This window comes from Coturnix japonica, chromosome 2 (assembly GCF_001577835.2).
Source record: "Coturnix japonica isolate 7356 chromosome 2, Coturnix japonica 2.1, whole genome shotgun sequence".
Classification (NCBI taxonomy): domain Eukaryota; kingdom Metazoa; phylum Chordata; class Aves; order Galliformes; family Phasianidae; genus Coturnix; species Coturnix japonica.
In genome coordinates, this window is record NC_029517.1 from 27,575,868 (window position 1) to 27,644,065 (window position 68,198).

The 68,198-nt window shown below is 39.3% G+C and overlaps 1 protein-coding gene and 1 long non-coding RNA gene across 6 annotated transcripts; one reads left to right on the forward strand and one right to left on the reverse strand.

Annotated features, from left to right (window-relative positions):
- The first annotated feature begins 4,946 nt into the window (after positions 1–4,946).
- ITGB8 (integrin subunit beta 8) lies at positions 4,947–55,951 on the forward strand. 5 transcript variants are annotated; one of them, XM_015853799.2, is made up of 15 exons: positions 4,947–4,998; positions 19,425–19,510; positions 22,147–22,321; positions 24,359–24,605; positions 25,310–25,475; positions 28,428–28,586; positions 33,604–33,699; positions 33,792–33,881; positions 36,550–36,684; positions 39,528–39,933; positions 43,032–43,257; positions 44,617–44,720; positions 45,817–45,980; positions 52,296–52,421; positions 52,675–55,951. In XM_015853799.2, exons 1-15 carry the CDS (start codon positions 4,962–4,964, stop codon positions 52,726–52,728), a joined length of 2,271 nt encoding a protein of 756 aa, XP_015709285.1. In that variant the 5' UTR covers positions 4,947–4,961; the 3' UTR covers positions 52,729–55,951. The 5 variants fall into 5 exon arrangements, 4 of the variants coding, with proteins under 4 accessions (XP_015709285.1, XP_015709281.1, XP_015709283.1 ...); XM_015853795.2 differs by lacking the exon at positions 4,947–4,998 and adding an exon at positions 5,860–6,060; XR_001553113.2 differs by lacking the exons at positions 4,947–4,998; positions 52,675–55,951 and adding exons at positions 5,862–6,060; positions 46,074–46,319 and having other exon boundaries at positions 52,296–52,400.
- On the reverse strand, positions 46,378–60,690 carry LOC116653036. Its single transcript, XR_004306422.1, has 2 exons — positions 60,257–60,690; positions 46,378–53,618 (listed from the first exon to the last, which is right to left on the reverse strand). It is a non-coding gene; the product is annotated as an uncharacterized LOC116653036 (long non-coding RNA).
- Between the last annotated feature and the right edge of the window lie 7,508 nt (positions 60,691–68,198).

A 68,198-nucleotide genomic window follows, 5' to 3' on the forward strand; every position in this document is an offset into this window, starting at 1 on the left:
TAAATAAATATATAAAATAAATATATAAATAAATATATATATATATATATATATTGAGGAAAAAGAAAAATAATATATAAAAAAAAGCTGAGTTGTAACACAGTCACTTGACTGGCAGCTAAATAGTTGTCAGCAGCAACTGGAGATTGCACACCTCTTTCAAGTACCAGAGAGAAAGAGCACAAGGAAAAAGATGGAGGCATAAGAAAGAAAAATGTATGGAGTGTCAGAGTAATGTGGATAGTTTCAATGAGTAATATTTTTTAAAAATCTGGTTGCTGAAATTTACACTGTTGCATCCTTGTAGAAATGAAAATATTATTTACTTACACCACAAACTGGCCTTTGAAATGTGCAAGGGCTTCTCTGAAAGTAATGTCTCCTGTTCTATAATGTTGGGCCGTGACATTAGAGGCATCAAGCTGACACAGAGATTGAACCTTCCCACAAGTATTCCTCTATATGTTGTTGCTGTGTGACAGATGGCAGCAGAGGGGCAGTCCAATAAAATGGCATCTGACATGGAAGTGTGGATGAAACAAAGGTGGGTAACTGAATTCCTCCATGTGGAAAAAATGGCACCCACTGTCATTCATTGACTCTTGCAGAACATTTATGGAGACCAAACAGTGGATTTCAGAACAGTGAGGTGATGGGTGGTGCATTTCAGCAGAGGTGAAAGTGACGTGAAAGATAAGCCATGTTTCAGATGTCCATGAAGTTTTTACAAGTACAGCATTCAGGGTCCTGTTCATCACTAGCAAAAAATGCACAGCTAATGGTGGTCACTATGCTGAAAAATGGTGTTTTGTAGCTAAGAACTTGCCCTATCAAATAGTGCTATTGTGCTCTTTGTGTCTGTTGTAGTTACCATGGAAATAAATAGGAGGCATTACTTTCAGAGCAACCCATGTATACTTTCAGCGTTCAGCTGCCTTAGCACCAATGGATTTCACCTACACTGATCAAGAGGAAATCTGTCCCTCACCCATCCTCTGTAAAGCTGGAAAAACATATAGTTAAAATAATAATTCCATTGATTGTTTTGGGTTGGGTTACAGACCTCTGTGGATACAAAACTAAATAAAACTCTATGTTTTTAATTTTCTGTTAATCAGAGAAGGAAAACAGGAAAATGGCACAAAGATCAGTATCACAGGGGCTGGTCTTCTGTCCTTCAGGTAAAAGTCCAGTTGAAATGAAGTTAATGAAATAACTTACCGCCCTTACTGACCTTGTGTCCCGTTCCATCCAGAAATGAAGTTGCAATGCCTGTAAATCTACAATGTGGTATCAGGAAAATATTCATGACAGCATTTAGAAGAACCCCGGGTAAATTTTACACTTTGACAATAGGCCACAAGGGAGCTATTCCATCTGCAGTCAGAAGGCCCTCAAATCACACCACATGTATCCTTGTTAAAAGGAAGAAAATACTTCTATCTGAAAAACCAGTTCCGTCTCATAAAAAAGCAGAGTGGAAGTATTAAAACATCTTAGTGTGAGTGTTCTTTAAAATTCTGCATGTGACAACAATTAAAATGTTCTTGTTTCAGACTACAACTGTTCAACTGAATATACTGCCTTTCTTTCTTTCTTTTTACTTTTTTAATAAATATTTCCAGAAAGAGATTATTAAAGGATTTGAATAAAAAGTCCTAAGCTTTGAGCACTGACTACAGTGCTTTTATGCTTCTTTGTATCTTTGTTGCAATTATTTCTTCTCTTTGCTTGTATTTAGCAAAATCTGCCTACTCTTTCTTAGAGGACAAGGGCATCGTCACTGAGATCTCCTGAATTCTTATTTACAAATCAGCTCCCTGAACTGCAGATGTCCTAGAAAACAAGTATCTGTGTAGAGCTGAAAGTGCTGTTTTTGACCCAGCAAACCCTAAACAGACTGAGAGCTTCCCACCTGAGGTGGTGTTGTCTGTCTCACACAGTGTAAGGTGAGATCATAATTGCATGCTGACCACTTTGAATGAGAATCCATCTGTACAGCAATAATTTTTTTTCCCCGCAATGGTGTGAAGTAGCTTGGGTTTATTGTATTATTACACACACTTGCTTCAGTAGGCTTCTGGCAAGCACTGAAGCGCACAAGATCAGTATCTGGGATTTCTGAGGTATTACATAATGAATTTTTAACACGCAAATATTATTATTTTATTGGTCATGTAAGAAAGGAAGAGAAATGTAACTGTGGTTTTGCAAGTAATTGTGTATAGAAAAGCGGAAGGGAGGGAATATTTCTTGCACATACAGACCAGAAAAAATTTCTTCTTACCATTAAACCCAGCATGCAAACAGCGATTAAGAACAAAAGTTAGACATACTATACACAAATGAAATTAGTATATATGGAAAAACAAACGTGTTATCCCACCTCTCAGTATATAACGTTGCCCAAAGTGTCACTGTCAAGGAGGTCAGTTTAAAAAGGCAATGCTTTGAATGTTGCTAGATCGTCTTATGTAAGTTTACTGAAGTCACTGAAGATGCAAACCCAACCAAGATTTTAAGCCCACATGAACCATCCACGTGAAATCAATGGAAAGTTCAGGATGCACTATAAATATTAAAACACCAGTCTTTTAGACTACTGTTCTTTAAAACAAACCTTTTTTTTTTTATTTTGGCCTTGTAACACATGCATCAGGAAGTTCAGTAGTGTGGACAGGCAAATAAGGTAAATACTAACAAAAAGTAGACTGAAAAATACAGTACTGGGGGTTATTTTGAAAGATAACATTACCAGTTTTAACACAGAGAACTAAGTCTAGAAAAGAGAAAAATGTGCAGTTTTTTACTACTTAATAATATAATAAGATGTACATTCTCTTAAAAAATGGAATTTTGCATCGTACATATATGTTGATATTATAAGTTGTAAAACACCACTGCTCTTCCCTTTGCTGTCTCGGTTTGGATTCTCCCCCATGAAATGGCACGTCAAAGATGGTTGGAATTATTCAGCCAAAAAAGGAACATGGTTTTTGTGAGAAATGCTTTGGGTTTTCTGACCGGCAATAATGAATATTCATGGTAGATGAAACATTTCCAAAATCATTTCCTGAAAAGAGAGGCTATTGGCCAATGTTGTGATGGACTTTTATTTATTTATTTATTTATTTATTTATTTATGGAGCTGTTCAGCTGAATTTTAACTGTATCCAAGGGTGGAGGTTCTCCGACCTCAGTACTTCAAGCATTCATGGCCCTGTGGATAGCACAGCAGACTGACACCTGCACCCAGTTCCAGCATCCTTCATATGCTCCTTGTTCCAAGTCTCTCACATGACGCCATTTCCATGATTCCATTTCTCCATTTGTAAAACTTGAATTACTATCCAAATCCATTGCATAATGCACTCTGAGATGTAGCTTTTATTGTTGCATTAAAAACACTATTTGAACAGCAGTGTATTTAAAGACAACACTGTTCCACAATACACATTTTTTACGTCTCTGGCTTCCCCCATGGGAGGAATGAAGGCAAAGAGGAAAAGCTACATTTTACACAAACCTGTAGAATATTTAGAGCAGTTTCAGTGGCCTTTGCTAGTGTAGGCCTCAGCTACTGGCTCTTTCAATAGCTGGCTCCTTCTTCACAGCTAGTACTGCTGATTTACAGTATTCAGGCTGAATAGTTCTCACTTCATACCGACTTGCTCCTTTGGTTAAGTTCTTGGTGCTTCACTTGCAGTGTGTGTTAATTCTGGTCATATTATTCTCATATTTTATATTAAGATCATCCTTTGTTTGTTTATTTGCTTGCTTGCTTTTTGCCCCGTGATACACTGTAGGTATTGTCTGTCTGCCCAGAATGACAAAAGGATTATCTTCATGAGGAACAGTAAGGACTCAATCTCGTACCAGTTGAATGACTTACGCTTAGAAGTTCACAAGATGTTGATGATAGAGCCACTTGCTAGTAATTTTAATTCTAGTCTGACAAATATATACAGAATATAATGGAGTATTAGGTGTATTCTTCCTCCTAACAACACTATTTAGCCTCTGCAAGCAAAAATCCCTAAGTTTTCTTTCTGCAACTTTTGCTTCTGCTTGGATTTTTAAGACACTTCCTTGAATTTCTCTCTCGTCTTGGTTCCTTTCCAGATGCATTTGAATCAACATGAATTTTCAACATGATGAGATGGGATTTAGATAGCATAGCGCTGAACAGAAGTAAATTGAGTTTAGTTTGCCTGTCACAAATGTACCTCATTTCAAAGAACAGCATCTCGTGGGACAAGTTGCTCATCACCAAATAGTATCTAAAAATTGTAATCTGGGAAATCACGGAGCTTTTAGATCAGGATCACATTTGAAGTCGTGTGACCATCCCTGTGTGTGGTTTTTATTTTCTCAGAGATGATAACCCCAGTGGGGTCGGGCAACTTGAATTAATGACATTCCAAATTAATGTCTAAAATTAAGGATTTCTCCAAAACGAGGCAGAAGAATGAAACAGCATTCAAAAATGCCAGGAGTGGGACCACAGGAGTGCTCCGTTGTCATCTCTTCCACAGAGACCTTGAAGAAACCCAGTGCACCTTCACTTTCTGACCTTTGATGTGCCTGTGATAAACTGCCTTTATCTCAGTGCTGCGAGGCTTAGCACTGGGCCTCAAAACACTGTGATGGCCTTTTATTTGTAAGAACTGTGAGACTGCGTGGCTGCACGTGAATGATTTATTAACATTGTTATTACCCTGGATGCCTCCCCCGGATATTACTTAACATTGCGCACGCTCTGACATCTCTTCAGAAGCACCATAAATGAAGTGAGGCCACAGTGATAGCTATGGCTGGCTCTGCACTCGGGGCTTGTAAATCAGCCACAGCCCCAAAGGGTGACAGAGGAGGCACTGCCACCTGCCTGCACACCGCCCATAGCCCGGGCAGCAGAGCCCAGAGAAGAACGCGATGTCACTGCTGATGGGCCGCTCGCACCTATGCTCGGCGGGGCTTTCCTGACCCGCACACGGCGAGGTACTTTCCGTGCCTCTTAACCTTTGCGTTACTCCCACTTCGCCCCGTGGGGCGGAAACTCCGAACAGAAATCGGGGAGGACGAGATGAGCGACTAAGGGGAGGCCGAGGGGCCGTTCCCGAGCCGCGGGCTGAGGGCTCCCCGCCGGCAGGAGCGCAGCCCCCCGCTCCCGGCCTGCGCCCGCCTCCCCGCGGCGGCGGCTCGACTACGGCCGACGGAGCCGCGGCCGAACAAAGCGGCGCGGCCGCAGTGACTTCAGCGCCCCGCCTCCGCCCGCCCCCACTCCGAACCTGCCCCGCTGCCGTCTCCTAGCAACGAGGGGACCCGCGCTCCCGACGCGCACCGACGGCGCCCCGAGCTGCGGCAGGGCGGCACCGGCCACCGCCGCTCCCCCGCCCCGCGGCGGGTGCTGACGGCGGCTCCGGTCGGGGCTGGGGACGGCGGCGGGCGGCGGCCACCTGGAGGGGGGAGCGCAGCGGGGGCGGGCGGGGGGCGGGCGTTTCCTTGAGGGAGGTGCGGGGCGGGCGGCCGCGCTCCCGCCGCTCGGCCCCGCGCTGCGCCCGGTGCCTCCTCCCCGCGGCCGGACGGAGCGGGCGACCGGGAGCCTGTTGCGCGCCGGGCTGGAGGCAGATGGAGGCGGCCGCTCTCCGCGTACGCCCGAGGCCCTGCAGCCGCCGCTGCTGCTGGGAGGGAGCCGCCCTCGGCGGGGTGCGGGGGCGCGGCGGGCGCTGCCCCTGAGATGCTGCGCTCCGCGCCCGCCCCGCCGCCTCCCCGCGCCCTACCTGTGCCGGGCCCGCCGCCGCCGCCGCCCCTCCCCCGGCCCCGCCGCCGCCGCCGCCGCCGCCCCCGCGGGGGCCGGGACTGAGCGCGCCGCGCCGCCGAGCCGCGGCCCCGAGGAGAGGGCGAGGGAGCGGCAGCGGGATCGGCGCCGCATGATGTGGGTGCCGCTGCTGGCGTGCCTCACCGCGGGGATCGTCTCCGTGCCCAAGTGCCAGCGCGGCCCCGGGGCTCTCCTCGGGGCGGTCCGGCTGCTAGCGGCCGTGCCCGGACTCTGCCAGCGCCGTAAGTTGCCGAACTGTTCGCCGTGCCCTGCCCGAGCGGGACGGCCGCTGCGGGGCCGAGGGGATGGCCGGGCGGCTACGGGCAGGTGGGGCGGTGGGTACCTACGGAGGGGTATGGGAGGGCCGGATCGGAGCTCGCGTCCGGCTCTGCCGGAGCTACCGGCACGGCACGGCTGCGGGGAGCCGGGAGGTGGAGGGGCTGCGGCCCCGGGGCTGGTAGGTGATACGATAAGCGCTCGGTTTGACAGCGAGGACTAAACATAGGCATGAAGTTCAGGGATACTGTTTTCCTCTACCTGCTCCAATCGGGGCGCGCTGACAGCCCGCTGGCACCAGCGGTGCTGTTGGCTGTGGAGCTCAGGTAAGAGTGGGGGACGCTTCGAGTTGCGGGCGGGCTTCTCAAAGCTCTGCCGTCAGATTAGGCCGAGGATCCTGTGCAGACGCACCTCTTGTGTCAGACAGCTCTCAGGTTAGTCCCGTGTTTCTCCAAGGATCCGGCTCCACCAGCAGGGACCAAGAGGCAGATCAAGTCCCCAGCCACCTTCCCTTTCTTTCCTTTCCCTTTGTGGACTAAGTGCATATTCCGTGCTTAAGCCTGGATTTAATTTAAAATATTAACTTGTAACCTTTAAAAATAAGATTTGTAATGGGAACAATGCATTAGTCTTAAGTTCCTCCCTACATATGTGACAAATTCATGCCTAATTCAGTGGGATTTGCCCAGTGCTTTTAAAAACAATGGAATAATTTGTTGAGTTTTACAGAATAATTTATTTTGCTCTTTTGGCTTCATAGTTAGAGCTCAAAACCAAAATAAATGTCAATAGGAAAAAATAAAATATAATATTATTAAATGTCTTATGAAACATGACAGCTTTATCCAGCATTCCAGATTCTTTTCTATGCAGTGTAATTGAGTTTGAAGACTAATTGAAACTTTATGGAGAGGAGAGCTCTGTGCCTTAGTGCACAGTCTGGTCTGCTTGCTCCTGGGTGCACAATAATGCAAATAAGGATGAGAACAGCACGGCATAGGTGAAGACTGTGGGGGGGCTTTTGCTCCACAAGATGCTTGCTTCCTTTATTGTGCTTGACAGTGAAAATGCACATGGGTGGTAAGTTGTGGGATACTTGTTTATTGTGACAACAGCTTCCATGTCCGGCAGTCTGCAAGCTCTGATAGATCTTGCTCTCTTCCCCTGTATTTGAAACTACTGCTAATCTGTGAAAGCTGAAAGTTGCACTGAATTCTTCCTTTCCTCCTTAATCACTTTATGGTCTAACCAAGAAGAGCATTTTGTTTTTCCTCGAGTGAACACATAAATGGTAGAGGTTTGGAGGCTTGTTGTTATTTTTTAATGTATTGCCTTGTCTGTTCATTTTGCTTTTGGCTGCGTTAGCTCTCTGCACCAGCACAGCACCACCTGAATTCCTTGAACTTCTGCAGGCTGCTGTTAGCAAAGCGCTGGGCAGCGGCTCCATGTACAACTATTTGGCAGCACAGCTTCGTTGAAGCAGCCACTACTCCGTGCTTCTGCCTTGACAGCACTGGGCATGGAGAAGAGCATCGCACTGTTCCCATGCCATCAGAGACTTCAGATTATTTATGTGCACATTTGGCAGAATTTCTTGCACCAAATCTCCAGTTCTAAAAGGAACTGGAATGAATATGAAACATTCATGGAACTGAAATGTATTCATTCTTGTTGAAGCTTTTCTTAGTCTTCTAATTGAAAAATGTACAGTTTAATGCTACCTGAAGTGCTTGTTCTGCAAAGTACAGTTTGAGATGTGAGTTCCTGCTTGGGTGTAAGTAAAGACGGAGCATGGCCCCCAGTTTGCTGCTAAGAGGAGTGCAGAAGAAAATCTCCCAACACTATAAATTGCAAGTCCCAAATTAAAGGTTCTGTAAGCTCAGATAAAAGGTTAGTGTTGTTCCCTTCCACAAAGAGTCCCTTGTTCACTAAGTCTTACCGAAGGGAATTTACAGTTCACTAAGCCAACTAAAACAAGTACCTGACATAAGAATGGAACTAATTCAAAACTAAATTTGTGTTATAGTGATTTACACAGATCTCGTATTTATGATGGAACACTGAAAACTGACGAAATCCTAAAGAACTAAACCAGCGAAGTGAATAGAAGCTGAATTCTACAGTGAGAGCACGTGTGTGCATTGTGTTAATCGGTTGTATAACTACTCCACTTACGTGCAGACAGAGTCTGCTCACTTGGCTCTTTCCAAAGCTAACCTCATGCAAGTCTTGCATCTGCTGTATTAACATATAGAGCGCACAGGGCTAAAATGATGTAGAATGACTGATTAGTCCAGGTTAACAGAGGACATTGATTAAAATCCCAGCATAATCTAAGAAAAAAAAAAAAAAAAAAAAAAAGCAGTTTTTACATACATTGAAACTTTAATACTAAGATGCTTGGTGCTTTCAAAACTATCTGGATTAGTTATTCCTCCATGAAACTCAAGTAAGCAGAGCTTACATGTGATGTGCACTCTGAGGTTGGATGGCATGACGATCTTTAGCCTCGATTAAAGAACTGAAGAACAGTCACATGACAGTTCTTTTGCACAGTCATGGTTGACGAATCTCATGACATTTGAAGGTTGGCATTTTAAGTCTTCTTTATAGTATCTTTTGGAAAGACCAGATGGGGTTTTGGGGGAAGCAGAAGATCTGTGATGATAGCAGAGACAACTGTTAATTGATTTATCCAAATAGGATGACATCTGTTGCCAAACATAATCCACTGCTGTTCTCTTATCTTGTTCTTTGGTAGTTTGCCAGCCTTGACACATCAGATTCTCATGTGTACTCCTTCTAGATATAAAGTTTCATTAATCATTACTGTATCACTTCTCAATGGAGTAGAAAAAGCCATTCAAACCACACATGAAAGAACTGTTTCTGAGGAGGTGGTTAGGAAATGTCTCCCTCCATCCTCTCCCCTCCCCCCCCTCACTCCCCCAATCAAACAAACAAACAATCTGAAATAAACTGTAAGTCTTGGTAGCTTTAACTATGTGTCTGTCTGTTGATTTTTGTGCCTATTTCTATTTAGGGCCCCAGTGAAAGCTTTATTGTATGGGGTATTCAGCTTTGAGACAGTTCTGATTTTCCTAAGTCTTAAAGCAATCCAAGGAGAAGAGAAAACCCATTTTAAATTTCCTGAGCCTGTGTAGGTGATCTGCTCCCTAAGGTTATAAGATCATTTTTGGCAGTAGATTACGCTCCTGATGAATAGTAAGGAAGAGGTTTACTTACCTGCATGTTGCCTAAGGAATATATTATGCCAATTATGCATAAATTTACTTTGTAGTTTGCACAGTTCTCACCACTTGTTGCAAATTCATACATGTCTCTGTTTTGTTTGTTTGTTTGTTTGTTTTGCAGTAGTTATTTTATGTTTTTTGCAAGTTGAATGAAATGGTGGTTGCACATCTACCATTTACAGTGTTTCTGTGCTACAGATGCTTGAGATGGTGTGATTGTGGGAAAAGAAAGGAGGTGGACAGTTTACTAAGTTTACTAGAGGAGCAATAAGTATACTTTTGGTGTACCAGGAAGGTAGGGTTATTATGTAATTCTGGACACATTATTGCTGAAGAAAGTAGGGAAGGCAGCTTGAAGACTGCATGCAGCAGGAATACTGCTCATAGCAATTTGAAGAGGTGGTAGCTTCTTTTGTCCTTGAGCTTTCAAGGTCTGGAGCTGCAATAATGCCAGAGCAGGTAGGAATTACGCTTCATTAATGAAGAGGCCTGAATGAGTAAATTTGATTTTCCTTTAAAGTACAATTTAAGTTTGATTTAACTCTGCAGAGCATCAGTAGGATGTTAGAATGTCACCTTTATGGAAACCTAAGGAAATCTTCATCCAGTAAATCCTCTTCTGTTTATATGTTCAACGTACATAAACAGAACGTAAAAACATAGTGCTTCACCATATGCTTCACTCGTTGCAAGTAGGTATTCTTTAAGTTCCTGGAAAGAACCTAGTCATAAAATAAGAACATCAAGGAACTTTTCACATGAATGACTCCTGAAGACAAAACCACATCAATTCTAGGTGTTAGTGTAGACCAACAGAGAGTTACCAAGCAAAGACAGCTTCAAATCTAGGAAAGAAAAAACAAAATTTTAGAGAACATCAATTCCTTTCTGTTAATACCCTTTTAAGTCAATTTCTTAAGGCCTCCATGTTTATAATTATGTCCATCTTTCCAAGAAAATCTGGTTTAAAACTCCATAACTAATTACTGTTGTCTAACCAGTAGAAAAGATGCAATACTTCTTTTTGATCTGCTTAAATAGACATAATTTTTGATGGACAAAATAGGAGATGGTTTGTTATTCTTCTCTAGGTACTCAAACTTCATTAAGGAAATATATATGTGTGTTTGTGTGACATACATAAATGGACTTAGGCTGTTTAGTTTTTGGTAAGGAAATAGGGCTCTAGTGAATTCTGTTCACTGTAATAGAACCTTTCTTCAAGTGGAAGAAGCCAGCCATTCAGGATTCCCTCTTGTTCTGGTGGCAAAACAAAAACAACCCTTTTGCAAAATGAGTTTCAAGATTATATGAATTTATAGCAATTGAAAGCTGCTAAAAAGGCAACTTCTCACTGAGTCTGTTTTCCTAAGATCAGAAGTTTGCAAAGTTCATAATTGACTCTTTTTCCTCATATGTTCCTATGTTCCCATGACTTCAGTGTCATATGCCTGCAGTAATTTCAGCCTGCTATTAACTTTGATGACAGTAATGTGCTTGAAGTATTTGTAATTACCAAAAGAGGTGAAGAGATGGATTTGAATTGTAATTATTGGAAGAGGAAAATTCTGTAGCTTCAGGCAGGTGGAATAATGCTCCTGGGTGCTGGACTTTTATTTTTCCTAAGGGCACTTCTCTGCCCAGTGACTTGGATGTTGTTAGCAGCATTGTGTTATTGAGTTCCAGTCTTAAGAACTTCAGTATTTTCGGTATTTTGCTGCTGTTGTAGCTGTGTTATGAATAGAGCTGCATGATGTATGGTGGCATCTCAAAAGCCATCCAAATCTGATTAAACCAGTGACTCCTCTCTCCAAAACAAATTCCCTTCCTTCTCAGTGTTCAAGTGAGTGAGGCATAGTGAATTCCTCTTGCTGTACTGTAATTAAGAATATGATTTATGTCCACTTCATCTCCACAGGGTGACAGGTTAGTTCTGTGCTGAAGACAACTTGTTTCTTTGAGATGGGAGGTTTCTTGCTGGACATCTGGAAGTTAAATGCAGCAAGATTCCCGTATCCTTGTACAAACAGGACTCCCAGGAAATAAACTTGAGACAACTTTCATTCTGGCATGAATGGTGTAAAATGATCTAAATAAAACTAATGACATAAGCAAGCAAGCTCTTCCAATCTAAGCAAAACTTTGAATTTTGCATTTTGCTGTCAAAGCTGTTGCGGTGTGAGTTCAGAGCATGAAATAAATAACTACCTGTTTGAAATCTCAAGGCTGCATGGTTGAAGGCTGTCCCTTACAGAGCATTTAAACTGCACCTGCAAGGCATTCGCATATGTGAGTACTTACTTGCAGAACCACAAGCAGAAGCTTGCAATCAAAGACTGTATTTGCACCAGTAGTTAAGAGTTAGTATGCAAGTCTGCACATTTTACAGCCTGCAGTCATGTTTTATGTAGTCTTTACCCACAAATTATAAAAACCTAACAGGCTTATTATGTAAACCTAAAATGGAGGTTGGGCACTGCTTGTTCCTAGACAGGTATGATTACTATTTTCTTTTTTTTCTCTCTTTTTTTTTCCTTTTTTTTTTTTCTTTTCTTAATGTTTGTGAACAGCATGTGTGTCTTCTGTTTCAGAAAATTAGTTTCATTTAAAAGGTTTTTGTGCTTCTCCAGTTTTTATGTTTATATGTGGAAAAACACTACAGTTTAACTTGTCTTTGAAGGACTCATGCTTCAGCTGTTTCTCATCAAACTGTATCTTGAGTGTCTTGTGCTGTGTTATCACAGTTACTTGAAATAAGACAACAGTTTCTGCATTCAAAGAGAATAAAAGTAACAAAAATAATTTAAAAGAAAATCCCAGAAAGTTTTTTACCACATTCCATTGTTCTCATGTCCAATGACTACATTTGGAGATTCAAAACTATTGAAAAGCAAATTACTGAAACAACAAAGAGCTAACACATTGTATTCCAGAAAGCAATAACATTTTTAACTACCCCTGCTGAATATATCTTCCTCCAGAAGTTGGGATCCTCTAGAATATGGACATCCCACACTATGAGTCCATAAGAGAGGTGGTTACCATCTTTAATCCCAGTCTTTAATTTCATATTCTTGAAGTTTTCTAATTGTGAGTGTAATCTTTCTAATTCATGCTCAATGTTTTCTTTTAACCTCGGCTTGTCTTCTGTTTATACTAATACATGCAGTTATTTGGTTTTATATGTAAGCACATAGTGAATTGAGGCTTTTGTTTTGTTTTAGGACAGACTTCTATAGAGCATAATTTGGTTATCATTTTGTTCTCAGCTTTGAGGGTCTGGTTCCTGTAGATATTCAGCTTTGAGGATTATAGTTTAGAATATGATATAAACTTGTCCCAGTCCAAAATGTGTATACATAACAAGTCAGTAGAGTGAGTTATTTGCATTGCTGTGGACTAAGAACCAGTGGATCAGAGGGTCTGTGGTGATGCTCCTTGTGAAGAAATTGCTCTGAGCTATTCTGATGTGCTACTTGCCAGTCATGCTTGCTAACACAGAAGCAGTTCCAAGCTTTGTGAGAGCAGCATGGCTGTGTCCAAGCTGGCCAACTCCTAGGGAGATCCTAGCATCTGGAAATGACGAGAGTATGATTCCCATGTCCATGTTCTGTCCTTGAAAACAGGGGAATTAAAGCAGCTCCACACATCCTGAAGTTCCCTTTTAATCAAAGGATTTAATAAAAAAAAATTTTAAAAAAAAAAAGGAAAAAAAGAATTAAACCTTTTGCTTCCATATGCTTTATATTTTTACTGGTGCAATACTGTGCAAACAGGGCTATCAAACCTGTGCCATAAAAGCTAATAGCTGTTGGAAACAAGTCCCTTCTAATGGTATAATCAGAGTAAATTGTCCTGTGTGTTTTTACTTGCCAGAGACAGAAGAGATTGGCTTCAGAAACTAAATAGTCTTTGACTCATTGTTTGCAGACGTGGGTTGCATCAACAAAATTTAACCATCTCCTATAAAAGCAGGAAGTTTCATGGAAAGGAGAGGCTGAAAGTAGAATTGGACAAGAAACACAAATTGTGTGTTATGAAAAATTTCAAGGTTACAGTCCTTGTTTTCATTCTGTATTGTGGCTTGGGAACAAAGTGCTCAATAGAAGTCTCCCACATTCAAGGTCATGTTTGAGGCTGCAATTTGATGTTGTGTTTGTGTACCCAAACTGCTACACCAGCAGCTATTTTTGTAGCACCTTTTCTGAAATGCTACGTGCAGCTTTCAGACAAAAAGAAGAAATTCTTGATGAGATCTATGCATTACTCCTGAAAACTAGAGTCTTTGTGAATCTGTATGAAGTTTCTGTTTTCAAAGTTTCCTTTTGAACGTTGTGCAATATTCACATCATTGAATCACCCAGAGAGATGAGGCACAGGTATGTAGGCACAGGGAGGTGTCAGGAGTATCTCCTTGAAGCCTCGCCTCATTCCCTAATTCTGGAAGTGTGCACACTCCATACGTACATGCTGGAAAACTCCATCCTATGTGCCATCATACAGCATTCAACACCAGCACATTTAGTTTCAACATTACACATCCTAGCCTTTGCCACAATGTCCTTTTCTGTCAGTTTTCCTAACACTGTGTAGTTTAGGGTCTCCCTTTTCCTCATCTCCCTTTGCTTTATTCAGCTGATACCCATTATCAATTCTCCCAAGTGATGTTGTTCAGAGGTTGCACAGTGTGAATAAATAGAAGGTCTCAGGTTTGTCTCTGCACGGTTTACACAGGTATGAACTGTAGTGTACTAAGGCAGACTGCTGCATTACTTGACATTCTGATGGCTCTTTAAGTCATAGCTGTGACTTTCAGTAAAACCCTTCAAGCTCATTGATTAATGTGTTCTTGTGGTAATGTGGAGCAAGTGAGGAAGCCTAGGACTGTCCCAGGCTGCTGGAACAATAAGGAGTGGTAACCCATAGTGGCCACCAGGACTTGCTCACTAGTGGTGCCTAAGTGTTTACACACACTTATTTATGTGTCATTTTTATCTCTTATCTTTATAATTATGCCATTGTTTTATCTTTCAGTGTATTCTGCTTTTCTTTCAAGGAACACTGTACCTCTTGGTTTTTTGTTTTTGTTTTTTTGTTTGTTTGTTTGTTCATTTTGCTTATTGACTAGTAGAAAAAGAATGTCAAAGATGGTGTGTTTTTTGTTTGTTTGATTGATTGATTGTTTAATAGGAAGGTGTTTTTATTCACTTGCCATGATAACAGAAGTATATTTCCTGGTTTCGGGACTTAACAGGTAGGGGATGACTTGTTCTCTTCAGGTAACTAGCAAAAGGCCAAGAGGGAATGACCTCAAGTTGCACCAAGGGAGGTTCATATCGGATATGAGGAAAAATTTCTCCTCCAAAAGAGTGGTGGTGCACTGGAACAGGCTACCCAGGGAGGTGGTGGAATCACCATCACTAGAGGTGTTCAAGAAACATGTACATGTACTAAGAAAAACAGTTTAGTGATGGTAGGTTGGAATAGCTGATTATGAAGGTCTTTTCCAACCTAACGATTCTGTGATTTTATGGTTCTGTGAACAGCGCCAGTTGTGTTTTCAACCTTTATTTTTCTCACCTCATTCTTCTTAGAAAATGCACATCTCATACCCAGGTTTTGTATCTGGGCTCCTTTTGCTGCTTCTATTGCTGGTGAAATGTTTTCAAATCTGTACAGTTTAGTCCTTGTTTAAACAAAACAGGAGAGTAGAAAGCAGAAAAGTTGTCTGGTAATTTCATTCAAGTAATCTTAGGAATTTATTCTGAATCATAATAGATTACAATTTTCAAACTGAAATATGTTTTGGATGAGGGAGAGGACCTCCTGTTCAGAGGAATACCTTGTTACCCTCTTGGGAAAACGTGGTGAAAAAGCATGCCTTTGAAGCATGGCATTGCACACCAGGGGCAAAGAGACTGCTTATTGCTTGCTTGGAAAAAGGGAGGATGAAGCCCTAATTCCAGGATTAGGTTTTAGGATTGGCAGTTAAAGCACAGCCTCTCATTTTTTCCTTGTAATCTGAGTAAGAAAGTGTCAGACACAATAATCCTGGAAAAAAATCCCACTAACATTCTAACATTTTTACAATGCTTTTCATTGTATCTGTGCGTTCAGCCAAAGTGCATGGAGAAGCTGCACGTTAGCTGGGGCAGCTCCGGGCCTTGCAGCTCCCAAGGAAGGGCAGAAAGGTGGAGGTGGTTGCAGTGTGCTGCAGCATCCCTCAGGAGCAAGGCTCCATGCTTGTTGCTGAAGGCATGTTATCAGAAGAGATGGGCAGGAAGGCCCATCTGCTGACATTGAACAAGTCTGAATGCAGATTTTAAGGGGGAAAAATGTACAGATGAGATAATATTGTATTTTACCTTAAGTAGCGCTCAGCAGTCTGAGAACAATGATCAGGGAGTATAAACTGCTAGTTATGTTTTGGCTTTCTGTTTTAAGAAAGCAAAGAGCACACATTTCATAAACAGCATAAACGTGCAACTACAGCAAAGTCAGTACGAATCTCAATTCCTGGATGTCCATGAACAACATGCTGACTGTTGGAAAACCTGTTTAGCATTCACTCCAACCCTAGAACACATTATTGTTATTATTATTCCAACTCTCAGATAAACACTCTGATCATGATAAAGTTATTTTCATAATAACAGGATGTGATTATAACGTATATGATCCTTGTCTAATCTTGATCCCTCCTGTTGCTGAAGTTTAGGCTTGTCCTACCTTTGCTTAGTAGCTGGAGCACAGTTGAATGATGTAAGGGAGGCTAGAAAAGAGCAGGTTAACCTCCAGCACTCATTTTTTATTATATGCATATGCCTGTGCAGTTCCTAGCACGAAGGTTGGCCCTTGTTGAAAATAGCTTTTGGCATACATCAGTTCTAGTGAAGCCAGTAGAAACTTGCCCTTAGCTTTGGCTGAACAGTAACTCAGTCTTGTCTGGACTCTGTTTTTGGTGAAGTGGCAGGAAAAATCTCAGTTCTTTGTTGAGCCAACTCATATAAAAATGTTTCTTGCTCTAGCATGTGATTTTTAAAATAAGCTGAGAAGTTTATACTGAATCAGTTAAGGTTTTAGAGTACATTTATAACCAAATAATAAATATTTGGTGAATGAAAGCATTTCTGTAGATGTTACTGCTATAAAGGATGCATACTTGGGAACTACAGTAGTGATATAGCCAGAATGTGTCTGAGGCACTAATAAACCTTTTTCAAGTTTCTCTTTATTCCAAAAAAATCATTTTTTGGAGCCAATGGCACCAAGCCTGTCAGTTGCCAATGCATGACTTCATGTTGCAAAAATGGAGCTCTGAGTCTGGAGAGTTATCTGCAGAGAGATTTGCATCCAACAGTACTGTGTACCTCATTTGGTAAAGCATTTAATCTTCCTTGATCACCCTGAAAACCCCCACTGGATTTTGAGATCTTTTCTTCTCTCTTAGCAGTTTAGAATGACAGAAAGGAAACCATATCTTTTAACAGATAGGCTGTATTTATAAACTAAATCTGACTTTGGTAGATTCAGTGTCTAATTCATACAGATAAAAAAAGTTCAGCACCAAACCACACCGAAAAAAAAAATAAAAAAAAAAGTCTGTGACAATTCTATTTCAGTTTGTTTTTTTTAATGGAAATACTATAGCTGTTATATAGTATAGCTGTTCCAGTCATAGACACTTCTTAGTGTGTGCACATTACAGTAAGACATGAGAATGTCTTGCTACATCATCATTTTCAGAAGTGTGAGAATTTGTGAGAGTACATCATCTGTTTTATGCAAATGGGATTATATGTTTTCAGATCAGAAATTGTTTATAGGGAATTAATTAAGTCAAACTCACTGTTAGGTTTACTTCAGTTTACTGGTTCTGATAACCAGGAGTTGATTTCTCGTATTCATCTTTTTAGCTAGATACAGAGCTCTCTCAATTTGTTTCTGTCAACAGTTTATTAGAATAGCTCTTTCTCCTAGGGTGGCTGTTGGTAGGTTGGTATCCTCAAAGTTCATGGCACCATCTCTCCATTCTGCCCCATCCTGCTCTTTAGCCACCACTGTGCTGCGAATCAGCAGTTCCTGTCTTTTCTTGTGACTTCTACTGAAACCATCTTTCACTTGGCATTCAGCTGAAGATGGAAGTGATGCTTCTGACCCAAGAACAGTTACATTCCTGTTAGTTGTACTCCTTTAGCAACTCTTCACCTGGTCTTTGTCCTTAGTTGTGGCTAGGAGCAGGTCAGTGTTAAGCTCCACAGGGATGTGAATGTCTGCACTGACCCCCATGGCTGCAGTAACTCTTTCATGGCCTCCAGCTCTGCTCTTTCTGACTCCAGCATAGCTCTGTTACCATCTTCTTACACATGCAAAGACGTTTTCTTGCTTCAGTATTGAACAAGCTTTCTTGCTTACCCTATCCAAATCAAACTTGCTGTGTTTGTTTTTACAACAAAGCTTTTGGATTTTGTCTTGCCTTTTTCTCTCTCCTTAGCATCCCCTCCTGCATTTATCCCTGCCAACCTCTTTTTAAATATTATTTTTGTTTTCTAGTGCTTTCCCAGGCTCCTTTTCAGTTTGTTCTCTTTTGTCTATTTGTTTTGGTTTGGTTTTTTTAATCACATCTGTAATTATTTTTCTTCCTTTCGTATGCATTTCTTGTACTGAATGCATGGCATAAATTGTAAACAGCAGTTTATATGAAATATCAGTCTGACCTTTGAAATCAATGGAATTGTTCCAAGCCTGTTATCACTGTAATGTTGCAATTTTGCTTTATTAAGCTTTTCTGTCTTGATAATACTTATGGTGGTGCATATGTTGCTGATGGCAATAATGTGCAAGCTATGATTAGTTCCTTGAATCATCTGTTATTAAGAGGGCCAGCTCAGTAGGAAATCTCATCTTTGGATCCATAGCTGAAACTGGTTAAAGAAAGATCTAAAAAAGAAGGAATCTTAGTAAATGTGTTCCTAATGCTGCCTTTCATTGTGAAAAGTTGCTCTCACTGCTCTAAAAAGAGAGATGGTTTGCATTGTGGCAGGTTGGAAAGAAGTAACCTGAGAAACAGCACTTGGTCACAACTTTGGATGACAAGCTTTTTTCCAACTGCTTTGATGTGGTGATATGCCTTTTATCATAGTGGATCACTCAAAAGATGTAGACTTTCCAGTATGTAGTAATTCATTTTATTTTGGTTCCAGTTTACTGTATACCCATATGGTAATCCATGCTGAATGTGCCGCTGAGCAGTGGAGTGGCACCATACTGCTGTGCTCTGACAGGTCATATCCTGTACTTCCTTGTGACTGCTGTCAGGCCAATTCTATCCCACACAAAAGAAAAGAACATCTCTTCTCTGTTCTGGCTGCTAGAGTTTCATAGCAGAGACACAAAAATACTAGTAGTATAAGCAGTGACCTGTAAAGCACAGGTATAAAGAGGGTATGAAGGGCTTCACTCATAGACCTGCTGTAGGCACATCTTTTTGCTGTTGTCAGTGCAGAATTGTGTCTTCAGTATGTGACACACTGCATTGGATAAATTTGTGTCAGCTTCTGCAAAGAAAAAAAGAAGAAATCTGCCTCTTCTAGGAAACTATTCATTCCAGAAAATGTAGGGGGGGGGGGGAAATATAATAGAAGGTGAGAAAATATTATGTGTTCTGTGAAGAGTGGATAATGAATAACTCAGACAAGTGCAAATAACTTAAAATGAAAATGTCTACAAAGAGATAAGCTACCTGCTTAACACGTTTCATTGGGCAGTAAATCAGCAAAGTATGTGCTAGAGATAGGTTTTCACTTCAAAATTATTTTATGTCAGGATTTTAAAAACTTGACCTTGAGAATAACTGTATGTATGCATACATACAGTTCAAAACTGTAGATACCAAAAATGCTGTAAGTATTCCCTCAGCAGGCTGCTTTTGTTCTGTTTTACTTCTGTTTGGATACAGTGTCATCACCCTTAATCTGGTGAAGCAATTTTTGAAATCTTAGTTTGAAATTAGGTATTTTACAATTCGCACATACCTTCATAAATCATTAAATGTTTGGTTTTGTATTTCATTGCAGCGGAAAACAGATGTGCCACTTCAAATGCAGTAACATGTACAAAGTGTCTTGCTCTGGGTCCAGAGTGTGGATGGTGTGCTCAGGAGGTATGGCATTTTGATTACTTATTTTTTACTTTAAATTTTAGCTGCTCATGATCTTTCTAAAGATAAAAGACACCTAAACTGTGAAAATTATAGTGAGAAATAGCAGGAAATCTTTAAATGGCCTCTGGACGCAGCACCTGAGAAATCACGTGAAATATATTTAGTTTCCAAAGGTGAAAATATAATCTTTTATTTGGAAAATTGCAGTAATTTTAAATAAAGTGAGAACTTTTTAACATGTTCCATCTGCTCTGTAGACAGATTTGGCAGGATTATAATAACTTTGAGAGTTCAGCAGTTTTTGACATCAAAATTAAAATTACTTATCAGTAATTTGCATTAAGCCCTTATATATCAGAGCAAGACTATACATATATATCTATTGCATTTAGCAAGAGGTTTTACTAACAGTGGAGTTAGCATTGACTTCACCACATTTTATGTCCCCTGTCGCAAATGGAAAAAATGATGCTTTTCTATTTTGACATCTCAAACTATTGGTTCTGAGACTCGTCATAGGAGATGAATCTCAAATAAGAAGAATTAATCTCTGAGCACCACATCCAAATGGCTCTTAGACACATCCAGGGATGGTGACTCAGCCACCTCCCTGGGGAGCCTATCGCAGTGTTTAACTACCCTTTATGTAAAGAAGTGTTTCCTAACGTCCAACCTAAACTTACCTTGATGCAACTTGAGGCCATTTGCCCTTGTCCTGTCACCTGTCACCAGTGAGAAGAGACCTACACTGCTTTCACTGTAAGCACATTTCAGATACTGGAAGAGAGCAATAAGGTCTTCTCTCAGCATCCCTTTCCCCAAACTAAACAACCCCAGCTTCCTCAGCATCTACTCATAGGGCTGATTTTCCAAGCCCTCCACAAGCATCATTGCCCTTCTCTGGACCTGCTCCAGTACCTCCATGTCTTTTTTGTACTCAGGTGCCCAAAACTGAGCACAGTACTCAAGGTGAGGCCTCACCAATGCTGAGTACAGGGGCAGGATGACTTCCCTAGTCCTGTTCACCACACTGTTCCTGATACAAGCCAGGATGCCTGTACACTGGCCTTCTTGGCCACCTGAGCACACTGCTGGCTCAAATTCAGCCGACTGTCCATCAGCACACCAAGGTCCTTTTCCATCAGGCAGCTTTCCAGCCATATCTCCCTAAGCCTGTAGGGTTGCCTGGGGTTGTTGTGACCAAAATGCAGGACACAACAGTTGGCCCTATTGAAACTCTTGCCGTCGGTTCATGCATCGTCCATGTTTCTGGAATGGCAAAACCCATATTAATTCAGATAGAAATTTTTCAAAGTAATGTTACAGGAGCAGATTTCAATGCATCTGTTTCATCTGCCTGTATTATAATAATAAAAGCAGCCATAAAGAACACTTGAGATGCTTTGATCCTCACACAGTGAACTTCAGAAAATGCTATATGTCTGTTCATTTTCATTGCTAACAATGAGAGTGAATAAAATCTTTGGGTATTTAAAAATCTACCTTTTTGAAATTTATGTAAATCATGAGGGGTGTATAAACAGGAGAGATCTAAGAGAGTAGTCTCTGTTGTCTATGTTAAAGAAGGTTGTGAAAAAAAACAGTATCAGAGGTACGCTACAAAAAAACAGTAGGAACTTAGACAAGTCTCTGACAAGTCTCATTCTTCAGAGGCTTTCTCCAGTCTTTTCAGGGTCTGAGTGACAATTTATTCTCTATTACAGAGTGGGATGTATGCATTTTTTGATTGTTTATTTTTCCCATCTGCCTCTGAAGTATCAGAGATTGTCCATTGTTTGGTCTCCAGCTGTGGCTGCAATGGATTAATGGCTTCAAAGAGCACAAAGGATCTTGTCAAGCCTTTTTTATTCCTTGCATGATCAGGATCATGCTAATCACCAGATTTGTGGTCAGGAAGGAATTTTGCACTGGTTCATGTTGGCACAATCTTGGCAGCTTTGTCCTTTTACTGCTTCTGAGATCATCCTACTACTAACCATTTTTCTGTTGTTACAGAGACTTTTTTTCTTATTTGTGGCATCTTAAACTCTCTGGTTCCATTGTACATAAATTCCTATTTCTAGGGATTGAAATGATATAGTCCAACTGGTCTTTGACTTTTGTGCATGCTACAGGGTAAAGCTTAAAAATCTGCAATTGTCAAATTCAGGTTAGAGACTTGTAAAGCTTTTACTTAAGCTTTTCCTTTAAATACTAGCCTAAGATTACTCTGACAGTAAATATGTTTAGAAATCATGCAAATGACATTTTCTTGGTGAAACTAATTCATAGCATAGCACAGAACTTTTTTTACTGACAGTGACAGTACATAGTTTCCTTCTCCTCCAAAGTCATCATGTTCTGTTTGTGCAAGATCCTCTTTCTCACACAAAAGTTTTGTTCTTTATAGAAACACAGTCATTGTAGCAATTAGGTTAACATCTAATTTAAATATTTTGGCATTACACTTATTAAAAACATATGGCTTCCATGAACTACTTTTATTCATTCAATTATAATAGCATGTTTTATTGTTTCAAAGACTATTAGTTTGTTTTTCTCTTTCATTTGCAGACCCTACAGTTGGAGTTTTTTCAGCTCAAATTGTTTTGTACTTTTTATCTCTCATAAAATAGGATTTCATGGCTGACTCAACACAGAAGGGACGCTGTGACACTGTTTTCAACTTACTGAAAAGAGGCTGCCAGTCGGATTTTGTAGAAAGTCCCACAGTTCATGTTACAATACCCAGAGACCAAGAAACAAATACACAAGTGACTCCAGGAAGAGTTTCAGTCCAACTGCGTCCAGGTTGGTTTTTTTGTTTTTTTTTTAACACTCTGATATTATAGTGAATTAAAACACAGCACAATAATATTTAAATATATGCATTTTGAAAAGAATTGCTGGAATAATCATCTTGAAGAATGAAGCTATAACATTACACTGTAGGACTATGAATGTGTTCCTCCCATACTCAAGTACGATCTTCAGCAAGAAGTGTTTCTGTGAACACAGCTTAAGGACAAAATAATGCAAGTAGTAAGTGGGAAAGGGGTCTCAGGCAGTCTTTTCTGTTTTCTGTTATGATTTTGTGACTCTTTTTCTTTTCAAAACTGATTTTCCCTTACATCCATATGAAATGTAAATAAATTGGGCTAAAATTTCTAATTCCTAAATTAATATTTTTATAAGCTTATTGATTATTTGCTTATGCTTAAGTGCATTGACCAGACAACCGTGGAGACACCATAGCCAATGTGAAAGAGAAGACTGGACACATAAGGAAGACTTAGATATTCAATGCTTAATGTTTCATTTATAACATGAGACACCTGGTCCTGGCAGAATCTATGTGTTCTTGTATGGATTTGGGTCTTTTTAATCACAGAATTATCTGGGTTGGAAAGGACCTCAAGAATCATGGAGCCCCAACCCCCCTGACTGGCAGGGCCACCAAACCTCCACGTTTACTAGATCAGGTTGCCCAGGGCTCCATCCAACCTGGCTTGAACACCACCAGACGGGGCATCCACAAACTCCCTGGGCAGCCTGTTCCAGGACCTCATCACTCTCCTAGTAAAGAACTTCCCCCTGACATCCAACCTAAAGCTTCCCTCTTTCAACTTAACACCATTTCCCCTTATCCTGCTATTATCAGCCCTTTCAAAGAGTTTACTCCTCTCCTGATTATAGGTTCCCTAAATAATATATAATAATATACCTCTGTTTGCTCTCTACTGAACTGATACATTTTTTTGGTAGAAAAATACTTAGTTAATGTGAGAAGTCTGAATCACTTTTGTGTTTTGCTGATTTTAACTGTCTAAAAATCAGTCTTTGTATATAAGTAATTTTCTGTTAATTGCAAGGAAAAAGAAAGGAACTGCATGAGCATAAAGCACTAAGTAACTCTAGTTTTCTGTCTTTGTAATGATAAAACTGGAAAAGCAATGTCACCACTTCTTCTGCTTTCCCCAGTTTCCATTCAAAGAAATGACTGATGTTCTGCTTTGCACTGAATCATGGTATTGAGATCTGAGCTAGCTCTATAAATGTCTGCAATCACATTTATTTCTGAAGGCTTTGACAGAACTGGATTTAAAAAAAAAAAAAAAATCTGGTCTAGAGGTTGGCGACCCTGCCCATGGCAAGGGGGTTGAAACTGGATGATCATTCTGGTCTTTTTCAACCCAGGCCATTCTATGATTCAGTGATTCTGTGATGATTAATGAACCATTTTGCCAGTAGTGAAACAAAACCCAGGGTTTCATATGCTGTGCTGAAGCTTCTGCTTGAAGGAGACTGAAGAATGAAATTCCTAGAACTACAGAAGAATTTTGATATGTAGACATTCTGCCTGCATTTAATTCCCAGGGAAATTCACTGATATACAGTGACAGTGGGACAGACATAAATATTTTACAGTAATCAGACCAAAGATGGTTTTGTTTTGATTCTATTTTTTCATCAGTATTTATGAGAATCCCAACTATAATGAATACAATAGGATGTTTGCAGGATACATCGGAGTGTTAGCCCTGAAGTAACTAGCCACAATTTGTATGCAAATCTGTGTCCTTTTTCAGTTGCAACTGCTATTTGGTATAATGGGAGAAGTCTTGAGAGAGGAAGAAAAGCAAGATGTTTTCTAAGGGGAGTTCGCTTACAGCTTAGTTTTGAACTATGCTTCAAGGTTTCATCTACTCTTGGGAGGTTTTCTTATTTGCTTGTTTTTCTGTTTGCTGACACAAACAACTTTGTGGTGAGGTTGCTGCAAAGATAATACATTTTTAAGAGTGTCTGTTGAAAAGTAGTGTGTTAATTTATTTATTTCCTTTGAATCAGGAAGTGAGGCAAGCTTTATCTTAAAAGTTCGTCCTCTCGAGAAGTACCCTGTGGATCTTTACTATTTAGTTGATGTCTCAGCTTCTATGCACAACAACATAGAAAAACTAAATTCCGTTGGATTTGCTTTATCTAAGAAGATGGAGAATATTTCTCTTGATTTTCGACTAGGATTTGGATCCTATGTGGATAAAACTGTATCACCCTATATTAGCATTCACCCAGGTAGAATCCATAACCAATGCAGGTATGTAATCTTTTGATATTTACTATAGATCTGAGAACTGATTTAATGACACAAATATGCATTATGTGCATGCATTTTAAAAGCTCTCCAGAATCTGGTTCATTGTAATATGAGTCTCCAGCAAAGTTCGTAATAATGTACTGAAAATTATTATTTAATGTTTACTTCTAAAATATCTGGTGTATCATTTTTAAAAAGTTTGTTACTGTACAAGAAAAAGTGTGCAACATTTTCCTTATAAAAACAAGCCTTCTTAGTCTGTCTGAATATGTTTTTCATTTCATTTTGTAGCATATATTCTCAGTGAGTTTGGATATATGTTGCATAGATTCAATACAAAGAATTATACTTTCTGATCCAAGACTTCTCTTCTGATATATGGTCTTGCTTTCATGAGCTTTTTCTTTCAAGAGTCTTCATTTGTTGATGTGATTCACTTCCTTTCATTTATTAAACAAAAGAAATCCTTTTATTCAATTCCACCATTGTTTTATGAAGTAGCTCCCATTTTAAATGACAAAGGTGTTCTGGCTTGAATTTCATTTTTCATGTGTTTTATTCCTTGCATTCATTGCATAGGTAAAGTGAAGAGTCGCTTTGGAAATGGTCCAAGAAGACAAGATTATTCACATTAGATTAAAATCTATGTAATGCATAATATTTGGTAAAGTACATATTAACATATTTGTTTATATTTTGTACAGTGATTATAATTTAGATTGTATGCCACCTCATGGTTATATTCACGTGCTATCCCTGACTGACAACATAGCAGAATTCAGAAATGCAGTGAATAAACAAAAAATTTCTGGGAATATTGATACACCTGAAGGGGGTTTTGATGCAATGCTCCAAGCAGCCGTGTGCCAGGTAAGGAATGCATCAACAAAAGACCAAATGGTACTTCAGACATGAATATACATGTTACAACTGTGCTCAGTGTTACTGAATTCAAATTGTCAATTATAGGCCATAAAATAAAAGGATTTCTTCCTTCTGTTTCATTATTTCCTTTTAAGCTATGCATTTTGGCTTCCAGATGAAACTGAGAAAGGAATTAGGAAACAGAATGGATAATGAAATCAGCTGCTTCTTGCTTGAACAGACATGTGAATTACTTTCAGTCAATTACAAAATCAGTGTCAAAAATCACTGATGGCCTCCTAGTGCTCCCAATGAAAGACATACCATTTGTCATTTCTGCTACTTAAGAGTGTACTTGAAAACTGAAGAATCAGTTACATGTTAGCTTGTGTAGATAAAGAAAACATATGCACTTTGGTGTTGTCTCAGCTTTTAAGGAATTAATATTTGAAAAAATACAAATCAACAAAAAATTAACTTTTATATATTGATAAAACTGCATCCCCTTCACTCCCATGTAGAAAGAGACAGGAAAGATTTGCATCAGTAGTTTCCAAGATGTAAGACTATTAAATAACAGTAATTTATTTGTTCTTAAAGGCTTTTTTGCATGCTATTTTCCTTGAAGTAGTGCAACAGAAATTTTGAAAGTGTACTGATTCTTGGGTTTACAGAAGGATGCTCTGTAGGATACGTGATAGTTCTGCTCCCAGCCAAACCACAGTTCTTCTAGTGCAGTTCTTGTTTTTTGGGATGATGTCAATGTAACTCTTTTATCTTGACCATTTTCACATTCTCCTTTGGAGGATTAGGAGTCAAGGCCAAAAAGGAACACAAGCTATGATAAAAGTGAATTCTTTGGTTCCAGTTTTATTTTCAATTTTTGATGAGCTGTAACACAGGCAAATAGCTATTATTCTTAAACACTGTGATCACAGCTGTTAGAAAAAATTATTCAGAAGCTCTGAAAAAGTTCCTTAAATTGCATTGTTTCTCACTGGGTACATTCCACACTTATGACTTGTGAGTTTTAGGATCATCTGTACCTCCTAAAGCAGTAGAATGAAATAGAATGAAAACATGGACTAAGGACCACCTCTCTTATGAAGAAAGGTTGAGGGAACTGGACTTGTTTAGCTTGGAGAAGAAAAGGCTTTGAGAAGACCTCATTGTGGCCTTCCAGTACTTGAAGGGAGCATAGAGAGGGAATGGCTGTTTACATGGGTTGATAGTGATAAGACAAGGGGGAATGGTTTTAAACTAAAACAGGAGAGATTTAGATTAGATATTAGAAGGAAGCTCTTCACTGAAAGAGCGGTGATGCACTGGCACAGGTTGCCCAGGGAGGTTATGGATGCTCCATCTCTGGATGCATTCAAGGCAATGTGGCTCTGGGCAGCCTGGTCCAGTGTTTGGTGACCTTGCGCATGTCAGGGTGATTGAAATTAGATGATTTTTGAGGTCCTTTTCAACCCAGGCTGTTCTGTGATTCTGTGATTCTGTAAAGTTTGCAGATGACACCAAGTTGGTAGGGAGTGTCAGTTTGTCTGTAGAGGGATCAGAACAGGCTGGATCACTGGGCTGAGGCCAATAGGAGGAAGTTCACGCAAGACCAAGTACCAGGCTCTGCACTTTGACCACAATAACCCCAGGCAACACTATAGGCTTGGGGCAGAGTGGCTGGGAGACCATGAAGAGGAAAAGGACTCAAAAGTGTTAGTCAACGTTAGGCTGAACATGAGCCAGCAGTGTGCCCAGGTGGCCAAGAAGGCCAATGGCATCCTGGCTTGTATAAGAAATAGTGTTGCCAGCAGCACCAGGGAGGTGATTGTCCTACTGCATTTAGCTCTGGTGAGACTACACTCCGAGTACTGAGTTATACTTACCACAAAGAAGGCACCGAGGCCAAGGAGCATGTCATGAGAAGGGCAATGAAGCTGTTAAGGGTCTGAAGCTCAAGTCTCCTGGAGTGGCTGAGGGAACTATTATTGTTTAGTCTGGAGAAGAAGAGACTTAGAGGCTACTTCATAGCCCTCTACAACTACCTGAAAAGAGGTTGTGGTAAGGTGGGGGTCAACCTCTTCTCTCAGGTAACTAGCAAAAGGACAAGAGGGAATGGCCTCAAGTTGCACCAGGGGAGGTTCAGGTTGGATATTAGGAAAATTTCCTTCTCTGAAAGAGTGGTCATGCACTGGAACAAGCTGTCCGTGGGGGTGGTGGAATCATCATCCATGATGAAACATTCAAGCAACATTTAGATGTGGTACCTGTGGTACTGAAAAAAAATGGTTTACTGGGCAGCACTGATAATCGGTGGACAATTGGACGAGATGATCTTTGAAGTCCTTTTCAACCTTAATGATTCTATGATTTGTGAGAATGAGGAGGCACTAATTTAGTTGGGAACCAAAATGAGAGCAATATGCAGTTCATATCTACAATCATGAATTATAATTTATATCAGTGTGTACTGCTGTTGCTTACATAAGAACTTTATAACTCATTCCAACTCGTTTTAATCAAACATCCCTGTTCAAAGCAGAATCAGGTTAGTACATGATGTTACTTTGAATTTTTGGTTGCTCAGACATATGAAGGAAGAAGTACTGAGCTGACAAATGAGGTAATGGATGTTAGAAGCAAGGAGATTGTACACTGTTGGAGGAAAACCCAGGATTTTTTAAGATGTAAGCTTAATACCATTAATACCATCATGAAAACAAGTTGTAAGCGTATCTCTGACTCTCAGAATTTAAAAATAAATAAATAAATAAATAAATAAAAAGAGAGAGAGAGAGAGAGAGAAAGAAAGAAAGAAAGCTTTAAATATACTGGTTTAAACTCAGTGTTTCTATATATTCCTGGAAGCAGGCTTCTACATTCATCTTTCATTTTGTTATTTATTATTGAAATTAGGTAGTTATCTCTTTCTTATGTTCAATTTTGTTTCCTTTTCAGAGCCACATTGGATGGCGCAAAGAAGCCAAGCGACTGCTTCTTGTGATGACAGACCAAACTTCCCACCTAGCCCTAGACAGTAAATTAGCAGGGATTGTGATTCCTCATGATGGAAACTGCCATTTGAAAGATAATGTGTACATCAAAGCCACGAGTATGGTAAGGTATATGTCATACATTCTGCCTTCAGGGAAGTGGTGTAAATGAGGTTTTTAGGTCGATGTCAGAATACTGCTTTTAATTCAATCGTCAAAATAATATTTTCCCAGGTAGGCAAGTTGTATAATAAAGAATCAGTTGCATGGAAATATTGATATCCTTTTCATCTGAGATAAAGTGTTTTGTAGTCGGAATCAACAGTACAGAACACAGGGGAATATATTACTGTTTTTTAATGTGTTTTTTACTGTCATGTCAAAAGAATGGCAAATATTCTGTATAAAACATGAGTAGGAGGCTGTGACATTTTGCAGAAGATCATAATGTGTCAGAATTAAATGCTCATGAGACAAAGGTATTGATCATGCTTTATGATGAGAAGATACATAGTTGCATTGTTTGAAGAGACTTTATAAGAGAAAACTGAAGATGGAGCTATTCCAACCTTGATGGTCTAGGAAATACTTAGGTACCAAAAAGCTTTGCTGTGTTAATGCAGCAGTAAATATATTTGAATCTCACAGCATAAAACAAATGTGCCGAAATACATACCTGTGTTAAAAGTTGCTTCAAATCCACTGTAACTAAATAATAAGCCTTCAGTAGGTACTTTTAACTTTCAAAAGGATTTCTTCAAGTATGTACCAAATAGTTGTGAGTTATTAAGAAAGAATTGTTTTCATGAGATTTACACTATTGAACTTGATATTTCCTTGAATGAACATAATTAATTCATTTTAAGAAATGTGAATCATTACCAAATTACTGTGTAATTACCAGAAAATAGAAATATGGGCTGTGTTGTCATCACAACACACAGTGTTTTCATAGTTTTTCCCATTGCAGTCAGTTGAAGCATCCAGCCCTTGTTCAGGCCAGGCTGTTCAGGAAATCAGTAAGGGCTGCGTGCAGGCTGGCCCTGAACTGGATCCCAGCACAGATGCTTACTGGGATGGAGAAGCAAAAAAAGATTACAGTGAAACACAAGAGATTTCCAGTAATAGGGGAGTGTTCAGAACCTGAGTGGAGGAGGCAACTGAGCATGTGCTGAAGGGAAGGTCATCTGGATTTCTGATTATACAATGTTATTACAGTAACTCACTCCTTTTGTCACCTTTTGGATAATCCCTCACTGATGTCAGGATTATTTATTTCCCTCTAACTAGTCTGTCCATTTCCAGTATTTTTAGTGTCCCTACGATAAAAACAATGCCTTCCTTTGTTCTGCAAAAGCAAAGAATCCAGAAACTCCTTTCCCAACACAGAGCATACTTATGGGTTATGACGTCCCTATCTCTACTCTTTTTCCACTGCTTTACTGAACAGTTGGTGTAGATACAAATCTGTCTCTTGGATTCAGGATTTCTTTGTTCATAAAGATATTGTCAGTTTCAGAAAACAACAACAACAAAAAAGCTGTCCAACTTGAAAAATTAACTTCTCTTTCTATCTGAAAAACCTCACCAATATAAAATGGAGGCAAAAATCTCTTTACAGACGAAATTAATCTCCTTCAAAGGCTAGTTGATGGCTGACTAAAGATTTTAATTTTTTTTTTAATTCTGGGATGAAAATTTTATGATTTTATTACCTATTTACTGTAAGAAATCTCCATGATTTTTGCTTTTGATGCTTTTGTGAGATTATGTAGTCTTTCAGGCTGTCCAAATGAAACAACCTTGAAGGATACTGAGATCAGCACATTTTGGCCCATGTGTTGTCTTTATTCAGCCACTGGCTAATTCTTGCATGCCTGCATCTGAAATTTAGTAATGGAACAGGTGCCGAGTGGAAATCTTTCTCAGTATCAGACATTTTCTGGAGCAGATTTGACAAAATAGCACAGTAATGTCTAGAAGAGTAAGTGTACTGGGTTCCTATTTTTTTTTCTTCTCAGTAGCATATAGTCTGTGATTATTTCAGATATATTCTCATTAGGAAAAAAGAAAATCTATGCAACTAATACTTAAATGAGATGTGAAAGTCTACCAGTTCTTTTTCTAAAAAGCTGCAAAGAAGAAACATAGTTTTCTTTTTTTTTCTTTTCCTTCTCAGTTCAATTTTGATGTGCTATGTTAAATTAAAGAGCCATCTGTGATAATATTGTGCTCCTACTTTCATTCCTAGCGCCAGATAGTCTAGGGAAGATTGAATTCTGGCATAGTTTGATTTTTCTCTTGTTCCAGTTAAGAGGACCTTTCCTTATTTATTTGTATAGGCCTAATCTTTAAATCAGAAATGTTTCCAGTTATTCACTTTTCTTCTCACTTCTTTCTGACTTGTCATGCACAGATCAGCAAAAAGCATTAGGCAAGAAAGATATCCAGGTCCTTTTTATTAGATCTGTGCTCAGTTCACTCCCTTTCTGAAATACTTAACGTCTGTTTTAGTTATCTTCTAAGTTTAACACAGTAGGTTAAAATAATGAAATGAATGATGTAATTGGAACAAGAAAGACGATCTAAAATGGGAATATACTCTCCTAAACAGTAGTGGGAGTAGATAAGATAAAAATACTTAGAGTACACCAAGGTTTTTACCACAAGCAGAATGAGGCTCCTCAAGTGACCAGCAGTCCCTTATGTCATCTCTTTAATGTACTTAAAATAAAAAAAAAAAAGATACTGTGATTCTTTTGGGGCTTTAAAAAATTGTACCCATTCTAATACAAAGGAGTGTTGTCCTTCTAATCTGCAGTGAGACTTGAATGCCCTATTAACCAAAATAGGCATCGGAATGAGTTAGAACTGGCAAGAAGATGGAGGTTCAGTTTTTCTTGTAAGCAGACTATGTAGTTTGGGATCTGGTCCCTACAACTCTTGCATGTCTATGTATGTCATCTTTACTTTGGTAAGCTCCATCTGAATAAAACTTTTCTTTCATGGAAACCCATTTCAGCTACTACCAATCCTGAACTTTTGCCATTAGTTGCAGAGATGTTGAAGGTTCAATTATTCCAAACTATTATTCCTAACTATTCCAAATACTGGAATTTGGACATGCCTGGTGTCATGGTGAGCAGGAGGAGATTGACTTGTTTGTGCACCCTCTGATGATCCCTCACCACTGCCCTGCATTTGGAGTGCAGTGGGTATTTATACAACATCTAGTTTCACTGGCCCTTGTCCTGGGAGCACTTGCCTCATGTGTGATCTGCTATTTGCATGTGGCAAATAGCTTGTGCAGGCTGAAGAGGCCCAATCACTGTGGTCTGTGGTCATGGAGAAGGGAGGAGATCTTAATACAGTGTTGTAAAAGAGGTAACAAGGCTTCTGCTGCTGCGCCTCAGTCTTAAGTAAGGAATGTATACTCTATGGACCCTCGTGTATGGCACACTTGGAAGCTGCAGCTGTAAGAAGGTTGATTTATTGCTGTGTTACCCAACCTTACTAAATCACTTACCTTATCAAAGGATAAATGAATGGAGATTCTGTTTAAGATCAAACTGCAGCAAGGAGCTCCTTTGTTCTTTCTGTCCAAGGCTATTTATAATAGTGCAATGTGGTGGAAAATGGATTTTACCCCCTTACATAACTTTGTCTCTGCTGTCCTGGCTTTCAAGTTACTGTTAGGATAGCATTTGACTTGCAGGCTGCTTTGAATAACAAGTGGCACTCCAAGGAGTAATGAATTGTGCAAGTAAACTGTGAGAGCATGTTTGTGTAGGAGAAAGGAAGAAAGAAAATGTGGGACAGATGATGAAAAATGGCAGGAAGAGAAAGACCGCAGAACTATGTGGGGTAAAGCAGTTGCCTTGATATGTGTATAGGTGTCCTGATGAAATCTCTGGAAAGGCACGAGCCCCAGTCACTTCACTATGTTTCGGTGTTAATTTTAGATGTTGAATTTACTTCCTAGGAAGTATTCCCAGACTTACAGTAAATCAGCAGTGTCTTTCAGATTCCGTTTGTTTTGGAGTACTGGAACTGAAAGGAATCCCATACAGCCCAGATTTACAAGCCCACTGAGATCACAAAGACTTTGTTCTTCTCAATATCTTGGATGAAGAGATAGCAAACATACCTCTTGTTCCCAAATCTTGCAGCAAGAAGTGTGGGAGGGCAGGTCACAGCAAAGGACTTGCCCTCATAGGTACTTCACCAAGAAGAGTAATGTCCCCAGTGTGGAGAGAAGTGAAACTCATGCTATCTTCCTCAAGAAGAAGCAGGGTTCAGAAACTGTAGCAGGCCATTGCAGTGACAACTGGAGACATTGCTCCTTAGGCAGGTCTTGGAAAAAGCTGTCAGCTGTAAGATATGTATAGGGTATTGACATTGCTAGAACTCAAACCAGTGGTTTCATTTTGCAAATGTGTCTGATCCCTGGTGCCAAAATACCTTTCTGAGAAACAGATTTAGAATGATAGAATTGCTCAGATTAGAAAAGACCTTAAAGATCATGAAGTCCAACCGCAACCTAACCATACTACCCTAACTCTAACAACCCTCCACTAAATCATGTCCCCGAGCACCACATCCAAATGGTTTTTAAAGACATCCGCGGATGGTGACTCAACCACCTCCCTGGGGAGCCTATTTAATAACTCTCCTTGCCACTCTTCAAACCACACCTCATCTTAGTGCCCTTATGTCATTCCTTCTCCTTGACTTTTGAGCAAGAACCCACTTATTGTTCTCAGGAATCCTTTTATTATTCTAGGCAGAACATGGAAAATACCATATCCAGCAGCTGTTTCATAAGCATCAGACTCCAACAAAAAGGTACTGTGTGGAGAGTTCGCTTAGTCCTACCATTCTGCGGCACAGCTGCAGAGCTCACAATGGAAGTGTATTGCAGCTCACCTGATGCGCTGATTTAAATTGTCTTGTTGTGATTTTTTTGTTTGTTTCTTTTTTTAATATTTAGTCAGTCCTACCTTCTTTTGGATGTAGACCTAGTATTTCTCTGTACATTTAGAAATAAGGATTTAAGTGGCTTTGGAGCCCTGTGTTATGCCAAACATAAAATCTAAAGGTTTCCCTTACTAAACTGCAGTTCTCTTTGTGTTATTTTGCAGGAGCATCCATCTCTTGGGCAGCTCTCTGAAAAACTGATTGACAATAACATCAATGTCATTTTTGCAGTTCAAGGAAGCCAGTTCCATTGGTATAAAGTAGGTTAGAAACCTGATTCTTTTTCTAATTTTGAAAACACAATATTTTAAAAAATATTTTGAATGTGCATAAATTACTGTATTTTTTGTAGGATCTGTTACCTCTGTTGCCTGGTACTGTTGCAAGACAGATAGAATCACAAGCAGCAAATCTCAATGATTTGGTGGTAGAAGCTTATCAGGTATGATTGCAATGACTGTGCTGGATGCTGTCTTTGTACAGGTGTTTTTTATTTTTTTATTTTTCACTAAGAAAAATAGGTCTAGAGCCTAAAGTTGGAATTTCCAGGCCCCAGCTCCACATTTCTTGTTTTCCAAATGTCTGAATTGGTGGGTGACAGTATCCCTAAACAACTATGAAACTCCTGGGCTGCTGGCATCCCAAAATCAAAACCTTATTTTATACTAAGGATGCTCCCTAATACAGTGTTTGATTCTTTGCACCTTTTGCCATGTTACTTCGAAAGAAATTTCTGTTTCATTTGTATTTTGGGATCTCAGATCTCTGGTTAAATACCAGACGCTACTGCCTAAGCACCATAAAAATTCAGAGCAAAAGGATACTGCAACATTTAGAGGGTTTTACCTAATAATTCTTAGAAAAAATGGGGGGAAAAAGTAGATATTTACAAGGACGTAGTTTGACAACAGTGATTATTGTGGAAAGCAGCATTAACATTTCATGCAGCTGCATAATGTCTCTGGGTTTTAGCACAATGAAATGAAGAAAAGTTTTGATAGGGATTTGAGAGAGAACAAAGGAAATGTCTCTGTGTGCTTCCCTGTAGAGTTCTCAACTGGAAGTAGTAGTTTGGGAAAAAGCATTTGCACAAATGATTGCTTAGGAATGTCAGCTTTTAAGGGGGGACTGTCATCTTGATAGTGAGTGTAATGGGGGATAAACAGCTTTAAAATGAAGCTATGAAGTATACATTTGACCCACTAGAGCAATGGGAGCACATAGAGCAGGAGTAAAATAAAAATAGGCTAGGTAGCTGAATGTTGTCCGGGTGTGCAAGTTACATAAATATGCAAGACTAAAAAGTTAGGCAATTAGTTATAAGCCTAGATGCAAGGTATCTGTGTGCATCACATTAATTTTGATTATTTGGAGATGAAAGAATGGAATTGTCCATTATGCTAGGTTAACCATCTAAATGAGGCTCTTCGGTTGCTTTCAGCAAATTAGCCCTAATGAGGAGCCAAATCCCAAGTCTATTACTAGCAGTAGAGTGGGCTTGTGTGCGTTTTCATATTGTCATGTTAGAAACATTGTGCAGATGCCAAAGTCATTCAAAAGCAGAGGAAGTATAATCAAATTGCAGATAAATTCTCCCTGATATTAGATTTTCTCTTCTAATATCAAGAAGTCTCATTTTGAATATAGATATTTGCAGGAAATAGTGAAATACTGCTTGGAAAAAAGAAAAAGAAAAAGAAAAAAAAAATGTAATAATTTGCAGATCATGGTTCTTCTGAATGCCAATTTTGCACTGTCCACCCTTAATTGAATCAAAGTTTTTGCAGAGTAATCCAGGATAAGCATTCAATGAAAGGAAATAGAAATTTACAAAATAATCCTTTCCGCTAAATGGAAGATTCTGTGGGACTTTCCTTCTCCAGCCACCCCCAATTCATTCTTGCTTTATTTTCTTTTTTCTTTATTTTCTTTTTTTTTTCTTTTTTTTTTCTTTTTCTTTTTTTTTTTTTTTTGACAGTATCATCCTTCCTATCATAAACTGCACTGGATTTGGTACTTCTGAGTACTTTTGTCATGGTTTTACTTTCTTGTAATATACAAACAACACAGTGAACAGGGTTTGAATGTTTTGCCTTCATGACAACATAAGTATTTACATAAGAAAATTTAGTGTTGGTGTTTGATGGCAATGGGCCTCTTGTACTCTTGTTCCAAGCAGGGAAGCCTTAGGCTTAGTTGTGGAAAACCTTGTCTGGAAATCCCTAAAAAACCAAAGATGAGTCACTAAGTTTGAAAAAGTTACTTAGCTAACCATGTGTTGAGATTCATGTAATTAAATTTTCATTTGTAGCAGTAATGTCCCACAAAATTAATTTTAAAAATAGTAAGATGCAAGGGATTTTACTGTTTGCAAGGAAATTTAGTAATCCCTCGGTGCAATAAATTTTTACAGTTTTAATACGTTTGAAAAGTCAAACAGGTAATATTTCTTTTGTAATTACTAAATAGGATTTTTGAGGTCATAGAAAATACTGGTTACAAAGCAGGCCTTTTACTTACTTTGTGTTGTGAAAAGCCCTCATGGGAATTAACAGATTGTTGACTTATATAGTCCTATCTGACCCAAATAAATCAGGAAGGGTAATCCCAGTCGCCTTTATATCACCCTAAGATTTGCTCAGAGGAAACTTTTCCAAGACAGATGCAAAATATCACAAGTTTAAAGCATTGATTAGTTACCTTTTCTGCTGAAAAACAATAGTTGCATGCATGTTTTCTGTTTTGACTCTAAGTGTGCAGCTAAAAGACAACATAGTCTCTCAGATAATAAGCAGTTTTTGTTACACACAGTTGTTAGAACAGATTTTCAAATTGCCAAAAATACAGCCTCAAAACCATCTTAGAAAAGCTGAAAACATTTTTATCTGGAAAATGTAATCCACTTTATCAGTGCTACCAGTTCATTGATTCTGTATATTTGGAATGTAATTGGGTCTTTATATGGGAAACAATGCTTTAATTCATTCCTTTATTCACACAGACAAGCTTTCTTCATTTTTAGTCAGTCATAGTAGCAGTACTTGCTATTAGTCATTAAAGCACATTATATGTTGGAATGCAATGCAACTAAAGTTGTTTTCTGGTTACAGAAACTAATCTCTGAAGTGAAAATTCAAGTGGATAACCAGATTCAGGATCTTAATTTCAATATCACTGCAATCTGTCCTGATGGAAGCAAAAAAACTGGCATGGAAGGATGTAAAAATGTTGGATATAATGAAGAAGTATGTTGATAGTTTTCTTTCTTCAAGGAACTGGAATACTTGTTTTTCTGTTTGGTTGGGTTTCAATGGTGTGAAATCTTCTAGGGATTTACTCAAACTGAAACTGGACTTTAGTGATTAGTGATCACAGACTCTCTATTATTCTCTGGTTTTATTTTTCCCAAATCTCGTTTTAATTCTCACTAATCTTGTGGGACTCAGGCTCAAAGCTTTTCCTGAAAGCTAATGTCCATTAAAACTGTCCTCCTTTGTCCTTCACTGGACACAATGGCTGTGTTCATTGTGATGAAATTTGTACTTAAAGAGGCTGAAAGATAATCACCCAGTGGAAAAGAATCGTTGGAATTTGTGCTGCTTGGATCTGTACAAGACACCACCTTTCACACTCCTTGCTCTAGTAGCCTTTGTGCACATTCAGAGTCATGGGTAATTAGTTTATTTTATAAATCAAATTAATAAAATTATTTATTCCCATTTGGATCAGTACCACCTACTGAATGAAATGGATTATAAACCTGGAGCATCATGCACCCTGAAAATGTGGGGGAAGATGTCTGGCTAATATAAAGAACATGATTTTCTTCCCAGAACAACTTCTCTGTGTGTTGATATATTTATTTGATTGCTTGGACCAGTAGAGTAATTCATGTAGCTTGCCAGGAAGCGGTCTGTGTTTCTGGAGAGCAGGGTCAAGGAGTTCTTTCCTTGTGGTGTACACACAGCTCAGTTGATGGGATTTGATTGTGTTTGTGCGTAGAAGTGGCAAAACAAAACAATAGATCAAATGTGTGAATTTTAAACATGTTCATTTAAATGTATTTTATATGCTTCTCCATTTTGTCTGCACAATTTGCAGCTGATTAACTGCTATACTTTAAGGTAGATGTGATATGTTTTTGTTCTTAACTCTTCTGAAATGTCATTGCCTGTGTATGTCATAAGAAATAGGAATGGAATTCGTTCTGTTTAATGAAAAGAAAAATATTTATATCTGGTTCTTTTTATTAAAAAGACAAGCCAGTTGATTGTAAAAGACCACATGTGGTCTTACAGCTTACTGCAGTTGAAAATGAGCCATCTTCAAGAGATTAATTTATTTTTAACCGCAAAGCCTCCCTTCAGTATTTGTTTACAGGCAGAATGCTTGTTCTTAATTCTCACATTCCTTTCATTGTCTAAACCTTCTTCCTTCCTTTCCTTAGCAAAACATAAAAGTGCATTATATTCTGGAAAAATCCTATGTCCTCTTCATGGGGCAAAACTAACTTTGACTATTAGTGAGTTCATAGTGTCATGATTATTTAGTGGTGATAACTTTAATCTTTCTGCTGCTACCCATCACGTTTCATGACTTTTAGATAAGGCATTCTTTGCCCTTACCTCCCATGTTGTATGGGAAGATTGCATTTTCTAGCAGGGCCCTGTGCTGAACACAAAGCTCGTTCTCTAGCTGTAGCCTTTTCTCCCCTCGTGACATGCACCTGCTGTATGAATTATTAGTGCGTGTCCACACTTCCTCATGGAAGAAGTCTCAAGCACAGAGCCTGCTGGCAGCTGGGGGTTATACATGCAGTGGAGCACTTGAAAAACAAGAAGAAAAGCAAAGAGAGGGACAAAGCCTTTGTGCACACTCGATGGGATGGTTAAGGAGTGCACACTCGGCACTGCATTCTTCTCCTGCTGGTGTGGGCAGCCGCAGCCCGGCTGGTCACAAAGCTGCCTTTGTGGAGCTGGGAGGGGGAGACTGCCATGGGGAATGAATGCTGCAGTCTTTGTGGGGAGTTTCAGCCTCCCACAATACAGCTTTTTTATGTTTTCAATTCTTTTGATTTGGAAAAAGTTGGTGATAAAATGTAAAGGCACTTGCATCCCTCGGGTTCCTTTCTCACCTTTTCAGTGATACTTTCCCTGCAAGAAGGCTTAGAAGACTGGTTCTCAGTCAGGTGATGGCATGACATTAGTGGGAATTCCCCATCAGAAGCCTTGCCGTTAAATATGTTAAAAATAAATAAATAAGTGCAATACAAAAGATTGTGATGATGAATACACAGACTTCTGTGCTGAAACTACCACAGATAGCAAAACTCAAAGAGCTTTGGCAGTCACCTAACCCCTAAAAGAGCCTGGGCTGTGGAAGGAGTCAGGCGCCAGGGGCCACTGATGCTGTGAGCACAGCCATGGGCTGTGACCCAGGGCATGGTGCTGGTGGCCTGGCCATGGCCAAGGGTGAGTGCAGGGCTCTCTCCAGAGCAGGGTCACAGCCAGAGCAGCAGCACTCTCCTGTTCCACACGCATCACAAGAAAGGCAAAAATAAGGTGCTGCTAAGGTGTGAGCCATTTCTTGGTTTTAACAAGTGTAGGTAGGACCTTCCAGAAAAGCCCATGTATTTTATGTTTCCACAGTCTCTTTCTGCAACAAGGAAATTTACTGTAGATTGTTTTTATGATGAGTATCTGTTTCTGCTTGTGTTGCTCTTGCTCTATCCATTCTGATTTGTGTTTCTATAATATAAACAGAATGAACATATTTAAAAAAAAAAAAAAAAAAAAAAAGGAGGTGGAAAATGGTAATTCTATGAGCATTTATCAAGTATTAAACCTGTTTTCTGCAGCTATGCTTTCTTAACATGAAAAGCAGACTCCTGCCAACCTCATGTTGTTAGGGTTTAATCATGTTTGCGATGCTTATGTTTGCTAGTATATTTCACAAGTGGCCACTAAATACTATTACCAGCTACTGCACGTTCATACGTAATGTGAGATTCTTCTTTGTGCATTAAAAATTGTAAGTAATTTGTAGGGAAAAAAAGGATAAATGTAAAATATGTTTTTATTTTTCCTAGGTACTTTTCAATGTGTCAGTCACAGTGAAAGGATGTGATACATCAGGGGGAAGAAGTTATGCAATACTTAAGCCTATTGGTTTCAATGAAACCACTACTATTAATGTACAGAAAAGCTGTGCCTGTCAGAATGGAAACAACACAAAGCCCAAGAGAGTATGGACTGATGAAACCTTTCCTGATGGCAAACAGCCCCATTGCAGTGACAGCAGTTGCAGCTACAGCAGAGAGACGTTTCCTTCTGAGGAGTGCAGGCAGCACCAGGACCAGCCCATCTGCAGTGGCCAAGGAGATTGCATAGAGGGAAAATGTTTCTGCTACAAGAACAAGCTAGGCAGGGTATATGGCAAATACTGTCAAATGGATGATTTTTCTTGCCCATATCACCAGGGAAACTTATGCTCTGGTAAGCTGCAGAATTTAGGTCTGTGCTTTACTTTTCTTGTGTTTTCTTTTCTGAAACTTATGTACATTATGCATCTGAAAGAAATGATGTAAAGCTGTCAAGTACAAGAATTATGTGTGCAGAATTAGGAGATATATGTGAGATGCTGAGAGAATAGAAGGAGCCATAACATCTACATGTAGTTCTGATTTTCTAACACCCTGAATCAGTCTTGTCATAGATACAGTGATATCTGGTTTCTAATACTGATACATATGCAAACACTTAAAGTACCTTTAAATTAATGATATTAAGGAAAATAGATTTTAATCAGAATCATTATCTCTACTGGAATATATTTTTTACCCTCAGAAGTTATATTTCAAGTACTTTAAAACCTGTACTGCTGTTCTGCATCCTCTCATTTCACTCTGTACTGAGTGAGGCATTGGCTGATGTGTTGCCAAGCTACTCTCAATGATGTTTGAAAAGTCACAGCAGTCAGGTGAAGTCCCTTGTGCCTGGAAAAAAGCAACGTCACACCCATTTTCAAGAAGGTTAGAAAGGACAATCCAGGGAATTACCAACTTGTCAGCCTCATCTCTGTGCTGGGGAAGACCATGGAGTGGATCCACCTGGAAGCTATGCTGCAACACATGGAGAGCAGGGAGGTGATATAGAACAAGTAACATGGCTTCACCAAGTCCTGCTTGACCAACATATTGGCCTTCTATGGTGGTGTAACAGCATCAGTGAACAAGGAAAAGTCACTAAAGTCAACTGTCTGAACTTTTGTTCAGTAAGGCTTTTGACACAGTCCCCTACAACAACCTTCTCTCCAAATTGAAAATATATGGATCTGACAGGTTGGCTGTTCAATGGAAAAAGAATTCCCATTTACTCCCCAGCGAATGGTGGTCAATGGTTCAATGTCTAAATGGAAATCAGGAATGAGTTGTGGACCTCAGGTGTCAGTGCTAGTACAGATGCTCTTTAATATCTTCATCAGTGATACTGACAGTGCAATCAAGTACATCCTCAACAAGTTTGCAGATGACACCAAGCTGTGTGGTGTAGTCAACATGACCAAGAAATAAGATACCATCCAGAGAGACCTAGACATGCTTGAGCAGTGGGCCTAGGTGAACCTCATGAAGTTTGACAAAGCCAAGTCTTGTATCTGGATCTCATCAACCCCCAGTATCAATGCAAGCTGGATGGAAGGATAGAGCACAGCCCTGGTAAAAAGGATTTAGGGACACTGGTGGATGGAAGCAGGATACAAGCCAGCAATTTGCCCTTGTAGCCCAGAAAGCCAACTGTGTCCTGGGCTGCACCAAGGGAAACGTGTTCACCAGGTCAAGGGAGGTGATCCTGCCTCTCTGCTCTGAGCTAGTGAGACCTCACCTGGAGTACTGTATCCAGATATGGATAGATACATCTCTCAGTATAGGAGAGACATGAACCTGCTGGAGCGCTTCCAGAAGAGGGCCACAAAAATGATCCACAGCATGGAACACTTCTCCTGTGAGGACATATGAGAGAGCTAGGACTGTTCAACATGGGGAAGAGAAGGCTCTGAGGTGACCTGATAGTGGCCTTTCTGTATCTAAGGGGGATATAAGAAAGAAGGGGACGGACTTTTATCAGGATCTCTTGTGACAAGACAAGGAGAAATGGTTTCAACTGAAAGAGAGATTTAAACTGGATATATGCCAAAAAAAAAAAAAGTTACTACAGGAGTGGTGAGGCATCAGAACAGGTTTCCCAGAGAGATGGTGGAAGACCTGTCCCTGGACATATTCAAGGTCAGACTGGAGGGATCTCTGGGTAACCTGGTAAAGCTCTAGATATTCTTGTTCATTGCAGAAGACGGGACTAGATGACCTTCAAGAGTCACTTGCAGCTCAAACAATCCTATGATTTTATGATTCATTCCAACACAAAAACTTGTTGTTCATGTTCTCAGTCTTCTCCTCTGACCACAGCAAAGTCTGGGTATTTAGTTTTTCTTATCCTAAGCAGAACTTTCAAATTTGCAAGGTCCCAAAGCCTGTGATGCAGTGGAAGAGGAAACAGGGAGATCTTTGTCTAAGACATGTTGGAGATTCTTACTTTGATGGAGTCTCCTGCCCAAGCAACATGGGACCATGTCTCTGTATCTGCCCCTTAGTGGGATATTTTACAGCACAGAGCCCAGGCAGAACAAGAGGCAGCCTATACTTTACTCACACTGCCCCCCGCCCTCAACCCTTAGGCAATTCCATGTAGTTAGATGGGACTGTCTTTCTGCATCTGCTCTGCAGGTCCTTGAAGCACAAGAAGGGCCACTGCAGTACATGCAAAGTCTATGTACTGCTGAGGGCATGGCTGAGGAAGTCTCATAAGATTTGCTATAGCTGCAAGCAACAGCTGCATTGGACTCTCTGTTTTTATATTTCCTAAAGGTGTTTTCTTACGTTGTAAAACTATGGCTAAACATTACCGGCACATCAATTGTACACCTGTCTTAATATACTGCAATGTGAAAAATGTCTGGATTTTGCCCTAAAGCATCCACTGATTTGCCACCAGAGGTTCTCCATAGCCTTTGAGCCCTTGAGGCTGTGCAATTTAATTTTCATACTGCATTCAGTTATCTGTCCCTTTAAAAGGCTGAAAAATGTTGTAATGCATGCTTCTGAAAAGAAAATGAAAAGAACTGGCTTGAACATATGAACTTGATACTCCTTCCTCTCAGAATTTTGCAATTTATTTGAGCTAAATGCTTAATTGCTACAGAGTAGTTTGTTTAGTTTGCTTGAAGGCTGTTTTCCTGAAAGTTGTGTAATTTTTAAACTCTTCTGCTTTGATCCATGACAACAAGGAAAACTGTGGTAAAACATTTTAGGACACAATCAAGGTAGCAGCTTTTGCTCAAATTAGCAGCAAACAGCAGCCATAAATGTGTATCATGGTGATAATTTCAGCCTAATTGTTAACTTTAAAAGCTTATCAGCAGGCCAAGGACTACATTAGCTGTTTGATATAAGGCACCTGCAATACAAACATATGTATATAAAAATTGACTTTCTGTGTTTTCATAAAAGCATTTGACTCAAGGTTATCTGATGTTTTAGGTAATGGTGAATGTGAAGCTGGTAAATGTAAATGCTTTGCTGATTGGGAAGGTGACCGTTGCGAGTGTTCATTACAATCAGCAAAGCAGTGCCTGAATTCCAAGGGCCAGATTTGCAGTGGAAGAGGAAACTGTGTATGTGGAAAATGTGAGTGCACTGACCCAAGAAGCTTTGGCCGTTTGTGTGAATTCTGCCCTGCTTGTAACAAAGCCTGTGAAGAAAACTGGTAGGTTACTTGTGCCACACTTCATGTTTAACTCTGTAGTGTTGAAGCAAGGAGAAATATTTCTTCTTGGCTATGTATACTATGTGCTATTTTCCTTAGATGTTTAGATTATAGGAAACTTGAAACATTTCCTACCCAAGGATTTTTTCTATGTAGTAGGGTTTTCCTGCTCACAAAACAGCTGAATGTCCACATCTGTGCTCATCAGTATTTCTGCTTTGGGAAGTCATAGGTGATATGTGGTATGAGTATGGCTTTTTTCATATATACTAAGGGACAGTTCTTCATATAAAATGTTCTGAGTTGAGAACAGAGTCTATAATTTTGGGATTTTAGAAATGGACACTAGATCCTGCTCTTAAGTGCCACTAAGTCCAGTAATATTTCCTGAATTTCTCTCCACGCTCTCCTTGTGCCTACAGTCTGAAGGGAGGAGGAGTGAACAAGAGCAGTACCCATGCACTGTCACTGTGTTTTTTAAGGTAGAGTGAGTGAAACCTTGTCCGTGGTTTCTCTGGCCCTCCTGAAAAATAACACAAATATCGTCTCACATCCCAATTTCTACAGCATGGTGACAGAACAGCCTTTAGTTGGGGAGGGAAATGCAGTAGAAACAGAAATGTTGATTATTTGTACTCATTTGAAATATAGTTCATGTGGTAAATGCACAGGGGAGACAAATTGGACTGTATCTGGAAAGGTGACTGCTAATAGATTCGCCGGATAAAATGAAGTTAGCCTTGCTGGCTTAGACTAATTCATTAGACTAATTCAGTATCACTGTGAAATGTGTGCCTCTAATACATTCAGAAAATGGCATACATTCATTTGAAAAAGAATCAAGGCTTTTCTGGTATCGCCTGAGATGTCCATCCTCTTGCAAAGCTATAAAGTGAAATTAGTGAGGCTGCCATGCTGTCTCCCACCTTGCTGATGATCTGTATAAGCTACCCAGCACTGAGAACTTATATGTTTTTTCCTAACAAAGCATCAAAAAAGTTCTTGACTATCACAGCATATTTTCCAGTGATAGACAAGGAAGACTAAGAATGAACAGGAGGCTGACAGTGGAAGAGATGGTGCAAGACCCCTGAGGAACACATCTGAGAATGCAAAACAGGGGCCGGATGAAGGGGGCTTGAAACCAAACAGATGTTCTACTTACTAATTCTGAGTGGTCAGCCTTGAGAAGTGTCACAGGGATAAAATGCTGAGGAAGGCATCTCATTTCAGAAAAAATAAATAAATGTCGCAATGTTTTTACTAACAACAGGAAAACAATACGTCAGCTTGTTGATAGAATCTCTGTAAGGAGAGAGCAGAGAAAAACAGAATGATTTAATTACATTTTTCTTACAGGAATTGTGTTCAGTGCCATCATTCTAACAATGCATCTCAAGCTAAACTTGACCAGTGTAAAACCTCATGTGCTTACTTATTGCATTATGTTGACCAAACTTCAGGTATGTAGTATTTTCTAGATAATTTTGGTGAGAGTTGAAAATCTGTCCAGATTAATGTTAGAAAACATCACTGTTACCTTTCAGAAGTATGTCAGTATTATTACAATAAGAAAGAAGGAAAGCGGGAAAAAAGAAATTACTCCTAGCTTCAGGGAAAGTAAAAGATAAATAGTGACAGGAAATGTAATTGGCAAGCATTGCTAAATAGATTTCCCATTTCCTTGAGAAATCACATCTAATAATAATGAATCCTGCCTGAGCCATGCTTGAAGAAATATTTGTAAAAGTCCATTATGACATTTGCATGTTTTATTACATTGGATATGTTTACATTATTTGACATTACCAGAAGTGAAGAAGGATGAGATAGAATGCTTACTTCACCATCAGTAATGTTTAAATACTCCCTGCAAGTAAAAAAATGTTGTAGTTTTAAGGGTCTTGGAAGAATAAAATACTTTTTAATAAAATATTATCAAGCTTAATTAGTCCACACTGCATCAAAAATGGACTTAGATTGTTACCTTATGTCTTGTCACATTTCTGTATGTCTTTTTCCCTGGAAGATTTTTCTGAATGGGAAAACTAGTTAAGAATACATTTCTCGTGGCCTTTTTAATTAGAAGAAAGCCTACAGTGTGAGATCATTGGTCAGTGAGGGCAATAGTACACAAGCAATAAAGAAACTACATTTTCTTTCATATTTCGCCAGTGATCTGTGCTGTAATCTCATGAAAATCAAACTGTGTTGTACCTGAACCTCTCTAACAAGTTGTCTTCTCAATTTCAGCTATAAACTCATTGGTTTGCAGAGAATTCATGGTTGCTAGCACAGCGAAGCCTTAGTCCTACTCCCGTAGATTAAAGGGATAATATTTGAGCATTTTTCTATGCTTGGTCTTATCAGAGTTGGTGATGTTCTTTGCTTTAGAAGATTGTTTATGGCAACACAAGCTACTTTCCTTTAATGTTTATCAGGCTTGTGTTACCTTTATGCTCCATTAAGATGCAGTGGTAAATGTAAATATAAATGTGCTTTAGGAATGTGCTTATTCTGTATGTTAAGATTTACACTTTTGTTTTCCTTTCCTTGCAGAATGTTTTTCTGGACGAAGCTACTTTAGAGTGTTTTCCATAATCTTTATAGTTACGTTTCTGATTGGGTTGCTTGTTGTACTTATCATCAGGCAGATAATTCTGCAGGGAAATAGCAATAAAGTTAAATCTTCGGCTGATTACAGAGTCTCTGCATCAAAGAAGGTAATTGATTTCAGAGCCATCGTATTCGGTAATTTATTTCTTGCACATAAAAGTTAGCTAATTGTTGATAAAAATTGTATCTTCTCCTTCAAGGAAAAGATGTTTTTGCCTACTGTTTGTACAAGAACAGTAACATACAGACGTGACAAACCAGAGGAAATAAATATCGACATCAGCAAGTTGCGATTAAATGAAACTTTCAAGTGTGAATTCTGAAGACAGTGTCTTTTCTGCAAATGTCTGTTTCCACCATTCTTTTTAGAAGTTACCACTCTGTCAGAATCTCGACTGTTGCTGTTTGTGTCATGCATTTTGTTGGATACTGTAACAACGTGACATGTAAGCATATTCACATAAGGTGACTATGTCTGAAACTATAGCTGCTGTATTTTTATTTTTTTATTTTATTTTATTTTAAAGAAAATGTGCGTTACTACTGTTCAGGAACATTAGTGTTGATGTAGCACTTTAATGTATTCTAATTTATTTAGTTCTGTCATAGAATGTAGATACGAACAGATCTGACAAAGCACTGATCTCGCTCTATTTTTAGCTAGTACTGATGTGCTCTGTGGGAATGGACAAAAACTGTGACTGAATTATTAACATTGCTGTATATTATAGCAATAGGTGAAACTATTCGAATGCTCTTAAAATAGAGTAAATGGTACTTTTATAGTTCTCTCAGTTGACTAAATTCCACTGATTTGTCTGCTTTAGTCTCTTAGCTTTTCCTCATTGCTTAATAAAAATGACTGGATTAAACGAGTGCTTAGTTACCAGTGTGTGTGTGTAGGTACGCACACATACAGATGCACACAGACAAATATATATGTAGGTTTTTTCGTGTGTGTGTCATGTCACCTAAAGATAATTTATATTTGACAAGTACTTTTTAGCTTTGTTTGCTTTTTTCATCATAAAACTTTTATGTGAATATTAAGATATTCGAAAAACTGCATGGCTACAGAAAATGAGTTCCTCTGTCCACCAGCACCACATGCATTGTAACCACTGCCTGCTGACTGTGCCTTTGGAGTCAGCAGCATCAGCTCCAGTTTGATAAACTACACCAGAGATGTCTTTGGTCTGCAAGCTACTTGTACTTTTGCCAAGTAAGGTCTTGTTCCTTTTGTATGTCAGACATAAGTCTGATGTTACACACTCACTCTTTTTTCTTCGTAAATTAGTTGACAGGATTCGTTTTTCTCATTTTGTACTTTACTGCTTTAATTTTTGTTTCTGTGCATTGAGAAATGTGTCCGGCTTGATGTGACAAAGAATCTGCAGTTTGAAAGAAGCGGAGGAACATACTAACTGACTTCATAATTGTAGGACCAAATTCTGCCTTCAGTAATGGACAAAACTCTTGTAAACACAACGGGACCAATATAAGCTCACATGAAAACAGAATTTGAGCTAGAATTTCAAGCAGAAACATTTTTTCACCCTTTTAACTCCTTGTGATGGTAGAGAGCAGATTATTGCTGTGCACTAACAGGCAGAGTCAACCTGAACCACTGTTTTCAGGGGGATTATGATTAAAAACCTGTTAAGGTTTACTTATCATTGTTCTTGTCACACGGTTTTTGAGTAGGCAAAAAAGTATCTGACCATCTTTTTCGCTTAGAAAAACAAAACAAAGAAATAAAACCTCACAAGAGAATACCTTCCTGTATAACAAAAACTATGATGGGCTGCCTTGTCTAGTGGTTGGTGACCCTGCACATAGCAGGGAGGTTGAAATTGGATGATCATTGTGGTCCCTTTCAACCCAGGCCATTCCACAATTCTGTGATTCTATTATATAATTGTTTTTGAACAGAAAACATTCACCAAAATGTGTTTCTCCTAACAGCCCATAAGCCACTTTCTGAAGTGACAGGTATTGGTTTTTGTCTCTAGAATTAATTTTTTCACTGCTAGAGGAAGCTAAATTTAGATGGAGGGCAAAGGAGCTGGTGTGGAAGAAAGATATAATCTGTACCACCTATCATCCAGACACATCCTATTGCTGCCACTTTTCTCCTGTAGCACTTTGTTGTCATTGCAGTGCTGCCTGTGCAGGAGTGCAGACAGTATGTCTTTATCAGACACCTGCCTGAATGTGTGATATGCTCTGTTCAAACACAGCAGGCTTTCAGGACAAAGTCTTAAGTTAAAAAAATAAATAAAAAAGGAAAGGAAGAAAGAAAAAGAAGCATTTTATAAAAAGGCTTTTCTTGCATCTTGCTCAGTGCTTCGCTGTATTGTAGAGGGATCTGGTGAAAAAAGAATAAGCTGTTGCTAATGTGACAGGTCAAGGCTTTTAGAAGGCCCATGGGGAGCCTACATAGAGCAGGATCCTTGGGAGGAGGCTTTGTTTCTGAGGATGGAATCTATCCATGAGAAACTCTGGCTTTACTCAGTGCTTGTTTCCTTCTGCCTTTGACCATGTTTTTCAGAAGAGCTGCTGCAGGAGATGAATAGACCAACAAAAGCCTCACTATTTAGGGAGCTGTGTTCCCTCAGCACATGACCTTAAATGAGAAAGCAGCCTGTAATTCACAAGGAATTTCCTCAGCAGTCACAGAAGGCCTGTGCTTCCTATAGCGCTTATTATGGGAGATATCACAAAGAAATTAGTTCAGATTAATTTTCAAAGTACTGTGCATCAAAGATGCTTGTAAAAATACAGGGAAAATATCTAGCCTCAGTGTAGTATATTTCAAACTTCTGAATAAAGTGGAATATTTTGAAATATACTAGGCTGCTTGAAAAAAATGGAAAGAAGGTCAGATAATTTGACTACATACCTATACCTAATAGTATGCTTAGAGATACTATGGCACTTCATTGCTGATTTGCAGCATTTATTCTAGATTTTCTCCTAGACAGAGGATCTTCCATACCCTTCGCAGCAGATTTGTACATGTTAGAAAATGTCAGTTCTAATCCCACATTATTTTTACCTTCGGTTTATTAACTACGTAACATTGCAGAAATGGCACATTCATACAACTAAAACACATACATCTTCAGATTTGTTTTTGGAGGCCCTGGGAGAGATGAAAAGAATGCTATGCACTGATTATTTCCAAGCATCATGAGCAAGTTAATAACACCACTACAGATGGTGTGTGGGAAAATAGCTGTTTCATCCAGAAAACGTGCACATGGTATGTGAGAAATTTTCATTGTGACTGGCTGAAATTCCCTAATGTTCACAAACAATGTTTCAAGTGGACCTTAAAAAGGAAGGACAGCTGTGTAGGCATAGTTTACATTTTAGCTACTATAACTAACTGGACTTATTTTTTCCTTTCTATGATGTCATGAAAACCTACTATGTAAAGTATTCTTCAGACCGTGGTGGAAAAAAAATATTTTCCCAGTCTGATCATACATTTGTTTTCTGCTTAGTGTGCATACTTAAATGCACGTGCAGCATAAACTGTGGGAGTGAACATGTGAAGCAGTTTCAAGCAACCCTTACTCCTGGTGGTGGCCATAAGGGACAGCAATGCCCAGGACAGAAGGGTGTAGGGAATGCCTTTGCAGTAGGTATCCCAAGCAGACCCAATGCAACCCACTGTTCCTCATGGCAGCTCAACAGAGATTGTGCTCTGGGACCATATTTCTCCACCTGCAAGGGCAGGAAGCCTTGTCACTTTGAAGATGCATGATGTGCAGTCTGCCGTTATCAACACTGCAGCCCGTTTGCATCTTTATTCATTAAACACTGCTTGCATAAAACCTAATGAGGTACTGTAAATCTGGGTGCTGCAGCCCTCCTTGATAGAAAGCAAGCCTTCTGCAAAGTCCTTGGGCATCTGTCCATCAGCTTCTCCCCAGCCCCAGGACCTGCATTGCCAGATTTCAGTGATGTTTTCAGTACACAGGAAGGGTGCTTCTCATAAGGGTGCTGTGTGGCATTTACTCTGCTCTGTGGATGAACTATGATGCCAGTGTTCTTGCTCTCCCTTTGAAACAGAGGTGCAAGATCTATTTGGTAAACAGAAGTGGAGCAGTGTTAAGAATGACACTACTTTGCTATGGTAATCTTGATACTTCTCGATGCACAGATGTCTCATTGGTATTACAGAGAACAGAAATTCATGGAGAGAACAAAAAAGGTTAGACGTAGCGAATGTGAGTGTTTTTGTATAGTGAGCCAAATCAGTGGGATTTCACTGAGTACAAGCCAGCTCAGAATGGTTGGTCATTCTGGGAAAAATAAAATTAAAATAAAATTAAAAAGACCCCAGAAAATTAATAGATTCTTAAGTTTTAGAAATGCTGCTCTTTGTTGACTTTTCTGCTTATTAAAAAATAGTTCTGAATCAGACTTTCATTTGAACAACAGCTCAGATCCTAACTTTTCATCATGATACATGTGTTGTGTTCGAGTTGTTTGTATTTTGAAAGGCGAGGCTGAAAGATGAAAGATTCATTTAGGAAGACATTTGTTTTAGAAGAATTCACTGTGCTAACATCTTCACTTTTGCCTACTACTGCTTCAAAGTGTCTTATTTAGCAATGATGTGACAATGATTAATAATACTACAGTTTTATACTTTCTATTTAACATGTGCTACCTTTTGTAAAAAAATTATATACAGATGAATAATGTTTCCCTAGATTTTATGCATAGAGAATGTTAGGGAAGATGGTTTAATTATATCTGTAACTTCCTACTGTCCCTCTTCCATTTTAAATGATACTTTTAAATCACTACTTTTGTTTGTCTGAAAATATACTGAATATTTTATTATTTAAAATAGTATCCTTTTATAGCTGTTGATTAAATTCAGTTGACTACTAACTTCCATTTTGATATTTATTAATGAGTTGACACTGTAGTATATTGAGATGTTTATTTTTCTATCAGAGCTGTAACAAGTATGACATAGCATTATTTTAATGCAACATCATTGTACTTGCTCTCTAAAAAAATAAAATCAATATTTAATCTGTATGGAATTTTCATATTTTTAATGCCTAGGATATCTCTGGTAAGTTAAGGAAGAGACACTCCCTTCTTTTTTAAGAAGTAACATGTTTTCATCAAGGTGTGCAAATATGTCTATAAAGAGGATATGATTATATTGTTTTTCAAATGGTACAATACCATGTCAGGAGAATTCAAGCTAAATAAAAAGAATACCCGGTTTTTCAGATGTAGCCAAACAGATAAACACGCGTTCAGGATGGGGACAAGAAGATACTTCCTACAAAAAAATAATCTATCTATTAATAGGTGGTTACAGTATCCTGCTTTGCTCTGCTTTGGTAGCAGAGGAGCTCCTGTCCTGCATATGGGTCAGTTTCTTGCAGATGTGTTGTCTATGCCCCTCACTGCAGACCCGTGTTGCTTTATGAGGTCTGGCAAAAACACACTTCAGTAGGCTGGGACACCTCTGTTCTCCTGCGGAGTTGGTAATAGAGTAAGCTCTGCGTAACACCATCACATTTCTCATGGAAATCACTGGTAAACCGATGGGCTTCTCCCACATGAAGAAGATTCATGTTCCTAGGAAGATCCAGGTTTTTCTCTGGGGGTAAGAAAGAGGTAGAATCAAATGATGGCTGATACAGATCCAGTCACTAATCCATGCAGTGTCCAGGCTTTAACAATACACTAGAAAAAATACAATAGAAAAATAACAACAACAACGAAAACTGGGAAAAGATGTACAGCAAACCTAGAAAGAAAAATATTAATCACAAAGGCAATGTGGGCATCTTTGTTGCTTTTCCTGACAAGGCAAGGAAAGCAAACCCATTTTAAGCCTGATGAGGCAGAGGCAGAGGAATTTCCTTTTGCAGAGGCAGAAGATACGTAAGCATATACTAACATACAGAGCAGGCACATGCAACCACTCCCACAGAGAAAAACACATTTTCCACAACAGCTCTTTATGGAGAGAATGTTAATGTTGTCAGCACCTCTGAGTAAACATCCTGGATCAGACACACAGTTCAAGCATCTTGAGCTGCAGACACAGGGTTGCTTTTTGCTGCTTAATTTAAAATCTCAAAGTCAGTGGTAACACTAATCCTAAATCTCTGACAGACTGGCACCAAGTCTATGCCTACTCTCTACGTTGTCGAATGATGGTAAGTGATCTGTATGAAGCCTTCCATCCTTCCTGTGTCCTGAAATCCTGAAAACACGCCTATACACCTTAAAATTTGCAGGAGGAGGTAGGGGTTTGACACTGGCAGCATCATATTTAGCCAGTTTTCATTTGTGCCCATGAAGTTGTTGGTGAGGGCACAAGGATGCTCTAATTTGACTGACTATAATGTAATGCAACTGCTATTTTGTTGCAGATACCATTGACCAGAAAAAGGCTTGCTGCTCCAGCTCTCCAAAGAGGAATGAAACCTAAGTTACAGCCTCTAAAGCCGGAGGAGGAAAAAGATCCTTCTTTCAGCCACTTTTTTGACACCAGTCATGTACGTGCACGCTATTACACAATTTGTCTCCCTGCATGATTCCTATTCTGGCGGGTGACCTGATACACAGAGAAAATTAGGGGCTGCTGCATGTAAGTTATCTGCTCAGCACAGTGGTTTGAGCAAGGATCTGAATACATGTGATGACAGCCAGAAGTCAATTGTTAGAATAACAAATAAAAGCTTTGTTAACAGGCTGGTTTTAACTAGTTAGAAGTTAATCGGAGAAATGGTTGGTTTGTTTTCCTTCCAGGTCTACAACAAAGAGAAGAACTTTGGAAACACACTCCTGCTACCCTGGGCTTGAAACCAAGTAGTTTAAATTTATTGTATGAATTAAACAGAAAATATAGTTTTACAGAAACCTGAATGGTCTGGAGCTGTGTCTGGGGCACAGGTATCCGCATTGCAGTTCATTGGCTTGACGCTTCTGCTTGGGAGTCCTGTGTTCATCCAAATTCTGCCTGTTCTGAATTTACATTACCTAGGCATAGGCTGCAAGTCTGATTTATCAGTTCTAGTGGCCCAGCATTATCATCTCCCGGCCCTTTATTCAAGGAAATAGTGGTGGGTGGCAGAAAGCAACGTTCCTTCTTGCAAATCGTTCATCATCTGCTGAGCCCAAGAATAATATGGCCTCTAGCTGTTTTCTTGGCCTCGAACTCAATGATTAATGAAGGACAGTTACTGTTTAATAAGATGATGTGCGTGCAAGCTGATAAAACTAAACGATTAACCAAGAAACATAACATTGCCAAGTGACATCACATTATGCTTATTGAAATCAGGGCATATGATGTACTTCTTCCAGCTTCACAGCTTGCCAAGTTCCCTTTTTGAGCCCCTAACCAACATTTCATCCTAAGCCTCTGTTTATGCCTCAGCAATCTGGAGAGCCCAGGACCTGTTCCTGACTGGGATTCCCATGCTTCCCAAACTACTCATAGTTCCTGTTCTTCTTCACGTCCTCTTCTTATTTATTAGTCTTTCACCAGATCCTTAAAGTATGTAATTGAGCTGCAATGAAAATTAGACAAATCAATGGACAATTTTATGTGGGATTTCTAGACAACACTTGTTTTACTCTGCTTTTGACAAAATAGAACTTTTAAAGACTTCTACAGGTTAATCCTGGTGCTCTCTACAGCATTTGGTTGTCTTCTTTCCTTCAGTCACTCTGCATTTGTGCCTGGGTTCCTGTGCAAAGAAAAAGAAAAAAATAAAAATTTAAAAAAAAAAAAAAATCAAGCAAAAAGAAAAAAGCCAGCAAAAATAAGTCATTCCCAGATTTCCCTTAAAACTGTGCCATCTGAAATTATGCTTTCCTTGAAAATCAGAGGCACTGAATCAGAAGGCTTCATCAGTGAACAGCTCGTTTATCTTCAGAAGAACGTGGTTTTTTTTTTTGTCTTTGAGCAGACAGGAGTGAGTCCAACTCTGTAAAGCAAAGCTAAATAGAGCACCTCCCAGCCTGGTCAGATGTGGTCATATTCCTCTTCTTTCCAGTGTTAAAAGTCAGATCTGACCACTCATTTTAAGTGCCATCATTCTTTGTATTTTTTTTCATGTATTTCTTTATGTCTGCATATTCCATCCAAAGTAATTTTTCTTCAGTATCAAGAAATCCATCTCTGTATAACCTGTTAGACCAGACAGTATAGATTTATATACTAATATCTACTACATATCCAGATAGAGACTCACAAACATATTTTTCAAATGGGATTCCTCCCAAACTTTCTCCTGCATAGGAGGATCTTCCCTTAAGATTTCCTATACTTATCCAAGTTTTTCTTGGTGGCTATGCTGCTATCACATTGAAATCATGACTTGAAGTGTTCCCCAGTATTCATCTCCTTGAGCCTTTGCACTTTCCTGTTTACCTTTTTTAGCTGCTGTCTCGCACGTTGCACCTAAATTGTGGAAGACAAACTCAGCATCCTGCACAGTGGATTCTTGGGTCATAGTCATGATTTTATAAATAAGAAAAAATATATTTCTTTACCTGGTTTATTTTTTGTTACTGTGAGTCTGGTGTCTTGGTTTCAAACAAGAAAAGAATAAAAAAAAAGAGAACGAAAAGATAACATGTCTGATGAATTTTCAAACAAAAAAAAAATAAAAAAAAAAAATCTAAAAACTTGGTAACTTCCAGGACCTGTTTGGTAAGGCAAAAGGCAAAACGTAAGAAGCTTATTTGAGTTGATGTTCCCTCCTGGATCACAAAGAGTTTATCCAAGCAACTCTAGTATTTTTACATTTTCTTTATACTCTTTTCACTCACTGAAAAATTAGCTGGTATTTGAACTACCTGAAAACAATGCCATGTAAAAGTCACTGTACTGTCCAGGAATTTTGCTCACTGAGTTAACTGGCATTTCTTCCAGTGCATTCATGAAAAATGTACTCAAACTTTGTTATTTTATGAAAGAAAGTTTATCAAATTACTGTCAACGTAACTCGGTATCTTGAAGAAAAGTGTGTTACTGAGTGTAATTGATATCATTTACACTATTTGATACATTTGGTGACCTAGTTCAGATGGAATTCATGTACTTTTATCTTGACAGATTTTACTCCTTCCTTGGTTATGGCCCAGTTACTACTGCTTCTTTAGGCCAACAAAGGTGCTTGCCAACAATGTGAAGTCTGCACTATCCTTTTGAACTACTGAGATAAGGAAGCTATTTTTCTTGAGCAAGCTCTGGCAAAGATATTAGAATTTAGAATTATTATTGCAAGCACCTATTAGAATAGTACCTGTATTATTGTAGTTTTACCTGATTTAAAATTTATAGAGAAACTACAGTAGTGTAGCTACTCCTGAAGTTCAGCAAACCTGAAATTAGTTCACTTTCCTCTAGGTCAGCTATCCCACCATGACAGCCGTATGCACAGATGATAGCTACTCCACAGGGGAAATGCTGATAATTCTTTCTCTCTCATGAGAAAAAAAAAAAAAAAAAAAAAGGAAGAAAAAAAAAAACAAAAAAAAAACCCAATAAAACTTATAGTGTTTTTTCTTCCTTTCATCCTTCTGAATAGCCACAAGAGACAAGAGCAACTCCTAAAGCAGGCCCTTCTTCCATTTTTCTTCCACTAGCATCTCTAAGCGCATGTGCAAAATAAAAGGCATAAAAACACAGTTACTGATTTTCCCCACTCCTGTCTCTCTACTAGAACAAAAAAAACAAATAATCTTGTCAAACTATTTACTAACAGATTCATATTTACTTCATGCTAGAACCAACCCTACAGGAACAAGGCATCTTGCCCCTGGCCTCTGGCTTTATACCTGTGTCTGGGTGGCCTCCTCCCACACATCCCACCTCAAATTCTTCCCAGATGGGTTATTGTCCTTGAATGCTCCTGCTTGATTAGCTTATTAATGTCTTGTCTCTATACAGAGGGTTCTAGAAAACGGAAGATTTTGTAAAGGGGATATTGAATTAGTCCTGTAATCTACACAGTTATGTGAAGGATGTGGAAACAAATATTTATTTAATGAGACAATAAAATTTATAACTGAACAAACCATGAAACATATTATTTCTTTAATAGATCTATATCTTCTGCAGCTACAACTTCATTTTAGATTTTCTGCCTTCTGTCTAGTCTACAGCTCCCATAGCAAGGAAGATACCCACAGCATTCCAGCAGTTGCTCAGGAAATCTGCTACCTACCTGTTGCTTCACAACACATGTTTCTCCAGTGTCTGAGCCTGGTTTCCTGTGAATTATTTCATCCTTCTTTGATCTCTGTACCTTCCTACCTTTGAAGTTCTGAAAAAGTATTTTTTGGAGGAAAAAAAAAAACAACAACAGCTTTTTTGATGATAGGGTAACTTAGAGCCTAGAAATCTGAGGAGGTCTCAAAGTTATGCATCAGAGTTATGGCAGTACGATGAAGTCACACATATGATGTAGCTTTTATATGTAACTTTTATATGCAACTACAGTTGCTGGACTGTCCTGCTGTCAGTAATGTCCTCTGCTACAGTGACTATTACCTTTAAGATGACCCTCTGGGGCGGGAAATCATTATTTTGCCCCTAAGCTTTGTTCAAAATCTAAAGTTCTGAAATTAAAATTTTTGGCAGAGATTCCTTCTGGCACAGCAGAGACCTAAATGCACTCCTACATTTGCTGAATCCCACAAAATGGAAAATTTAAACATATAAAAAGACTATTGGGATAGCTCTGAAAGTAAGACAGAAATCTATTAAGATATTTTCCACAGGATGAATCTCTAAGGTTTTTCCACATGGGGTGAATATTTGGATTAAGGTGGACATCTTGAGAGGATGGAGGAATGGGCCAACAGGAATCTCAGAAAGGATGCATGCCAAGTTCTGCACCTGGGGCCAGCTGACCCCTTGCTGTGATCCAGGCTCGGGTCTGCCTGGTGGGTGAGCAGATCTGCTGGAAAGGGTCTGGGATTCCTGGTGGATACAAGATGAAAGTTAGACAGTTGTGAGCCAGTGCATCCTAGGCTGTACTAACACGAGTGTAGTTAGTAAAAAGATGGAGGACATTGTCTGTACTGACACTTGTCAGATGAAATCTAGATAGTGCATCCAATTTGGGGGCCTCAAGTCAGTAAAGACTGATAACATGGAGCAAGTTCAGTGGAGGGCCACCAAGATAGTTGGGACTTATCACTTGCTTATCAAGGAGAGGCTGAAGGAGCTGGACTCCCTCAGAGAAGGAGAGGCTTCAGGGGGCTGAAAAGTAGTCTACCAGAGCCTATGGGGTGGTTATCCAAGAAGGCATTCAGGCTTTTCTCAGTGGTAAGACAGTGGGCATAAATTGAAATTGAAATGGAAAACTGTTCATTCTGAGGGTGAATAAGCACCAGAAAAAGGTTGCTCAGAAAGGCTCCAGTTCCCATCTCCTTCAGTGCATTCAAAATCCAGGTGGACAATGTTCTGTGCAATCCAAAGCAATAAAGTGTTGATCCTCCTTTGAGCAAGAGTTTGGATTTGATACCTTGCAGGATCCCTTCTAACCTGAATAGGTCTGTTAAGTGTGGAGCCTGGTCATTTCTCAAAAAATACATTGTCTTTATTTCCCTGCATTTAACTCAAGAGGCCTTCAGTATGCAAGTGAAAAATGACACTGGTAGCAATCATTTACTAACAATCTGTTGGAAATGAAAAACTGCCATTTCCAAATTCCTTTACAAAGCAGACAGATCTTCTTCATCGATAAAAACAACTATATAAGGAAATTCAGTACAGTGAAATTTATAGCATACATTGATTTATGAATGCATATTTCCCATCTGTCCATGCAAGTGTTTTGTCATCTAAAGCAAATGACCACATACCCTCTCTGAGGCATCTACAAATCCCCTTAGCTTCAGTGGGAGCAGCATATACATAGATGAAGGCATGTATTGGCTCATTGTCAGTATCATCCTAAAAGCTTTTATCTTGCATTTTTTTCTCCTTAAAGTATTTATATTTCTCCCCTCCCAAGGTTCTGATTAATTCCTGTTGTTGCAGTTATAGAGTTCATCTACATTAGCGGGAAGATCTCTGAAGTCTAATTAAATTTATTGAGAAAGACCATGGGTAATTTGAAATACAAAAACACGAGATCACTTCAGGCCAAAAGTGTCACGCAGTAATATTAGACCAAATATTATGCAATTTTTCTGAATTTCATGCTCTCTTCCCACTCATGAATTGGGTTCAAAAAGCTTATGGAATTTATATTACATATCAGAGAAGTTCCAAATGTTCCTTTTATAATTTATATTCATATTTCCTATGGAAAATGTCCTTTCTCACAATCTTCCCCTGTTAAGCTAAAGTTTGTCCATCACACCAGGCTAATCACTTATGTCCACAAAACTGCAGAACAGAACTTGATTCACCGTCATTCAGAATTACTGTTCAGGCAATTTTTATTTCATAAGGAATTTAAAGGGGATTTACTGAACATGCATGAGAAACATCGCAACAGGCTGATGTCCACCATATGTCAGAACCAGACAGGAAAATATTCTATGTCATGTCATCACTGGCCAGAAGCAAGAACTGTCACAAGACATAAGAAAATAACAGCAGAGGTCAGAATATACTTAGGCCTTGCCTAGCTGGAGGCAGCTTCACAGACATGATCAGTCCTGTGACTTTCCCAAAGGCAGCCTTGAACATACCCAAGATCTGTTCTGATTCTGGTGCTCAAGTCCAGGTGTAGGAACTTGCTGTGAAGCCATCAGCACAAGGACAGCAAGGCCCAGTCAGGCATGTCACAAAGTGCTACTTTCCCTGCTTGCTGAGCACTACCACATTCATCCCAAATCACCTCAGCTGCTCTGTGTGGCCTTTGACACCCTGCTGCACTTCAGGAGGAGATGCTGTGAACAAGGGCTTCCCTGAGTGAATGATAGCAAGGATTTAACTGGCAAGAATATGACTATGTAAGCTGAAATAATGGTGACACACCAATATAACAGCTGAGCAGAGGACAAGACATCAGCAAGTCCTTGGTCCTTGTCCCCTCTGCATTGTTCCTTCTGCCCTGACAGGAATGGGACTAGTCTGCCAGCAACCCCAGGGTTGTCTCCTCCCAAATTGTTACTTCCTGTGGAAGTTTCACATTGAGGCACTGAGAAGGCATGGCACCATTAAGACATCATGAGAACATAGCCCAGGGTTATAGGGTCACAAGCAGTTACTAACATGTACCAAACAGCCTAGGAAAAAACAGCTCAATTTTTGTACAAAATCCTTGAACCAACACAATAGAAACCATAAACTGGGTATGTGTGCTGCCCAAGGTCACACAGAAATCTCTTGCCTTTTTTTGCCTGGTTTGGTTTTCTTCTTCTTAGCTTCTATTCTACAGTGTTGCCCAAACTATTGTTATGCAGCAGTAACATTTTTCTTATTAAACTGGAGTCCTAAGGGTAAAATACTTCTCATAAATTTTTGAGGTGAAAACAACTTCATGGATAGATATAACCAAAGGAGAGAGAATTGAATCTTTAACTTCTGACTGGTAGTTTACAAAGAAAAAAACAAAAACAAGAACAAAAAACAAAAAACAGAGTTTGGCAAGGAAAAGTATGAGAAAGCTAAATCCACTGTCAAATATTTTATTACATTTCAGAATCAAATTGCAGGATCCAAGCTATTTAAATATTAAATAAATAAATAAGGCAATGTAACAACGTGATTCTACAAGCAAGGTTAAATGTAATACTGTTCATGGTAACTTTAGGAAGGTATTCTGATACTACAGCAGTGAAGGTGGACTGACTTCATACTGATTTCATAAGAAAAAGAAAGAACAGAAATAAAAACAACAACTTAGATATGTATGTATTCTGTCAATATTTTTCTTTTCTTAACCAAAAAATAGGGTGATTGACAGTCTGAAATGAGGCTGCACTAATTTCTCAATCTGGTGACAATTTCTCATTTTATGTAGCAAAAATATAAAGAATGAGTCCAAAGAGAACTTTGATTTTTCATCTGAGCCTTCTCTGATAGTTAGAGATTGTTTTTAAACTTGTTTAATAAACCAAGAAAAAGGTTGAAATCCAAGATTAAGGCATAAGCTGAATATGTTCCAAAAATAGTTTGATTAACAATGGTTGTATTTCTATGGCTCTGAGAAAACATTATTTAAAGAAATAATAATTCTAAACCAAAGCAGAATCAATTATTTTTCCTTGAAATTCAAGGTATGTTACACCATGTACCTGCAGGAATTAGTTCTAGCAAAACAAAAGAGTTCCAATTAACTTGGAAATGTATAAACAGAATTGCTTTCAGTTACTTTGTGGGTTATAAGTATACAGAACCATATTATTAACTTACCATCTTACATTTTCCCACATTTTCAATCACAAATACAACAGCTTCATCTGAAGGAACTCAGTCACTTTGCAAAGAGAACTCAGTTACTTTTGCTCCTGGCTAATGGGTCAATGTGAATTTCCTGGGGAAAGTCCCCAAGTAAGAGAATTAGAGAGGTTACCAATGACCTACATCTTCATCACGATGTTGGCAAGCCATGTGCTTGCACTTCATGTTTGTTTGCTGTAATTAATACGGAAACAGAAAGAAATCTAAGGTTGCAGATGGTACTTGGAGATAGGATGTTATTTCTTAAATAAAAACTAATACTTTTTACTCTTATTTTCTTACCAGTTAATCCTGCAGTAATTTATGTACTAATCTGGGAACAACGAATACAAACCACTCCCGAATTCTTTGCATTTGCAAGGTTGAGATTCTTTTATTTGTATTGTGTACTTTACGTCAGAGTAAGAAAAGAAGACAGGCAATATCTGCAGGAACTTCAATCAATAGCAGATTGCTTATGTCAATAACACTGTACTTTAGTCAGTGTTACAAGAAACTTGATTAATGTTGCGACCAAGAAAAGCAGTTACCTTAAGCACAGCTCATACTGTTTTCCTCTGCACTGCTTTGCTGTCCATGTCTGAAGAGCCTTTTGTTCTTCAGTCTAAGACATGCTTGCACAAAGTATGGATATTACAGTCCTACTATTTTGATACTGCAGGTAGTGCAAAAACAGCGTGCCCCAAAAAAAGTCTGTCTTTCCTCCTGGGATACTACTTGACTTGATTGAAGCGGGCACTTGTCTTTTATGTGCCCATAGAACAATATCGCTTCAGAGCAAAACATGAAATACACCAGCTTGCCAGTGGAGACACACCTATCAGTTTCCTACGTATGCTATATTCACATCCCACAAAACTATTACATCACTGAATTTCATGTGACAGATCAGCACACAAAGAAAAAAATTAACTCCCTCTGAGTGTATTGTTCAACACATCTATTTAATAACGTACTCCAGTTCTTAGCCCATAGTCATAGTCCCTTCCTTAGACAGCTGTAGAAGACCTGCAGTGCATTTGTTCTAGTGGACTCATGGCAGTGAAAGCTACATTCAGCTGTTACTTATCCAACAGGTAATAGGGCTGATAGTTAAAGCAAAACTAACTATTAAAATGTTAAAAGCCAGATTAATCCAAGCATCCTTCTAATGTTACTCTAATGTAAATGCCATTTATAACACTGGCATTATGCCACAATGAATCAGGCCTCAAAACTATGTGTTGTGAACAGATGGTTGAAACCTAATATAAGGTTTAATTCACACAAAGGGTCTGTTGCTGTTTGAGGTTTTGTGGCATCGTTGAAGCTCTGAGAATAAATTAAAGCCTACAGTATGTTTATTCTAAATGTTCTATTCTCTTGACAATTGCTTTGCATTCTCTATGAGAAATAAGCAGTAAATGTGCAGAATGGAGGGCTTTTATCCTCGTAGCTTTAATTTCAGAACATCCAGAAGATTTCTGATTTTATTTGTGGATTCAGTAGATTCTAGGAATGCCACATGTATCTATAACTAGGTTCAAAATTAGGTTATTTGTTAACCTTCAGGAGCAGCCCACAGCTGCTCACCATTGTGCTGCAGGCAAAGCAAGCCCCACACAAAACACCAGTGCCTCTCCAACATGTCATCATCCTGGTGATCCTTCTGAGATGCTGTGTATGAGACGAGTTGTCAATCTGGGAGCATCTAGGGACACTCCAGTGTGATGGGATAGGGCAGACAGGCAGAAAGACAGAGTATGAATAAAAGCCATCCAGCTAAACACTAAGCCTGTGATGCTTTCCTCCCCACCTTCTGTAAAATGGCTCTTTTGTAAGCTGGCAGGTCTGGGGATCTCACCTCATGCAGGGCCATCAGTCCTGAGGCCATGACCAGTAGGGCCAGCTCAGAAGAAGCCCAGCCAAGATTGGGCACTGTGCCCAATGCTCCAGCATCATAGCCTCTATGCTTATGACAATGGTGCCATGTGGCTCAGATGCTGTTCTCTCTGCTCTTCTTCATCTCTATTTCAGCACTTAAGAGGAGAAAAAACTAGAACCCCTGACTTACTTTCCACAGGAGATCCAATTTGCACACTGCAGTTACCAGTAGTGCGCCAGGTCTCCTCATCTCTTTACAGAAAAACAAGTTCTTCCTTTGTGCTCATGCCTCGGGTGTGTGTAGGAGTCTTTGGTATTATTCAGTACGTGCATTTTTTCAGTTTTATCCAGTGGTTTTAGGTCTCAAGGGTACTACTACTTTTCCTCATCAAGGGGATCCCTCCTCCATGCATGATCTGGTCAGCTATTTGTACAAAAACTGTTTATTCCTCTGGTTTTGAATTATGCCTATTAAAGAATTTGCTTTGCTGCAAGAGCGGCGTCTCTGGGATTCAGTGCTGGCCCTGTGCCACTGTTTCCACATGCAAATGGTTGGAACCGCTCTCAGCATTTCCATCGTGGCTTTGGGCTTCTACAACCTTCATGGGTATCATTTATTTATGGGGGCTGCTCCAAAAGTAATGCCTCCTGTTTTATTACTTTGGCCCACGACATTAGAGGCAGATGGTGGTGGTAGGGTAGTAGAGATTGAACCTTTCTGCCATTATTCTGTTATGTCTTATTGCTCTGTGACAGACAGCAACACAAGAGCTGTCTGACAGAGTGGTGTCTGACATGGAAGTGTGTATGAAGCAAAGGTGTGGAATGGAACTGTTCCAGGCAGAAAAACAACAGGCACCCATGGTGCATCCCAAATGGCATTCATTGACACTTGCTGAATATTTCTAGAGACCAAATAGTGGGTGTTAGTACAGTGGTGAGTTATGCATTTCAGCAGTGATGACAATGTGATAGAGAAGCCATATTTCAAACAGCCATGCACAGCTGTCACACAATGAAATGAAGAGTGTCACGTTCAGTTCACCCATGCAAACCATCTAATGGAGGTGACTATGCTGTAAAATAGTGTTGTTGTTTTTTTTTTTTATCTAAGGATTTGTTCTATCATAGAGCATTATTGTGCTTTTGGTTATAGTTTCCAAGGAAATAAAAAGGAGGCATTACTTTCAGAGCCTCCTCTACTCCGCACTGATGAGATCTCACCTGGACTGTGTCCAGATATGGAGTCCTCAGTACAGAAGGGATATGGATCTGTTGGATTGCATTCCCAGGAGGGACACAAAAATGATCCAAGGGATGGAACACCTCTCCGACGAGAACAGGCTAAAAGAGATGAGTCTGTTCAGCCTGAAGAAGAGAAGGGCTCGAGGACACTAGAGTGCAGCCTTTCAGTATCTAAAAGGGGGGTGTAAGAAAGAAGGGGACTGACTCTGTAGCAGCTTCTGTTGTGGCAGGACAATGGGAAATTGTTTCAACTAGAAGAGGGGAGCTGGTTGACAGATTGGCTGTATGATGCAGCGTATGCAGAGATCAGCAGGCTGGTGCCTCAACCAGCATCAGCCAGCTTTAGAAGGGGCAAGGGGACACCTCTATTTCTGGGTCTTGTCTACCAATGTACCATCTTGTTTCATGCAAAACTGTGACAAAAGTCTATGTTTAAGAACTGCAGTCTGTTGCGGTCATTCAGAAGTTACCAAAGGCAAGTGGACAGCTGAAAAACAATGTGATTGTGCAAATCTCTCCCCCTCTTTTGGGGGGTGGGGTTTTTTTGTTTGTTTTGGAGGGTTTTTTGGTTCTTGGTTTTGTTTTGTTTTTTGTTATATTTTTTTAAAACCAAAATAAAAGTTAAATCAGTAATTTGTAAGCTTTCTTCCTTGGTTGCTTTGGTAAAACAGTGGTGACCACCCACATTGCAGCTGTCACTGGGTACATATCTGCCCATGAAAAACGAGTCAAAATCACAGCCAAACACAGAGTACTGAGCAGAGGTCACTTATAAGCAACACTCTGCCAGTAAGGCCTATCAAAAGGATGCTGCTGCTGTTGCTGAGTATTGTTATGGTATTATTGAGGTTGTATATCAGCCTTTTATGACCGCTGTTTCCTTGAAACACTGCTTTCATAACTTGTATCTCATTGGAGTAAACATCATATGTCAGAGCCTTCCGGGCTATGACTTATAAATCTTTCTCAGTTGACCTCAAGGAGAGAGAAAAAGGGAGGATCCAAAGGACATCAGAAAACATAAATAAATAAAGTCATTAAAGTATACTTGAAATCATGTACTATGAACAAGAGGCCATAAAGAAAATTAGGCAATCAGGTTCTGAAAAACTTGACTAGGAGATCATGGAGTCTTCTGAAATTCCAGTGTTTGGACAACTACTGATCTTAAAAATTGCAAACATTTGACCAAGAAGCTTGATTTCATTTTGCTAGACCTTTACATTTCTGTTTTCTCAGCTGTTTTCCTTTTCTTTTAGTTTTGATGAATTTGAAGACAGTGGAGCTGTATAAACAGGAATGAAATCAAAGTTCAGTTCTGTGGCAGTTGCTCAAATGGCTGTTTTGGCTGTTTGATCTGTTCAAGTAGCAGTGTTTGAGTGATGTCATAAATTTCACAACAAATTGTACTTCCTATTTGCTGCAAAACTTGACTTATTTGTGTTTATTGCATTGTATGTAAGATAAAGACTTTGCATCCAGATTGATTGATTTATTCGTTTGCATCTGAAAAAAAAATAAATAAATAAAAACAATCCAGTTTTGCAATAGTTAAATAGAGCAATTCTGCCATCCAGTGGCTAGCTAAGCTAACTCATCTTTTCTCCTACATGATTTGTTTTTTCTCATTGTAGAGTATGAAATTACTGTAAAGTGTTTATTCCATAATTGTATTCCATTGATATATGTAAAAAAAGCTTTAACATTACTCACAATGTTTTCCTAATATTGTTTTGAAACTGGAGGCTCACAAGAAAAGAAGGATGTTGCATAGATCTTTATGGATCTACTACAGATAGATTGCATGTTACTATATATCTTATCAGAAAATGTCATGCCTTCAAGCTATCCACATATATTTGAAGCAACGATCATGGGCATTTATTACTACACATGCTGGACTGATTTCTGCTTTCAACTTTAACCTTACCACTTAGCAGATTTCTGTTCCTGATTCCATGGGAGCATTCTCAAGAACACCCAAGAAAAACAAAGCCCTGGAACTCAGCTTGCCTACTTGAATCATTGGCAGAGCATTTGATGTACTATCCACAGTATAACACTGTAATAACAGGTAGAATTAATGTTACTGATCTGTGAAACATCTCTGTGATTGTTAGTGGAAAAAAAAAAAAAATGTCAGAAGAGGTGAGCTGAATTGATGGGAGAATGATTAAATATATGTGATCACTTTCATATGTAATCTCTCACACTCATGTCACTAACACAATTCCTAAAGAAATGCTCTGTACCACAAGGTGAGACCTGGTCTTCATCACCTGAGCCTGTATGGAGCAGAATGGGAAATAAGGACTTGAAAACATATCCTCACCTCCAAATCTAAATGTACAGTGATCACTTCCAAGAAAGAAGCACTTTCTAGGTTGCAGGATCTTATTGGTGAATTACAAACACATTTTGGGGGAAAGCTTCATTGCACAGATTACAATTCTGTGAAGCTCTGCACTCTCATGACCCTGGCAGTAAGTGAGAGAGGAATGCCCAACCACTTCACTCTTAACAGAAGCTCTGTCTGTTTATTTTCACTTGGACTTAATTACATCTTTTCGTCTTCTTGGGATCTGCCCACAGCCCAGCCACAGCAATTCTTCCCAGAGCTGCACCGCCATGCGTGATGACCCCACACAGAGCACCCGACAGCAGGGAGGGCTGCCAGCACCACTCCCATTCTGAGCTGTCCTCCCCATCTCCCACCTTCCCTGCATTCCCATCATAGGTGTGACTGATTTTTATTCCATGAGGATTAAGTATTTCCCAAGTAATTGAATACAAATTTTCTTGAACACAAGCAGCAACTACTCCTGTGCCAAATAGGACTTCCACAAAAACCTCTGTGTAATTCTGTGGGAATTATGGGAAGGGTCCCCCATAAGGAAATTGTTCAATCTAAAGTAAATTTCATCTTGGGCTGAAGCTTAGAAGATGTCTAGAGATTAAGAAAGTGTCTCAGTTTATAGGGAGCAATCCAAGAGGGACTTAAAGCAACTTTTCACCTCACAAAAATTCATCATTTTCTGGGCTTCTTAACAACAAGGGCAGCAAATCACTCTATTCTCAGAATAGAGATGAATTATGGCTAAATGCAGAAAGTCTCTGCTAGCAGATTTCTTTCTTTTATAAGCTGCATTATTAAAAAATGAATGCATTCTAAAAGAAGCAAGCATACAAAACCTAGTGTCAAGAGATCAAGAGGGATGGAGAAGCAAGAACTTCCCAGCCACATTTCTCTCATCTCTTCAGTGGCAAAACTCCATTCTGAGTGGCTCAAATGAGAGTTTGGAATACACATGACAAAACATTTCTCCCTAAGAGTAGGACCCCAACTCCCAAAGCAGGTGAAGAATTCATTGCCTTGAGGTCCTCTGAAAAAGGAAAGAGCTGAACATCATCACTATATCTCTCCTGTTTAGCATACATCTGCTGGGCAGATCTCTACTGCTGCTCCTGACTAGGTTGCATTGATCGAATCCAGCTGAAGGGGGGGCCAGCCAGATTTGTGGCTGAGATCAGCACTGCTAAGATGGCCATGGTTCTGACTGAAGGAAAAGAGTGATAGGTTGGAAAAACATAATTGAGTTTTTACTGAAGAACTTCTATTGAATGGATGATTTAGTGTGGTCTGGGAAAGCTTAACTCTTGCAGTCTAAATAAGTATTTTCTGGGGATACAATAAACCGCAGTCCTTATATTTAGCACTAAAAGTAGAAAGCAGTTTTATCTTGGCCATGCAGTTACCAATGAGCCAAATGAAGAGAAGTGTTAGTAGGGATTTTCCATTCTTACTGTATTGCTGGGAATATTATCAAAGCTTTTTGAGTAAAATCTGAGCAGGAAGGATATTAAGCCATGATTATTTGATATGGCAAGTCTCCCTACCATAGGTTGTTACAGTAGGTGTCCGGTTTGCATGAACTCCTGAGCAGTACATTCTGGGGGGAAGATTTTGTCAAAGACACATGAAGAGTTCTGGAGTTTTGGAAACTTCCCCAGAAGAAACTCAAAGTTGGTCTCTCAGTGATAGCTGGTGGTTTTCAAAACCTTATTTCTCCAGAGCAGCGCATTCATCTAAATTCCTTGACACTGGTAAAGTCCTGGTGATTTCAAAGCAGCTGCGGCAAGTCTTATGCTTCAGTTCACGAGAACAAGCTACCCATACCCATAGAAACCCAGTGCTTTCCACGGCAAGACCCTCTGCAGTCCCCAGGGTGCTCTGAGCTACACAGGCATGAACTTCTGTTGAAAATTAAGCTGAATTATTACAGTTTTATGTGTTCTGGCTGTCTTTCAGGATCTGCTCTATTAAATCAGAAACACAATGATGTCATACTCAGTGCTTTGTAAGACCATATATTTTCCCAAGAGTATCTTATCTGCAGCAAGATAACAGCTAAGCTTGACCTTTTCTGAGGGCACTTTAATTTGTGCAGTGTGAACTGATCTTTTTTGTTTATTCTAAGTAATCTCCACAAAATCAAGTTTGTAAGGAAAACTCTGTGAAAAGAAATTGTCAGATGTGATTCTCTATACTCTTGAGTATAAATTCTTCCATAGCAGTAACATTTGTGAGCTACCTTTGCACGAATAAATTTCTCTTGCAGTCTGAATAGTTACCACCCAGGAGAGGGTGCCCAACCTCCTTTTCTGCTCTCTCAATAGTTATAAGCGGAGGCCATGTGTACTAATTGCAACTCCAATTTTTAAAACCTCAGACATCAATGATAAACTACTAGACCTCAGCAACAAGTTTACTTCTGGCTGCACTGTT

Bases quoted from the DNA above. Each gene is read 5' to 3' on its own strand.
- ITGB8 (XM_015853795.2), top strand. From the start codon at position 5,931: ATGATGTGGGTGCCGCTGCTGGCGTGCCTCACCGCGGGGATCGTCTCC. The intron at 24,606-25,309 runs GTATGTAATCTT...TATTTTGTACAG, and splicing joins AGAATCCATAACCAATGCAG to TGATTATAATTTAGATTGTA. The intron at 52,422-52,674 runs GTACGTGCACGC...TTTTCCTTCCAG, and splicing joins ACTTTTTTGACACCAGTCAT to GTCTACAACAAAGAGAAGAA.